Below are 72,089 nucleotides of genomic sequence, written 5' to 3'. Positions count from 1 at the left end.
GTAGAGAAGTTTAAAGGATATGGTCACCTTGAACTCTACTTGAGACAAGTAATAATAATAACAATGAAAATGAAAATGACAAGGTGGTCCACAATGTGCCAGGCATTATGCTAATTGCTGTACATTGTTAACTTACTCTACATAACAAATTTTTAAAATGAGAAATGGCTGAAGATTACACCAGCTCTCTCAAAACCAATCTACTGATGATAACTCAATTCTATACAATGGATGGTTCTTTGATCCACTTGAAAAATGTAAAATCAACAGAACAGCAACATTAAAGGAAACTGGACCAAACATTTCCTTGTACTGTCTTAAATGTCCTAAACCTAAATTAATTGTTTACATATTTGCAAATTCCCTCCTAGTTCTGCCCACTGGCATGTATATTTGAAATCAGGAGGTTCACATTCTGTTTCACTCCTCCCCCATTTAACATCATATGGTAAGCATGCTTTCCTGTTTCTTGTTTTCAATGAAAAATTCTGGACCCAAAGTCTAAAAATGCTTTCTAATGGTAAACATCGAGTTGGTCTCTAATTCTTGTTGCTGCAGATAGTATCAGTTGTATTTGTTTCCAGACTCTGGAATTTCAAGGGGCACATTCTTCACAGGTCAGTTCTGACTGAAAGCCCAGAGAAGTCAGACCTGCCTCTGTCTGGCTCTTCCTGGCCTGGGAGCCTCTTGCCCTGGACAGTACCAACTCTAGGGATGGAGGGCAGCCTCAGGGGAGAATTGGAAAGTTATGTTTTATCTTCAAAGTGGTAACTAGAAGACCTGTGCTGATCTTGCTGGAGAAGAGGATATCTGATAGAAATTCAAATATTTCTTGCTCAAGCTTTTGATTGTTTTCTCAATTATTATTGAGCATGTTCACTAAGAACGTTGAATCATGAAATTTCAGGTCACACAGCCCATTGCATCTCTAATTATAAATAAATGGTTTCAACTTCTGCCCCTTCTGGGACACTGGTCGTATAGATTAGTCAGCATACTCATCCATCCCTGACTCTTCTCTTCCTTTTCCTAGAGAAACCACTGGTCTTAACATTTCTGGGAAGAGGATTGCCTTCCACTGGGATAAGTGGTGGGGAGGGGAGTATAAGAGGACTAAATGGTAATGGAAAAAAATACAACAATTTTTTTTAAAAAAAGAAACCCCATCCTATGACTTTACAAAGAGCCTTAGCAAAAAGGGAGCTTTCTCTCACTCAGCTCAGTTGAAATCCTCCCCTCCCTGCCCCCTCCCTGGGAACTATCTCCATCGAATAATAAACACTAAACCATCTTTCTATCATTCTCAGCTCCTGGCAAAATTTCACCTTCTGCTAGTGAAATTTTGAGCATGTTTCACTGTTAGTACAGGGTTCCCAGTCCCATACTGATTCCTCAGAAATGGTGTGAGATCAGAGGGAAGTACTATTTTGCTTTGATAAGTTTCTTTCTTTCTTTCTTTTGAATTTTTGGAGTGTTATTACATACTTTAGTAGGTAAAATTGGAGGGAAGGAACCATTTTGAGGAACCGATTTAAGTGCAAACAACAGAAGAAACAAACAAACAAAAAAAGGTTTTTCTTAGAAATATATGTGAGAAAAATCTCCATGGCCAATGACCAAAGTCATGTGCTCTGTTTCTAAATAGTTGAAATGATGAAGAGAGAATATCATATTAGAATGAATGCCATCTGCCAGTTGCTAAATTTCTTGTTGCTTTCTCTATCACAATAGATCTAGCTCTTTTGGCTGAATTTATCCTCTTAAAGACTAAGGTCATTGAGTTACTTCTCCCCCAAACACTTTCTAGGGCTCCTCACCACCTTTGATTCTTTACTCCAGCATTCATGAACTTCCACAGATGGTTCCAGACTTGCCCTCTAAGTCTATGATCATTGCTTTCCCAGAGAAGTCTAACTCAGCCCTGATACTTACTAGTCTTAAATATTACTTAGTGGCTCTAAGTCTTGGTTTCCTCATTGGTGAATTAAAGATGATTCCCACCTTACAAAGAAATGAGTTTTAGAGAAATCAAAGTAAACCCCACTAGGCATTCCCACACTCACATACCCACCCACGTCCTGTGGACAATCACTGTGTGGTGAACTGGATATATCTGAGCAGTGATTGCTGTACAGCAAATACCTTGTCTTACACGAATAATGGGAATGCTCAAAAATTAATAGGTAGTATTATTTATGTTATTAATTTTCATTCCAAGATTGATTCAGATGCTATTCTGTTTCCCTTTCTTTCATTTAAAGAGAAACTATAAGAGCTGTCTCTTATTTGTATTGTTCATTTTGGTGTTCAACATCATATTTCTTTTAACTATTTTTCTTACTCTGTGTGTGTTTGGTAAGCTGGGGATGGGGGAATTCTTTCCAATGAGATTTGCAAGTTCCTACAAAGTATATAGTAAACATACTATGTGTATTGACTAAAAAGAAAGAAGGAAGGGAGGGAGGAAAGAAAGAAGGGAGAAGAGAGGGAAGGAAGAAGAGGAAGAGAAGAGAGGATGAAGGGTTGGAGGAAGGGAGGGAGGAGAGAAGGACAGCAGAGTGTCTGCTGGAATCCTAAAATGTCCATTAGGGTTAGAGGCCAGGTGGTAGGTGACCACAATCTCTTAGGTGACTGATTTCAAAGTCGGAGTCGAAGAGAGATGTTCAAGATGAATTTGAACTTTAATAAAGTACAAATGGTAACCCAGGGTCTCAATAGCTTTGGAATATGATGTGTCCCAGATTTAGAGGCGAAAATGAACCATATGCCTAGAATTAGGTATTAGAGTGCCTCACTTCCAGGATTAGAAGACATTAACTCAGAGACATGGGGACTACTCCTCAGGATTTACAAAAGCAAATATGTCTCAGTCAATCATTGTCCAGACATGTTCTGTTTATGATTAAGAGTCAGTGTACATGTGCGTGTGTATAATGAGTCTACTCAACTTTCTGATGTTTATTAATATACGTGGGCACTTGTAAGTTGGACAGCCACAGATTCAGGGCAACTAGATCTTTTGTGATAGAAATTGGCATTCCCAGAAGCAAGGAGCAGATCTGAGAGAAGTCCAGAAGCAGACAACCAAAACAGCAATTGAAAGTCAGCTGTATTAAGAGATGAAGGGTAGAAAATGAGCCAGGAACTGTGGCCTTGGGTTTTGAGGTCCAGAGAACAAAAATAAGTCAAGAGATGAGCTGATGGAAATAGATGAATTTAAAGTTAGGCATGAGTACAGAATTGTTTAAGGGCCAATTTAGAAAAGAGGGACCATGGTCCCTGCACCTAGAACATCTAATGAAAGCCAGGAGCTATCAGGCATTTACCCCCAAAATAAAAACCTCCTTAGCCTTATCAAATGATCGCCACCCCCTGTATTATACAACCATAAGCAGGGCTAAGTTACAGATGTGCCAAATTGATCTTTGGTTCCTTGTGCATCTCTGATTCATTTAGTGACAGCATCTACTGATACACTAACACAAATATGGAAAAAACTATAAGGGGTTAATGTCATTTCCAGCTGCCTTGTTCCTCTAGGACTACGTGTGTTTGGGAAATTCTAGTTGGTAACGATCTCAGTCCTTCAGCTAATTGTGAAATTATCCAGTTCATGTTCAATTTCATCTCATTCCCATGGCATTTAAAAAATTTTTTTGATTTAGCATTGAGCTTTATCATCAGAAATCCCCAGGTCTTAACCATAGCTCTACTTACACAAACACAGACAGTCGCACCTGTGATTTGAATGAAACTGCATTGGAACTGAAGACAGGGAGATGATGAAAAGAGAGGAAGTGATGGCAAGGTTAACACATGAGTGAACTCAAGCTCGCTCACACCGTGAAACCTCTTGCCAAAGCCTGGGCACTCATTTTAGAAACTGTGAAAGATTTTCCGGAGATTTACTGCAAGAAATCGGTCCTCAGGCAGAGAGGGATCCGAAATGCTTTCTATCATGCCTTATGTAACCCAGGGAAAAAATATTATTCCCCTGAATTGGGGGCGAGACAAGAGATGGATTTGTACAGTGATGAACTGCCTAAATACTTCAAGCATTGCTGCCTTCCCCTCTGTTTGAAGAAAAGGAAACAATAAATCAGAAGATTAGGGATTTACTTCCATTTCAAGGTGCCACTAGCCAAGCCACGTTAGCTGGCTCCGTGCCTAAACATTTTGTGTGGGAGGTGGACCGAGAGGGAGAGGGGCTCCAGTCCTCCCTGTAGTTTGGAGGGCTGCGAAGTCTGGTGATACACGATAAAAGGGAATATTCCTCATTGAAGTCGCTTATTTTGTGAAGGTCAAGGGACCGGTGAGAAAAGCAGAAAATGAGAGCCCCACGTCTCCAGGCTGTTAGGTGAATTCCCCCTGAAATCAGAATAACATGTTTTGCAGATTACCTGGGTATCTGGGGAAACATCTCTTGCATTAATCTGGATATGACTATAACAGACAGTAATGTGAGGACAGTTGGGAAGGGCTCCCCGGGGGGTGCCCTCTGGCGTGGAATTCCAAGAGCTTTTGCATTCCGTGAGTTTGTAAGTGAAATTCCGTATTTCCTCAATTGGAAACCCATCTCCTCCCCTCACTCCCCAAGTGAACCCCTTGCTGGGCCTGTCCTTACATTCTGAACACCAGCATTTGCCACTCTGAAGACAAGCCCAATTGACTGAGCACCTATGAATGATTAAGGTTGTGCAAAGCCAAAGGGAAAGGGGGAAGGGAGCCCCCATTTGTGCAATGCTCTTATCAAGCTTCCAGAGGTTCAGCAGAAAGGAATCTTTCTGTGTCCATAAGCCAGGGTCCACCCTGTCCCCAAGGAGCTATCAACATACCCTGCCCTATTCCAGGGGTCAAATATTTGGGAGGGCAGGTGTGTGGGTAGAATTGTGTAAGTGAATAAGGCCATCCCACTTTCTCTGGAGACAGGAAAACATGGGGTGAATGTTAAGTTGCAAGTTCTGGTTTTATAGATTGCCATCCTGGAGTGATTTTGAGCCACAGCTCTGTGGTCCAAGATGCTCAGCAACTCCACCATGGGTGTGCTTGCTCACCTACATACACATCAGTTTTCTTGGAGTTTGTAAACACCATTTCCTAACTCAGGGATGTGTCCAGTCCTGACTCTCATTTACATACTCAGCTTATATTCTCTGGCTCCTGACAATGGCCTTTCGATCTCAGTATTTCACAATCAGTTTCCCCAAGCCCAGCTGGATTTTCCTCTCCAGGGGATAGGACTTGGCCAGAGCCACTTCACTCCTGACTTTGCACATCTGCTCTATCTTAACCCACTTGCAGATCTGGGATAAGAGGCTTCCCCTGATAGCTCCTGCCTAGGACTCACATCAGCAAGACTAGACCCTTGACCTTCTCACTTGGAGAGCAGTGGTTGAAAGTTCAAGCTGGAACATCAAGTCTCTTAGGCCATATGTCCCATGAACTGCCTTATGAGTTCTGGAAAATCTTGTAACCAATGCTCTGAGCCAGCACCATACCAGACTGGAGCCTGGGTTGGGCAAAGGGACGATTCAGCCATACTCACCCCATCTTTATTTAAAAATTTGATGTTTTGTTCATTGTAAATTTTTTACATCTGATTTTTTCAAATGTTGATTACTGAAGTACTGAGGGTTTTGGGGGGGGGGTGGAACAGGGAAGGCTTCTCCTTTTATTTCATACCCGAGGCAAGTGCCTTTCATTCCACTTGGTCCAGCACTGTCCTGAACCTCAATTTTTCATCTTTAAAATGGGAATCACAATAAAAACCACCTATTTTTATAATAACTTTAAAAAAAGCAATTGCAGTTTTTAAAAAAGGTAATAATGAGAACTGTGTGCATAAGTTACCTGACATACCTAGAAAGTGCTCAAAGAAAAAAAAAGAAAAAAGCGATTATCACAATACATAACCTTGTTTTGTTATTATCTGTTAATATGCTGTTACTCAAGTCCTGATAAGTTCCTGAGGAAATAGGGAAAGCGCTTGGATTTTTTTCAGCTGTAGAGTGTTTTACACATAACGGTTTCTCCATCAAAGCTATTGCCTATTAATTAGGGAATTGGAACAGGTTATACCTAAGGTCCATTCCTTCTGCTGGTCTCTGGAAATCTGCCTACGATTTCTTTAACATCACCCAGTTGAGGTTAAAGAAAGCACAACTTATAAGTAATATGTGTAATATCATTGTTACCTGTTTCACAACTTTTCTTTACATCAGACCTGCTTTCAATAGTCACCCTCTCTTCTCCCCGCCTCCCTGGTTTGTCACCGCCACAGGCACATGGGATGACCTGTGCATCTGGGGAAGAGCTCCAGCTCCAAGATTCTCTAGCCCACTCTGCTGGCAGCATTCCACAAGCTCGTCTTGGGAAACAATAATTGATTACTCCGGAGGGAAAACTCCATTTCGACACCAGCTGGCAGCCTGATTCTGCCCTGGGGCCCCTGAATTAGTCCCCAGCAAAATCCTCAGCAGACACAGCGTAAGTGTCAGTGGGTGGACATTGTCTTAAGTTCCAAAATACTGCTGTGTGCATGTTCCACCTTAAATGCACTTGGGGTTGGCAGTGATAAATCCCAGACTAGTGAATTTTCCAGTGGCAGAGTGATACAGCAGTATCATTTTTTATTTGCAGATTTGAGTAGCATGTTTTTAATATAAAACCACTTGAACAAATAAGCCATGCAAATGGAACAACCCAGAGACACAGCAAGCGTAGAAAGGTAACCGAAGGGAAGAAAGAGATAAGTACTGATGTGGAGGTGGACATCAGTGTCCCAAGCTGATACACGGACACTATTGAGTGTCATCAGAGCTGAGTTGAGTATTAGCATATTTTTGGTCCATGAAGACTGCCATCTTAAGTTTCAGGATTTGGAAAGAAAAACAAAAAATATTGATTATTTGTCCAAACTCTTCAAACAAAAATGAGTAGGAATTTTTAAACACGAATGAGATTTCCATTCCAAGAAGCGTGTCCTGGCTGTCAAAAACATGTTGGTGCTCTTGTTGAATAAAATTCTTGAGAGTTCTTCTATCATCTCTCTGAGCTGCAGACTCATCCCTAAGTGCACGTGCCTGGGTACTATAGCCACATGAAGTCTTGAGATGCTAAGATTTCACCCTGCATGTGACATGGAGGGCAAGAAATGAAGGGTAAGGCAAAGAACGAAGTATAAGGCTTCTAAACAAAATTCTAGTTTATGAACATCTGAACTTTTTAAAAATTCAAATCAACAAACTTTATCCATGATATCTAATAGTTTGGTACTTATTATATATTTGCGATTGTATCAATTTTTTAAATGAAGTTACACAACTAATAAGGCTGATAGTCCTGCTTTTTGACCTTGCCTTCAGAGCCCCAGAAAAACAAAAGAACTCACCTTCAGGCGCCTTAGCAATGGATGTACGTTCTCTCTCCTTGGCCACGATTACTGTCAAGGTTGAGTGTGGTTTCTATTTTGGGCCCAAATGGCAGAAAAGCTGCTTCTGTAGCCAAGAAGCAGCATTGTAGGATGCCAATAAATTCTGGGGAAAATTACATTTTAAAAAGGAAAACTTTGACATACATCTGGCAGTAGAATGATGCTGAACATATGGCAGCCTGGTAGGTAGGAAGCCGTTGGAACATGGTAAGTTGAGCTGAGTGCTGCCCCTATCGTGTTCTGGGGTGCATTGGAGAAAGGGCCCGCGCAAGGACCACTTCTCCCCCAGCCTGCTGTGGCACGTCCACTGGGGAGAAGGGCTGGATGTAAACCTGTGTTTGTGTGCATGGCCTTCTGCTGGCAACCTCTGATCGACTCCTCAGAGCTGTTGTTAGTGGTACAAGCGGACAAGAGCAACACTCTGGGCATGAAATCATGACTTTGACAACCAATAAGACACTGGGAGACCAGAGAAATCCAGGGTGTCAGAATCTTGGGTCCTGGCTCTGGGAGATGACAGATGGCCAAAGTCAACGTTCTACTGATGGATAAGGCACACATCTCCATTGTCCAGTTTGGGCTCGAGCACTCTGCTAACGGAGCACAGTATCGCTTAAGGAAGTCTTAACCTGATGGCTGGATCTTGTTTTAAGGGACAGGAAAGGTCAGGTTTTCATCAGAGGAAGGAGGACACATGCAGCCACCTTCATTGTGAGTTCCCAAGTTTAGGCCCAAGACCCCCAGAGCAGTGCTGGTTGGAGGGCAATCCTCCCACCTGCTGGATCTCACTCCTCAAGCTGTGCCACTTGGAGCTTTTTTCTTGTCTCAGGCATCTGGTCATCAGGGCTGCACTGCCTGTCGCGATGCCAGAATGATAATACTCTGCAGGATTGGCACTGCTGCCTCCTTCTTTGGAGAGGAGCATCAGGACTCTGCAATCATGATTCTCCAGCAAGGTCATGCAGGTAGTAAGCATTACAGACTGAACACAAGCCCAGATCCCGGGGCCTCGGAAAATGCTGTTGCTACAACACATGGACAGTATGAAAAAGTTTGCTTATTTTTCTATCCCATGGATCATGGACTGCCTGGGGAAGTCTAGACATTTCATACCTCAGATCCTTAAGTTTGCTCTGGGTGGAACACGAGCTATTTTTAGTTTCAGAAACTCAGGGTCTGGTCCTTTGTTCTCCTCTGATTAGGTAATTGAGCACATGTATAAATATGCTTTCTCCCAGGTGCCACCCCTGCACTGCGTGCATTCATATATGCAAATGCAGATTCGCACAGCATGTCCTCGTGGCCTTACAATGTCTGCACACACATATCTTCACCACCACCACACACACGTTCACTCTCCTACTTAGAGCCAGATTCTTACACACCTCCTCCAGAGCGGTGGCTGTTAAACTTCTTGTTGAACACCATGACCTCGGGACTTGTTAAAATGTACATTTGGCAAGTGTTGGGGGGGGGGGTCAAAAAGCTGCATTTTTAACAGAAGCATTTAGATGATTCCGATTTAGGTAATCTGTGCACCCTTTCTCGAGAAACACAGTCTTGGCTACAAGATCCTTTAAGACAAGGATCTTAATCCTAAGGGATGTCATGTACATTTCTATCTGCTCAGTACAAGTCACTAGGCTAGATCCGGGACAGAAAGCATCTAGGGAGAGTGGATTGAAAGAGTAACTCTCGCTCACTTGCTCATTCACTCAGAGATTATTATTTGCAGAGAGGCAAGAGGTCAAACTCTCAGGAGGTACTGAAACCAGTGACCTTTTGGTCCACTTGACCCTCTGGGGTCTGGTTGTCTAGACTGCTCTTTGTGAAGGACTTTTGAAAATTGATCAGAACTCTCTATTTGCTCCCTTTTGTTGAACAGATCTCATTTCCTAAAGAGCATATAAGGTGTTCTACAGTATCTGGAGGTTTTCCTTTCTTCTCTATGAAGTTCACCCAAACTAACGATGCTGGGAGATCAAAGGCCCTGAGGGGAACTGCCTCTGCCCCAAGGTCAGCCAGGCAGGGAGGGGCTCCCTCCCCCTTTATCCTTTCCCCCAAGTGTCCCACCACCATTTATTTGTGTCTTTCTGTCATTGACAATGGCCATGACTTATTTTTGCTTGTTCCTATCAGCTCCGAAGCACATATCTTGTACTAAGCAGCCCACCATCCCAACTTACCTAAGGGCTATTTTATTCTTCCAGGAGGAGAATTCTCAGTAGTCCCCTCTCTGAGGGTGTGCCACTCACAAGGTCCCCGAAGTATCACAGCAAATCTTGAGCTGTACCACTAATTACCTGTGGCCAGTTAGACACCTGAACACAAAGCCAAACTAAGTGAAATGCCATCCTTCCTTCATGGACAATTTTGTAAAACCCTCTGCTGAACTTCTGATCCCTTTTACTTATGTAACTTTCCTGGTCTGCCAGGCTGGTAACTGCACTTAAAAAGGGAATGTGGTTATTGGGGTACTGAGGGTGGCACTGTCTTGGTGACTTCATGCCGGGTCCTCTGGCACTAAGGTCTCACAAGGCTCCATTTCACTTGCCCACTGTCAAATCTTTCTGATACGCCCTAGCAGACCTTCTGATCCCTGGTTGAGGAAATCTGCATTTTCTCTTTTCTTACAAATCCAGATACTACTTGCTTGCTTGTCTTCAGTCCTCTGGAAATCCTCATAATTCTCCACTGGAGATGTTTACCTTACTGACTCCCAAAATGAACAGTGGTTGATAGGGTGGAGCTGATTTTGTGAGCAAATCAATAGTTTGCTACCTAACAGCTTTTCAAACCTCATTATGAATTGCCAGAGGTGAGTAAGGAGACCTCCAGGAAACAGGGTACCTGGATATGTCTTTTTAAAAAAAATATTTTATTTATTTCTTTTAGAGAAGTGATAAGGGAGGGAGAAAGAGAAGGAGAGAAATATCCATATGTGAGAGATACATCTATAGGTTGCCACTTGCGTGACCCCAACTAGGGACCTGGCCTGCATTCCAGGCATCTGTCCTGACTTGGAATCAAACCAGTGGCCTTTTGGTTCACAGGCCTGAGCTCAACTCACTGAGCCACACCAGCTGATCAGGGCCTGGGTATATCTTTAAACTAGCACCTCTAAGTTAAGCATATCTTAAGTTGTCACTTCTTGGTTTGGTAGTCACATCAACTATTCTGGAACCTGAACCAAGAGCAACAGGGAAAGAGGATGTGGGTCGCAATATGGGTGTGTTTGCTGAGAGAGCCCAGGGAAACAGCGGATTGATGCACAGAGTGGAGGAGAGGTAAACCTGTGCGTGTGCTGCATTTTAAGAAATATCTCTCTATGTATAGGCATTTGTCCTTACTTGGATGATGGTAACACATCCATGAGTCTAATTTCTAAGTAATACGGAGAATGACAGTACAGAATGAAAGGAAGAAAGAGGGGGTGTATATTAGAAAGGATAGAAGTACCAGAAGTGGGTATTTGGAATTAAAATTGAACTTTGGCCCAGGGTAGAAGTGAACTCAAAAGAGTGAGTTGCCTAGAGTACATACTGTATGATTCTATTAGTGTAAACAAAATATGTTTCTAGCAAACACACCCAGCAAGGTTCTCTGTATTTCTAGAAGGACACAGAAGAAAATAATAATTACAATTATCTTTGGTGAGCGGGACTGAGTGTAGAAGAGTGCTTCTAAATTTCACCTTATACAAATTGGTACTTTTTACAGTTTTTACCTTAAGCCCTGGTCAGCATGGCTCAGCTGTTGGGTGCCATCCTATAAAGCAAAGGGTCATTGGCTTGATTCCTGGTCATGTTGTATATGAGAAGCAACCGATAGATGTTTCTCACAACAATGTTTCTCTCCCTCTATATCTCCCTCCCTTCCCCTCTCTCTAAAATAAAAAAAATAAAGTTTTACCTTAAAAAATTAGTCCTATACCCCCACATGTTTCTTTTGATTGCATAAATTAAAAAACAAGCCCTGGCTGATGTGGCTCAGTGGACTGAGCATGGGCCTGTGAACCAAAGGGTTGCTGGTTTGTTTCCCAGTCAGGGCATGAGCCTGGGTTGCAGGCCAGAGCCCGTGAGAGGCAGCTCATTGATGTTTCTCTTGCACATCAATGTTTCTCTCTTTTTCTTCCTGTCTTCTTTCCATTCTCTCTAAAAATAAATAAATTAGTTAATTAAAAAAATTGTTGCCTTCAGGAGAAGTAATGCCAAGAGATTTCCCCCCCTCAGCAGCTGCATGCTGGGTACTTGCTTTTCATCGTGGAGGTTCAGGAAGTCCAGAGGTGCTTGTGTGTTTCCCAAACCCACTGTTCTGGAAGGAGGCCTGGGACACTATAAGGTCAGCCTTTCCACGCCGAGTTCCAAATCCACAAGGTTCAACTGAGTTCATTTTCCGCATGGAATTAGCTCCCCTGGGTTCAACCACACAGTCTGGACAGGGACAGTGGTTGGTTTTCCCAATCATCAGTTACTACTTGCCCTCCTAGTCTTGGAGGAAATTGAGAAGTGTGTATTCAACCACTGGGCTTTGAGCCTCGAGCGAGGCTGCTGGTGGATTGGAGTTCACGTTAATTCAGTGATGGGTCTCTCTCCTTTCTACTTGTATTCCAGCTTGGAATCTTCATCAGAAGGAGGATATGGGGAAATCTGAGGGCAGTGGACCCTAAACTTTATGCGCAGAGCAACCACCAGTGAAGCAAGTATATTAACTGCTTATTCCCAGGACCCACCTCCAGAAGGCACAATTCTGCAAGTCTGGGGAAGGGCCCAGGAATCTGCATTTGTAACAGAGGGTCCAGTTTTGTCCCAGGTGGTTCAGACACAAGAGAATCATGAAAACACATAGAGACAAACCCTGATGCTAGATGTATTTTACAAACCTGAGAGAAATGAGGAAAAACTGGAGGGTGGTAGTAACAATAAAGACAAATGAGCACTTACTGTGTGGAACCCACCTCTCTGAGTGCCTGGCACTTGTTCACTCATTTAACCCCCAGCACACCATGGTATCTTTATTACCCTTATACACAGAAGGACACTAAGGCAAAGGGAGTTTAAATAATTTTCCCAAGGTCACCCAGCTACAAAGTGACAAATGTAGACACAACCCCATGTGGTTTGGCTCCAGAACACATGCTCTCAACCACGACACCCCAGGACAGGATTGTCAAACTATACCCACAGACCAAATCCTCTTGCTGCCTGTTGGTGTTAGGCTGGGTGGTGGCCCAATTGTTGGAAGAGTTGAAGACACTGCTTCTTGGTTCACAAACCCTAATTATATATACTATCTGGTCCTTTACAGAAAAAGCTTGCAGACCCTGCTTGAGGAGAGAATAAACACAAGGCTCTTGTTTATCTAAGTCCTAGCTGTGAAGGGTCCGTGGCTTCACCTGGGGGCTGTGCTGGGACTTTTGGACCCAAGAGCCAGTTCTTCTGCATCACCACCCTCTAGCACTCCTACTTCATCACTGATGCTGCCATGTGTGATGCAGGAGCCTTGGATGGCTTCACGATTGTCCTTTAGGACCACTGTATCTGACCATGTGCCATGGCCATCTAAATTAAATTCCTTAAAATAGACAACGTGCAACTGTGGTATAATAAGGAATTTCTCACATAAGCAAAACAGGCAAAACTATATTCTTGACCCTCTTTTCAGTTGCATTCTGCCAAAGTTATTATAACAATGCCATTAGTTCTCTAGTATTGATAAAAGGAAGGTACTGCAGAAGTAACTGAGGCTAAGCAAGATCTAGTAATTTCCTCAAGGTCACATAGCTAGTGGAGCGTGGTCCTGGGTGAGCTGCAGGCAGTCAGATGCCAGGACCTGCATGCTCAAACCACAAAACAGCATAGCCTCCCCCAAGGTCCCCAAGAGCCTGTTAGCCTTTCTCACTCCATTTACAAGTAAAGAAGCCGGCAGTCAGAACACATGCAATAGTTGAATAAGGTCATGCACCTCTCTGGCCTTTCTGATTGCAGACTGGACAGAGTCAAAATCCCAGGCACTTCCCCTTGTTTCAGTGGGTCATGATAGGACCCACTAGTGGCCAAGCTCTCACTCCAATGTCTGAGATGTGCTGCATGCCCCAGAGGGGGCCTGCAGGGCATCACAATAGAGACAGACGTTAATTTCACTGCTTACTAACCAAGTGGCCTCCATAAGGGATGACCCATGTGTCTGCCTCTCAAATTTTTTCCTCATCTGTGAAATAATATTTTTTCCTCATCTGTGAAATAATAATGATAATAACACCTAGCTTACAGAGTTATGGTGGGTCTCTAATGAGGTAATTTACATCAAGTATTTGGCAGTTCATAGCATATAGTAGGTGCTCAAAAAATAGCTACCATTACTAGAATAAGATAGAAGAACCTGAGCCTGTTATTAAATTTGATGTTATAAGGAAATAATAAAATACAACTTAACACATGTATATGATGGACCATCACTGCATTAAGCTTTTAGGTCATTTTTTAAATAAATTCTTACGGTGATTTTTTTTATCATTCTAATAGATGAGAAAACAAAAAGCACTCTAATGAACAAAATTAAGTAGCAAAAAAAATATAAATAGACTCAGAAATACAGAGAACAGACTGATGGCTGTCAGAGGGAGGGGGCTTTGGGGACTGGGTGAAAAAGGTGAAGGGATTAAGCAAAAAAAACCCAACAATAACACTTATAGATGCAGAAAACAGTATGGTGATAACCGGAGGGAAGAGGTTTGGGGGCAAGTAGAAGAGGGTAAAAGGGGAATAAAATGGAGATAAAAGGACACTTGACTTGGGGTGGTGAACACACAATACAATATACAGATGATGTATTATAGAATTGTACACCTGAAACTTATATAATTTTATTCACCAATGTCAGTCAAAAAATTAAATTAAAAAAGCATGCCCAGAGAAGTAAAGTGACTTCTCTAGGTGACATAGAAATGGTTGAATCTGACCTGGTTTGTTTAATTGCAGAGTTAACACTCAGAATTATGCCAACTCCCCCAAATTTCTACCACCTTTTAGAGGGCAAAAGTAGAGCACAGAGACTTACTTCTAAAGCAAGTTCTACTATATGAAGAAAATGTGGCATTTATGCTAAACTTTATGAGACTTTTCTATTAAAAAGGCGCTGTGTTCAGTGAAAGCCTATTTATTAAAAATGGGCTTGAATAATAATATAATAAATGAAATAAAAAATTGTGTCTCCCACTGTCAAGCCAAAGATGGATTATGATGTGTCAGACAGGTACAAATGGTCTTATAGTCTCGATCCAGGAAAAGATTTGGAGGCAATTTTGCCTCTTAAGAAAGTATTGTACAACACTCACTTAGAGAGGATTTATGAGAAATGAAATGGAAACTCTTTCAAGATTTTATTAAGAGATATAGTCTTCCTGCATAACTTCTTTCCCTCCTGGACATTTATGAATGTTTGGCTGGAAGGGTGGTCTGGGAGCTGGGTTTTGATATATGTGGTTCCTACAAGGACGTGCCAAGGGAGACATTTTTCCGTCAAAAGCCATATGCATGCAGGATCCTGAAAAGTCTTCCAGCAACCATGGACACTGGCAATAAAAATGATCGAGGGAAAAAACATGCCAGCCGGTACCAGTCACTGCAGATGCTAGAGGACCAGGGGCCATATACATAAATACCTTCAGAACTTGTATGGAAAACAGTAAGGGTTTAATTCATTCCTTTTTCAGACTCAAGAGTTTTTCAGGGCACAGCTATGGTGTGAAGAATGGGTAGCAAAGTGCTTTGCTAAGTCAACCTCCAAGTGCATTACAGAAATTCACAAGACAGAGGAAATGAGAAAGGCACATGACCTCACGGCTATGGACTCCACCACACTGGGGACACCCCTATGCTCCAAAAATAGGTTAAACTTTCCACAGAGTCATGGTCAGAATACCATCAGGGTGTGACAAGGGCTGTCTTATGGCCCTCAGTATATCTTCATGGTGTATGTGGCTGGAAAACAATCTTGACAAAATTTCTTAAGCCAGGAACAGAAATTGGAATGCACTATATTTTGCGAATACACACACATCACTACCAACAACAGCAGAGAAAAGCTTTTTTTTTGTATTTTTGTCTTTTTCTTTTCTCTAGAAATTAATCTTTTCTCTCCATTTTATAGTTATTCCCCTTCTAGCAGTAAAGAGATCTGAAGGCTGTTCAGCACCTGGCACATAATAAGTGCTCAGTGAATGTTAGTTAATTGCCTTACCTTGTCCCTTGAGTTAAGAAGGCCTCCCTTGCTCTTCCTGACTTTGTGAGGGGTGGCTTACTGAGCCATTGTTCAGCTCTTCCTAGAGTGAGGTGTGGTATTGAGACAATAGGCCCCAGACAGGTAAGTTTTGAAGTCACAGTTTAGGACTTCGACAGGTGGGACCCTACTTGGTGTGTGCTTGCCAGTGTCAGGGACAGCCACTCAAGCAAGTTTAGACAACTCATTGCCTTTACCAAGGGCAGAGAGGGCAGAACTTGCCCGTTTCCCAAGAAAGCAGTGTGTTCCTGCCTCTCTGCCCCCTTCCTTTCTCTAGGACTTCCTCTTCTTGGCTCTTGGGGGCATCCTGGACACTCTGGTCCTACCAAGTCCCCTTTCTTTTCATTCTGGCTCATTCTGCACAAGTTATGAGCAGGCACCCTGTGCCGCCAGCTCTGTGCTTCCTTGCCATGGTGGGTAGTCACATGCTGGGGCCCACCAGGTGTGGCCAGTGGAGGTGACTGAGGGAGGCTTGACTGCACACCTGGTATTCAACTGGCTCTTTGTTGAGTCACATCCAGAGGATTGCTGGGGAATGACATTATCCCACAATTCCTCAGGGATATGCCTTTCCAAAGCAATTTTGAGCTACACTCTCCTTTGCTTTCTGCACTCAGTAACCATTGATCGTTTCTAGTTCCTTGATGTCCCTATTTGCCACAGGAATTTTGCAGAAACTGTTGTCACTCTTCTGGGACTTTTTGATTAGCTTTCCCTGTGCTTATTCAACTTCTGTTTATCCTTCAGACACAAATTCAAATGGCAACTTCTCAGGAAATCTGTGCTACCTGACTCCTCCAAGATTAAACCAAACTCCCTGTGACACCACATGAATAAATTTGTATTCTTGCCACTTATAGCTCTTATTACAGATGTATTTTGTGTTTATTTGTGATTATCTGATTAATATTTATCTCCTCCATAGGACTATCAGCTTCTAAGGAAAATAACTGTCTGTTTTTCTTTAGCATTTCAATTTTAGAGGCTTTACTAGAATCTGGTACAGTGTGAGCACTTAATGAATATTTGTTAAATAAGTGACTAAATAACAGTAATAATTATAAATAGAAACTACTACTTATGAAGGGCCTGATAGCTGCCAGGTTTCATACTCAGCACTATTTCTAATTCTTACACAAATCAACCGGGTAGATTTGATTACCCTCCATTTATAGATGTAAGTATACTCACACATACACATATACTGTACTTGTATTACATGTGTCAGCATAGTGGTTCTCAGACATAATTGTTATCAGAATCATACAGGTGAGCTTGTGGAAACACACAGTGCTAGATTGTACCCTAAGAGTTTCTGATTTGGTAGGTCTGGGCTGGGGCCTGAGAATTTGCGTTTTTGCCAAGCTCTCGGGTGATGCTGATGCTACTAGTTCAAGGACCACATTTGGAGCACCGCTGTGCTTCAGGGAAAGGAATATGAATGGGAGAAATACTTCCTGTCTCTCTCTTTCCCACTCATGCCCCTGTTGTCAGGAAAGAAGGCCTGACTTTGTGGTGAATGATGCAGAAAGAAAGAACCTACCAATATCTGCAGCTCAGCTCCTTATTAGATTTCTCTTTCAAGGTGGCCCACTCTGGCTGTTGGTGCTCTGGACCCAGATGCACACCTGGGTCAGGGACCAAGACCAACTGTGAAAGTGTATATAGAAGCCCTCTCTGCACCCAAAGGAGACAAAGCTATGATTCTAGGGAGACTGCCTGCTCACGGAAACCCGCAGGTGACTGATCCTCAGCTCTGGGTTTCAGACCCATCCAGAGTTTATCAAGGGACCCAACTGGATGTGTGTAAATCCAGTTCAGTACTATCAGAAATAAAGGCAATTTTTAAAAATATTATTCAGCTTCTTGTGTCTATTTCCCAATTGGAGACTAACTTGGGGAGAGGTGAAAGGTGTAACTAATTTTCACCACCCAAATCCCAACAGCAGCTTAAAATTAACTTAATTTTTTTGGTCATATGTAAAAATCTCTTCATTAGGTCCTTGCATATGATAATATGTAATTTGGATGGAGATACAAATCTATTGAAATGGAATCTTTCCCTATAATTGTTAGGTTATTAGGCCTCGTGTTATAGTATTTGCAAGACTTCTTGAGTTTTTGTAGATCCTAGGTAATCTTAGTATTGAAAGTTTCACTTCTCATCATATGAAACAATACAAAGAACCATTATATTACATTTTATATGAGTTTATTTCATAAGCTCTTAGTTTTATAATTATTTTTGTATTTAATTCTCTCTGTATATACACAGACACAATATATATGGATATACAGGGTCTGGCAGAAGTAAGGCCTCCTTGAGTGTGGTTGGTAGGGCAATAATATGGGTGCAATAATGCATAGTTTTAATTTGAACATTAAAGGTAAAATGTCATATGGTGTGCTTGAGTGTGATTTTATTATGTTATGGAATTACATGCTTATGATTTTTAATAAAAGATTTTGTATTAAAAAAGAAGTATTATTTGTGCCAGACCCTCTGTATTTCTATGTATTCTATCATACATGTTGTATATTATATCACATGTATTAAATATCATATATAACATTTATTTATACGTTACATTTCTAGATATATCTCTGTAATAAAGTTTCCTTGTACAAAACATTATCATAGGACTAAAAGTAGCATGAAGCCTCCAAGTTGCTGATAAAGAGTTTGAGGTCAGTTTAATTCTTATTACTTTATAGGGGACCCATTCTACACTTTTGGGTCACCTCTTTATTCTTAATGCTTAAAATTTTACAGTAATGCACCTAGGTTTGGACATTTCTTTCCTATTACACTGGACTCTTAATATATCCTGTCAATATGAATACTTGTGACCTTTAGTTCTCTGGAAAATTCTCCTGTATTAAAACTTTGATACTTTTACTCCTAGTTTCTTTTTTTTATGAAACTTTAAATACAGGGCAGATTTATATTAATAGGTCCATGACAGTCCATTAAATAGGTATGCCATGGCCTTAACATTATAAACTTAGATCATTATAAATATCGTCTTTGCGTGTTCTTCTCTGGAATTATTTCCTTGGGAATATTATTTATTAGGTCAAAGAGTGGGAAACCTTTTTATTGATTTGTTTGAGACCTCTGATATCAGATACCTCTTTTGAATTGTCCTCCGAATTGAAGAAGCAAGTCAGCCCTGTGGCTGACTCTTGCTGGGACTCAGGCCACAGAGACCCAACCCCTGTGGCTATTCTGGAGAGGCAGACTTGCCCTCCTTAGGGCAATTCATGTATACTGCAGACACCTGTAAGGCTAACCTTTCTTCTCTACCCTACCTGCCTGGCAGGTGATGGGTTTGATTCAATGGCTGAGCCGTGCCCTGCAGACCTGATGTAAGAGGCTTTGTTGTGAGTTGTGCTGCCTACTGGCTGGAATGGGAAGAAGGTATTTGCAGCAACACCACCCCTTCCCTAAGATTTTCGGCCCACCAGAATTCTGGACAGCTGCACCCTTGGAGCTGGGAAAACCCCAAACATCCCATAGCAGCTCAGTCTACTGCTTGGCTTGCAGAGCCACAATGTTGGCTGGTAGCCAGTGGATCCCTGGCTGTGAGATAGAACAGGGTTGCAATTTTTGTTTGTTTTACTCAGTAAAGAGACAAATCACAGGGCTTATTATGTAAGTGATAAAAGATTATTCAGTGAAAAAACAAATGGCATTTTCCCAGTGAAGAGTTGGGGTGAGATATGGATCTACATGACTAATGTCAAATGTTGTTCTGTTCTCTGACTGCTCCAGATGAGCAAGCCTGGCATGTGAATAAAGACACGGACATACTTTCACTTGGCCAGGGTGACACCACTTAAATGTAATTGTTCAGCACCATGAGAATTTAGGCATATGGTTGGTTCTATTGGCTTCCTCTCAGCTGTGTCCCAAAATTGACATCCTCTGAGATATCTCTATTGGAAGACTTTGGGAAGGATTTGTGTTCTGGAGATCAGCAAGTAATTTAATCATATCAGTTCAGCAGTCATTTATTGTGCCCATATTATGGAGCATCGTGTTATACTGGACAGAGGATAAAATCTAAAATGTTTGACTTCATTGTATCAGTTCTCAGCTGTGTGATCTTGAGCTGTTCATCTAGTGTCCTTTAACTTGATATCTTATGATACTTGACTTACAGTGTTAATTCAATGGACACTCAAGTGGACCAGATTCAGACATCGCCCAGATGTTTTGAACAATTAGAAATACAAAATAAACATTATTAGTATGGTAAAGTCTCTAGTGCAAAAAATAGACAACATACTTGAATTGGTGAGAAACTTCAGCAAGAGTGAAGGATACTTTTATGCCTTCAAAAGTAATAAAAAAGAAATAAAAAACACGGGAGCAGCAATGAAGAATGTCTTTAATGAATTTATTGGTATACTTGACACAGCCCAGAAAAGATTCAATGAACTGGAAGACAGTTGACAGAAATTATAGACATGAAATTGAATATAAATTAATGAGGACATAATAAACAGCTGGTGAACAGTTTATCTAAATAAAGGCACAAAGAGAAATAAGAACAAGTTATCCCAAAACTGTGGAACAGTATTTTACTGTGTACCCTATATATGTAACTGATGTAATTGGAATCACAGAAGGAACAGACACATACCCATAAATTTAAGATGCTTAGAGAACACCAAGCAGGACAAGTAGGAAACACATATGCAATACGCATGCTCATGCAACACACACACACCCTTTACCATCCTATTCAACATTTTGAAATTCAAAGAGAAAGAGAAAATCTTGAAAGACACCAAAAAAAAAGGATCTGTTATATACAGAGAGCAGATCTAAGAATGAAAGCCAACTTAAAATCAGAAACTACATAAGCAAAATAAAAATCAAGTGACACACTCAAAGGCCTGAGACAAAACAAAACAAAAACAAGCAAAAACACTGTTAATCCAGACGACAGCCCCCCACCCATCCCATCACCCCCAGTTCAATAGTGAAGAAGAAATACTTGTTCAGACAAACAAGAATCAAGAGCATCTACAGGGGTGGGCAAAATAAGTTTATAATTGTGAGTACATGAAACACAGGGTTTATTCTTAGATTATTATTTATTAATTATTATATTATTTATTTGTATTACAACTGTAAATCTACTTTTGCCAACCCCCTGTAATATCAGAAAGACTGCACAGAAAGAAATACCAAAAAGTTCTTCAGGGAGAAGAAACATATTAATAAGAAATTTGGATTTGCACATAAAAAAGGAAAGTTGACTAAAGAAAAAGAATGTTAGTGGTGTACTGTGTTTTATACTATTTGCAGAAGATGTATGGTAACAATTGCATAAACAATGGAAAGAAGAAACTAGAGCAGGATGTTGTAAGATCATAAAGAAAAGCAGAAGAAATTCTTCGCAGCCTTGTGGTAAGCAATGATTTCTTAGGTAGGACACAGATAGCACAAAATATAAAAGTTTAAAAAATTTATAGAGTGGACTTCATCAAAATTAAAAGCTTTTGCTCAGTTTGGTTATCAAAATGAGATTACAAGCTACAATCTGGGAGAAAACATTGGAAAATGCATATTTAATAAAGGATATTCAGACCATATAAAGGACTTATGAAACTCAGTAACAAGAACAACTACCCCACCAAAGAAGATATAATAGTAACCAAGAAATAACATAAAAGATAATTAATAATTAGTTAAATACAAATTAAAACCACAATTAGACACAACTGCATACTCATTGGAAAGACAAAAAAAACTACTCATAACCTGTGCAGTTGAGGACATGGACAGATGGAATTCTCAGACATTGCTATGGGGATGCAAAACAGCACGTCAACACTGGAAAGTGTGGCATCTTATTAAGCTAAATGTACACTTACCATAAGTCCCAGCAATTCTATATAAAAATTCTGATATCAACTTTATTTGTAATTATCAAACACTGGAAATAAATCCTGGGAACAACCTTCAGTTAGTGAATGGAGAAGCAAGCTGTGGCCCATTCATACACTAACATCCTATTCGGTTATTAAAAGGAACATTCAACTGATACACTCAACACCATGGGTGAGCTTCGGATGCATTATCCCCAACTCAAAGAGGCCAGACTTGAAGTGCAAAATTATAGGGACAGAAACCAGGCCAATGGTTACCAGGGGATAGGGCTGTGGGGTGGGGTAGCCACAAAAAAGGCACTTGGTGGGGGAACTTTAAGTGATGAAACTATTCCACACTTTGACTATGTTCCATGCTTGTCTAGAGCCTCAAAATATACACTAAAATGAGTAAAATGAATTGAGTGTAAATTATACCTGATTTTTAAAAACAAGTCCCTTTTCTAAGCATATTGAATATTTTTATTTCCTATCTTTTTTAATCGATTTCTACCTTAATTCTCTAATACTTGATGGGACTTCAGTATTTTCAAATTGATTGAGAATTTCTTTATGGCTTAACAACTGTTCCATTTTGGTAAATGTTCTATTGGCACTTCAAATAAATGCGTATTCTGTATTTATGGCACATATAACAATAACAACAATATAAACCAAAATCCACATGGCTAGCAGTTGCCATCACTAGTAAACACACACCCACCATAGTGACTGTATACTCTTCACCTGCCTGATTCCTTGACAATGGGTGCTGGCTTTAGTAGCGCCTGCTCAGACAAAATGAGAAATTCAACGATGATTCTATGTTTCTTTAATTCTCTTTACCCCTTTTCCACTCCCATCTCTCTTTCCACCTCAGAATAAGAACCTATGAATGTTGAAGTTCTGAATCCAATATGTCACGGAAGACAAAAATGTGATAAATCAATCACCCCTACTTTGTTTCTTATAGCAAAGACTTTCACATTTCAATAGATGCATGCAGTGCTTAACTTAAGAATACATCTTATTTAAAGAAATGTACATGGTGGAGGTTCTGCCTGCACTCACAGTCCAGCGGCACAATTTACTCTGTGTCCCCTCAGTGTTTTATTCCATCTTCTTGAAATTCAATTTTTCCTCAGTGAAATGAAAATAATGGCACAGCCTGAACGACAAGATTGTTGTGAGATCTCATGAGATGATGCACACAGCGCACCTACCTCCACGCAGCAGGGATACTCGTGATGGACTCTGCTTAAATTCAGGGCGGCTGGCAGTTTGCATGTGGATTTCATTTGGCTTGGATACTGGCTGAGCTTGCAGACTGATGTGTCTCCTAAGATGGACTAAGAACCATCCTATGTGGCACTCCGAACACCAGAAGGAAGAGACAACCTGCCCCAAACCCACCCCAGAAAGAAAAGAGTTCAGGCCATTTCTTCTTTGCTTGTGGTCATTGCTTGTTAAGTGCTGGACCAATCTGCAAAACTTCCACAGTGATCTTTGGAAATGGGGACATGGCAGCAGGACCCCCCACAATAGGTGGTATTTCCCCACCCCCTAATCTGAGAGCATTTGGGAGATAATCCCAGAACCAACATCCCACTGGGGTTGATCATGTAAATTCTATTTCATCTAAACAAATCTGATTCGAGCCCCTATTGTTTGCAAGGCTATGATAGGCCTTATCACATGCTTCTTAGCCTTGTCTCTTAGTGCCTGAAACATACATCAAAAGGACTCTGTATTTAATGATTTTGCATTTTCTTTGGCTCACTGAAACTTTGCTAAACTCTGTGCTTGATTTCCAAGAGGAAGACTGACAGCCCTACCTGCTAACACAGGTGATAGGTATGGGGATGCCATTCCTTAGCCCATGAAAAAAACTGCTTTACCTTGAGCTCAAACTGGGGGTAGACATTAAGTGCGCAAGGTTGCATATTTTCTGTTCTGGCTTCCTATGTACTGAATGAAAAAAAATTAGTGGGTGAAGCAACATTCCTTCTGGATGCCAGTATGCTATGGAGAAAATGCAGAAGAGAAGAGTACAGACTCCAAAATCAGATGGTCTAGGTTTGAATCTCCTCTCAGTTACTAAATAGCTGCTTAACTTAACTTCCCTAGGTTTTACTTTCCTCCTTTATAAATTGGTAACTACTTTACAGATAAGTTGTGAAGATCACGTACTATCACATGTTAAATACACATGACAATGCCTGGCACATAGTAAGCCCTAGGGGTGTTTGTTGTCATTATAATTTCATTAAAACTTGACAATGACCTTAGGAGAGAGGAGTAATTTGTATCTACTTGATGAATGAAGAAACTGAGGCTCAAACTGACTGGAAATGACTTGTCCAAATGCGTACCATGGATACATGGAAGAGGTGATTCTAAGTTCAGTATCATTTCCTTCCACTTCTTTGCTACGTGAAGACATCCCCAGGCACTAGGAGGTTGGACTCCCCGCAAAGTCTAGGAAGGATCTATCAATGAGAGTGGGCTGTCACAGAATAAGGGTGCAATCTTCTGGTCTTGATACTAACTATTGCGGGGATCTTGGGTTGTTGCTTGTCTTTGAACTCAGTTGCCTATTTAACAAGTATAAACGGTATGCATTAGGAACTCAAATACCCTTTCCTTAACTTGATTTTCTTCCTTCTTTCCTTCCTGGGGATGGTTTGGAAATCATTTCAGATCTCGACCCTCCCTCAAAGCCCTCAGCACAGAAGGCATGACATGGCCAGGAATTTGATGGTCGGTGCTTGTGAAAACCAAATATCTCTGAGGTTGTGACGTTATCATTTATAATAAAAATATATATTTCATCTTCAACCCATTCCTGGCACAGAGATCCTAAAACACTTGAAATTTTTTGTGACAAGAGCGACAAAGTTTTCCTGTGTTATCTTTTTAAAAATTTTCCTTCATTATCTTAATGAAATGATGTTTGGAAAGCCTTTATAGGGTTGGATGTTAAATCAATTGCCAATGGCCAATGATTTAATTATCTATGGCTGCATATGAGGCACCTATAAAAACCAAAAAGACAGGGTTTGGGGTGCTTCTGGGTTGGCGAGCATATGGCGATTTGGGGAGAATGGCACCCCTGGAGAGAGAATGGAATTTCATCCCTGCACCCCAGCCCTCCATCACACTGTTTGATTCTGTCTGGTGGTTCCTCTGTTGTATTCTTTTACAGTAAGCCAGGAATCTAGTAAGTGAATGTTCCTCTGAGTTCTGTGAAGCACTTTAGCAAATTAATCAAACCTGGGAGGGAGTCTTGAGAATCTCTGATTTATAGCCAGGTAATAACCTGGGTGTGTGACAGGCATCTGAAGGTGGGGGAGCAGTCTTGTAGGACTGAACACTTAACCTGTGGAATCTGATGCTACCTCCTGGTAAAGAGTGTCAGAATCGAGTGAACTTGTAGGACACCCAGCTGGTGTCTAGAGAATTGCTTGTTGGTGGGGTGGGGTGGTGGGGTGACACCAATTCCAACATTCAACCCCTCGTGTTGGAATTGGTGTCAGAACACAAAGGAGGGTAATAGCGGGTATTTTCATCTGCTTAGCGGGCAGTGATATCTCTAAAAAGAGTCCTAAGTAACAACTTTGTGGATTAATTTAGAGTCTCCAATCTGTCAACCTGCTTCCTTAATACTGTGTTCTAACTTTAGCTCTACAAATCCTCCTCCAGATCCAAGGAATTGCCTTCTGACTTAATCCAGATCTAGCTAATGAGTTTGAGTTTACTGGCTAATTTTCTTAAGGGTGATTAATGAATTATTCATCTCTGGCTACTCTTATATACACAGCTGCTGGGATAAAACTGGGGGGGGGTGCGTGTATGTGTGTGCCCATGTGAATACATGCAGGATTCTGATTGCATTTTGCCAAAACTTGTATCTTAAAACGAAGGTTTGTTTTTGTCCCTTGCCTTCAACAAACACCTTAAGTTACCTTCCTTTGTCAACCAGAAATCACATTTCCTGGTGAAAAATAAAAATTGCATCCAATTACTGTAGAGAAGTTGTTAGTGTGTGCTAAAATTTGTATGTTTGCTTTTCAGCAGAACTAATGATTCTCAGGTGCTAATGGTATAACCTTGGAAAAGCCCTTCACCAACCCCCACCCCAAGGCCTATGTAGAGAGAAGATGGGGCCTTCAAGCCTCTAAGATGTGGTTAGAGGGACAAGGGTAGAGCTTCATCACTGAGCGGGGGATACAGCTCAGGGGAAAACAACCCTGTAGTAAAATTGGGTGATCTCAATTTTCAACTTGAAGATGATTAGCTGTGCCACACTGAGCAAGCCATTTATATCTAGGGTGGCCATATAATTTATCTTTCAAACCAGAACACTTGGAGAATAAAATTTTGTTCTGTTTATAACCACATCAGGAAAGACGGGCACAAAACCACGATTGTCCCAGACAACACAGTAGGTATTTACCCTACAACTGCTCCTTCACAAACCCTCTGACACCCCAAGGCTTACATCATAAAGCTGGGAAAACTAAACCAATGCAGATTTAGTAAATGAAGCTGTCTGAGTACTGGTTATTCTGGGCAGGGGTAGCAGACCAGTGTTAATGCCAGGGCATTTATAGCCCACATTTGCCCATGACCTTTTGAAGCAAAGTTAGGCACCCAGAGTGGTCACATTTCCTCTGAAGTATTTAGAATGTTGGCAACCAAACTCAGGCAATTCATGTGTCATTTGCATGGTCTCTGGTAGGGAGCAGAAAGTGAGGTTGGTGTTGAGCAGAAGAATATGCAGGAGAACATCAGAAATTTCCTGGTCTGTGTGGAAAATGGAAGACCCCACTTGGGTTTCTGCAGCTCCAAGCCACATTTTAGACATGCTATGCATGGCAGTTCCCCAGGGACCGGGAGTCTTGTGTTACTAGAGTTCAGCAGCCAGGCCAGGAAAATCAATACCCTACTCTTAAAGGTTAAGAGTTTATCCAACTGAAAATAAAAATAAAAAAGGAATAAAGACAATCTAGTTTTGGCTTTTCTTGCAGGTTTCCAAGGGAACTGAGGACAGGCTCCAACCTTTGAGCTTCAGCTTTTAGGGTCTGGGCTGTGGGAGTGCACACGAGCCAGAAACACAAAACCACCAGAAATAAAGACTTCTGAAAGAATCGGAGTTACCACCTCATGGAGGGCGGGCCACCACATGACATAATTTAACCCCTTTAATTTACGGATGAGGAAACTGAGTCCCCAGGTAGAGAATCCGGGCACCCTAGGCTGTTACTGTCTGATGCCAAAATGTTCTAGATATCCAGGTATTATGAATCTCAGGGACATCCTCCCATAGCATAGTGTGAGACAGCAAGACCACGTACTCTCGCCATCTAGCTTCTTCTCGTCCCTTTGAAGACTGGCCATAAATTACTTCATTGATTACTAATGAAATTAATTGCTGGAACTTCTGTTGGGACTGATAATACAAGAGAATTCTTCTCCCCTGGGGTAGCTGAGTGAATGAATGTGAGTGTATGTGTGTGGAGGTGACAACCATCTTGCCGTCAGTATTACACCAACTGAGAGGAAAGCTGAAGTAAAAGAGGGGGAGAAAGAGAGACTGGAATAGAGCGATATTACTGGAGTTCATACACATAGCCGTGCATGACTCACTAATCTTAAAATGTTTGGTTCAGTTAGCCAACACATTCTTTTTCCAGTTTAGCTCGTTTTGAGGTGGGTTTTCTATAATGTAACCAAAAGAAACCTGCTGACACAGAAAGATGGTGATTGGACCAAGGTCACGTTGTAAATAAAATTTCCAGTACTTAACTTTTTTTGTCAAGTAGAATTACTTCCCCTATATACTTCTGTCTATCCTCTGGAATGAATACACAAATGGACAGCCCATGAGCTTATCCAAAGTTCACTATCTGCACTGGTGTCTAAACCAGAGTGCAGGCGGGCTTGGGTGAAAGGTGCTTCCGCAAGGTGACAGTCCTTTCTGTCTTAAACTCTTCTCAGAAAGCAAGAGACTGGAGGTTAGTGTAACGATAATTTTTCTCTCTTCAAAATCCCAATGAAAGTGTTCTGCCCAATGTTAATATAGGACACTATATTCTACAAAGATCTTGCTGAGTAATTCAGTTTGCTTTGCTCAGAAGAGGGAAAAGCCAGGTATCATGTGCATGGACTGAACATTTCCCAAGCTTTGAATATGTGAGGAGGGATAACCGTGACCTATCAATGGCCAGATGTAGATTTAAGGCTAAGCATGGAAAATATGGCATTTGACAACTAATACTGTTCGGTAACCTTTGAGAATACCTCATGAGTGGTTTTGTTCAAAAGAAAATCCTCAGCTAGAGAGAAGATATTAATGATCTTTCAAATCTCTTCCCACTCTTTCAATTTCTTATTTTAGAATCCTAAGAGTTAGGTTGTAGATAGTTCAGGCTGGGTTAATAGGTACCTGGGGGCGGGGTGGGGTTGGCAGATGTGACTCCTAAGAAAGGTGATTGGAAAATGACTTGGGTGAGGACAGAGCCCTGCCTTCTACCCTGTATTCTGAAATTCCCTATTTTCCAGTGGGTAGCTCTTAAATAGGTATTTTTCCCCTGAAGGGCCCCTAATAAACACTGTAGTTATTCTATCCTGCAGAGTGTCTTTGAGATTGATCTATATTAGCAGAGTGGCTGACAAAGGTAAGAAGCAAACAGAATGACTGTGAGTGGGTGGGGATGCTACTGGCCAATGGTGGAAAAAGTACTGAGTCCTGCTCAGACAAACAGTTCAAATCCTGATTCACATATAAACTGAAGCAAGTTGACCTCCTAAAGAAGTCTTTTTTTAAAACAGTAGTATAAGTAAAACTAATACATTTTGTGTGTGAGGAATCTCTTTTATTTTTTAAAATGTATTTATTGATTAGAGAGAGAGAGAGAGAATGCCCACACATGCCCTGACTGGAGATGGAACCCTAGGCATGTGTACTGACCAGGAATCGAACCCCCAGCCTTTCAGTGTATGAGACAACGCTCCAATCATCTAACTCACAATGGTTGGGTGTGTGTGAGGAATTTTTTTAAAAATAAATATTATCCATATAAACCTATTTAGAAAACACAGAAGCTAAACTTTTTCTACACTAGTTTTAATTCTCAGAGGTACATTCTTAACATGCTTTAATAATTGTCCTAAAATGTTTTCTAAGCCTTTCCATAGACTTGATTTTTACAGAATTGGGATTGTGTATATTTTCGTTTTATTTAGCTCTCCCATTTGGACCATATCTTAAGTATTTTCCAAGTCATTACATATTCAACAGCATGACTAAATGGGAACATAAGGTCTTAACATATGTATCTATTTCTTTATTTTAGCTGTTTTCTGATTTTTACTACTGTAAATAATGTTATGATGAAATTATGACATATATTATGTTCATTCATGATTGTTCTAGGTTATAGTAATAGATTGGAAGTAAAAATTCCAAGCTATGATTAAGTCTCCTTATATTTAATGCCAAATTACTTTTTAAAAACCACATTTAAAATATTTTTTCAACCTATAGATGAACTAGAAATGACGATTTTCTACTATTGAGACTTTTTAGTTATCAACTCATTCTCTCTCTTTAGTTACTTTAGTTTCTTTGGTGTCTTAAAAAAAGTTCATAAGTATTTTTAATGAAGTTCTTGTACATCTTTTATTAGATTTCATTCTGGGCATCTTCTCTTTATAGTTTTATTGTGATTTTTTAAATTACATTTTATCTTTCTGAATGGTATGTACATATCAAATACAAAATGTATATTCTTATTTATTACTCACCAGATACACGACTCTTCAATGTGGGCCATAGATTCATCTTACAATCATTTTTATTCCTTTTTACTTTTAATGTTAATTAGGTAAATAATTGGTTAATACAGTAAAATTGATTTCTTTATTCTCTAATGGTTGTGGGACTCTTCAGGCTTTAAATATATAATTGAGTTAGCACTAGTAATTTGAAATTAATAAGTTCCTTTAAAAACACATTTACCGATGGGCACTTAGGCTGTTTCCTCCACTTGGCTATTGTAAATAGTGCTGCTGTGAACATAGGGGTACATAAGTTCTTTCAAATTGGTAACTCAGAATTCTTAGGGTATGTTCCCAGCAGCAGAATTGCTGGATCAAAAAGCAGTTCCATGTTTAGTTTTTTAAGGAAATTCCATACTGTTTTCCAAAATGGCTGCACCGGTCTGCATTCCCACCAACAGTGCACTAAGGTTCCCTTTTCTCTAATACCTCACCAGCCCTTGTTTGTTGATTTATTAATGATGGTCATTCTCACTGGTGTGATATTAATTTGCATTCGGTGTGGTTTTAATTTGCATATTTCTGATGGCTAGTGATATTAAGCATCTATTCACATGTCTATGGGCCATTAGTATGTGCTCCTTGGAGAGCGTTTATTCTTCCTGGTGTTGAGTCCTATGAGTTGTTTATACATTTTGGAGACCAAACCCTTGTCTGATATACCATTGTCAAATATGTTCTCCCGTACAGTCAGTTCCATTTTCATCTTGATGATGGTTTCTTTGGCCATGTGGAAGCTTTTTAGTTTGATGTAGTCCCATTTGTTTATTTTTCCTTTATTTCCCTAGCCCAATGAGATATATCAGCAAAAGTGTTAAACACCCATCAGTAAATGAGTGGATCAAAAAATGGTGGTACATTTACACAGTGGAATACTATGCAGCAGAAAGCAAAAAGGAACGTCTACCTTTGGTGACTATGTGGATGGAACTGGAGAATATTTTGCTAAGTGAAATAAGGCAGTCAGTGAAAGACAAATACTATATGATCTCACTGATAAGTGAAATCTAATGAACAAAATAAAGTAACAAGCAAAATAGAACCACTGACACAGAAACATGGAACAGATGGAAAGCGAACAGAGGGTAGAGGGGAGGGGATATTGATGGAAAGAAGGGGCAAGGACTGGACAAAGAACATGTAGGAATGGTCCAAGCACATGGGCAACGGTGTGGGAATTGACTGTGAGAGCACGGGGTGGGATAAGTGCAGGAGGGCAAAGGTGGTAAAACTGAGACAACTGTGATAGAATACCAATAGAAAAGTTACTTAAAAACTACAAACGGAGTTGTATAATAATGATATTTTTGAAATAGAGCAAACTTTTTGCCCACTTTACTCAGCAATGCATTCTTTCAAAGACAGAAACATTCTAAGAATTTCATATACTGTCAATTATGTGATTTGCAATGCATAAGCTTCTAAAATCTATGACAAAAATATGGCCAGAATGGTCCAGTTCTAGTCCTCCATCTGCTTTTTATTCTATCAATCTTATATTAATATGATTAAACACTCTTAAGTTTAAATCATGCAAATCAGGATTTTTGCAAACTCTTTTCAGCAGAGGATATAATTCCTAAGTACAAACACTTCCCATTATGTAATGAATACATGTGAGTTCAGACATAATAAAACCAAACATTTTAATAGGAAAAAAACACATTTAAGTGTTCAAGATTATTTCTAAAAGTCCAAAATTTTTTTCTACTATTTTCTCCTTTTTACTTCCCCTGAAACTCATTTTGTTCCCTTTTTCCGTTATCTCATTTATTCCTTCTTTGCCTCCCACCTACCCCCTGCCATTGCCCAACAGTTCTAGAGAGAGTTTAGTCTTTTTTCTCTTTTTAAGAAACCAAATTTTGCTTTTGTAGATTCTTTTTCTTTGCCTTTTTAAAATTTGTTAATTTCTGCACTTGTCATTACTAGTTTTCTCCTCCTTTTTTTAGTTTTATTTTGTTGTCTACTTTCCAATGTGTTTCTAGAGCATCTTTTCACACACACACATCCTCCTTAAGTTGTATGCTGGCTCATTTATTTATTCTTTAAGTGAAGGTTTGCATTAAGACTAAAATTTCCTTATAAATATCACTTTAACTATAACCCCCTAGTTTTGATATGTAGTATATTTTTAACTCCTAGTGTAAATATTTTCTGATATACATCTGATTTCTTCTCTGATACAGAAGTTACTTAGAGATTGGTTTGAATTTCTGAGCATATTACTTCATAGTATTTGGACTTCTAGTAGCTGCTCAGTGATAAGATACCATAATTTCAATCCTATCAGTCTACTAATGTGTGTTGAGGCTTCATGTATAACCTATCCCATAGTCAGATTTTACAAATAGTTCAAGTGTATGTGAAGGGAAAGTGTATTCTTGAACCACTGAGTGTAATGCCTTCTCTATGCCCATTTAATTAAAATTTTAATTATGCTTTTTAAGTCTTCTATATCTTTCCTCATTATTTTGTTTCTTCTAAATGATTAAATTTAATTGGGATTCAGTGCTTATGGAATATAAGTACTATACCATGAGGATTTTATTTCCCTGAAATTTCCGGTAACCCAATGGAAAACACAGTGACCCTGGATGAACCTTTAACCCTCCCACTCCATTCCCTTCTGCCATCATTTTCCCAGAGCTATTGGTCTATTTAGAATTTTTAAATTTTCTTATGCATATTTTGGTAATACATATTTTTATTAAAAATACTATTTTTTTGCTGTTAAAATTTGCCCCCAAGGATGCAGAAGATTCGTATATGTTACTTAACCTAATATCTGACATTATATACCTGTCAGTTTTATTTTATATATTTGTGTTATTATTTTTTCTTTTTCAGTCTCTTAGGTAAGGATATATACAGTTATATATATAGTTATATGTAGTTACATATATAGTTATATATATATATATAGTTTGTTTGCTTTTAAACAATTTAACTATTTTATACTTTTACATATTTCTTTTCTTTAAGATTGTTTTGTTGTTTTTAAATACTAATAATTGGGTCTTTTAAAAAAGTCCTTTATTGTTCAATGGAACTACATACAAATGTGACTCTACCTAACAGAACAGCTGTGGGTGTAAATCATAACTTTAAATTAATAGCACCCTCTTTTCATCATTTTCCAATGTTTGCCTTCTTGTTCTCAAGAGAGATATTAACGTATTTTAATGTCAACTTGTTTAAATTCTCACTAATGTCTGCTGTTGTTATAGTGTGATCAGAAAATATTTTATATAATTTCTGGACAAAGTATTTTAAAAATGATGAAATTAAAATTTATGAACATGTCATTTTCTGGTACTTTAGAAATATTCCCAAATAATTTTAATACAGTGAAGTAATCTTACTCTCTCAGGACAAGCCTCTTAAAGTCTCTGTTGCTGTGTTCTATGCTGGGAGAATTTCTCCAAGGATTCAGTATCTCTCTCTTCTTGCTAAAATCTACCCGTCTATTTGGGTCAATAATAAATGAAGTTTCCTTCTTCAGTTATTTCCTGATTGCATCAGTTGAATTAGACCTTCCTGGCATCTGAGCAATTTGTTAATCACTGAATCTAATCATGGTACTTACCTTCTCTTATTTTATATATTTTGATTTGGTGAATTTTAATGTTGAGATTCTGATAAAACATAAAAAGTGGAAGGTGTTATATAATATGTCCTCAGATATGTGTTGAGTTGGAGTTTCTAAAATAATATTTAAAATAATCTTTGTTCCTTAAAGGAAAATAACTTCCCCATAGGGTAATGCCTGAGATTTAGACCCTGGGCTTGATGGATTTTGCAAGTTAGAATGGACTAATACAAAATTGTTCTCTACACAAATGGAAACTCTTGCTGTTAAAAAGGAACAGGACTATTGGGCAAAAAGAAATTGAAACCACCTGTTTCAAGTTACCCTTTCACCTCCTCCTCTGCCTCTTTCTGGGTCTCAAAACCTCCTCCTCTATCCCTGCTCCCTCTACCAGTAAATCTTCCCCTGGGAGAGTCAATTCTGAAGGCAATTTTCTAGGGCCATTTGCAGAATTGACTGGGGCTTCAGCTGCTACACGAAAGGGCATTTATTCTGGGACCTCAGAATGGAGTTTTGGAGAAGACATTGCTGAACTTGTTTCAGAAATAATTTCTATGTGCATCAGTTTTATTATAAGTGTTAAATTGGGTATAAATGTTAAACCTAATAGTTGAGCTAAAGGAGCATGTATTTGTGTGTGTGCGCATGCACACTGAGTCGGGTGCTGTTTTCATAAGTTTCTGCAGATATTCTGACACTTCCATACACAACCAAGGAGTTTAGTGTTATGTCCTGAGTCACACACACATCTGGAGAAACAGCTATTTGTGTTCTCACATTGTATCATGTGCCAAAATCGTAATACACTTGCATTCGAGAACCTTGCAAGGCTATACAATATTGATCTATACTGTGAAAAAAATGTAGAAGTTTTATTCTATATATGTATATACGAAGTTTAGCATCAATATATTTGAAAAATTTTGTCAGCTTTTGACAGATTGGGGCTACTTTTTTTGAGACATAGAAGAATAAACAGCGTTAGCCTGCATTTGGCAGTCTTACCACCCAAACTAAGACTTTGGGACTTAGACTTACGATGTGGCAGAATTTCATAGGGCGACCATATTATACGCTGTCCAAACTGGGACATGTTTGGGAGTGAAAGAGGGTGCCGTCATCCAAGGATGACAAATGTACACCCATCTGCTGTAGGCCAAAAGTGGCCTATGACCATCTTATATTCTGAGTAATGAGGGAAATGAGCATTTTTCAGGATACATCTGGTTCTGGCCATATTGTTGCTGCATCCGTGGAAGCTTGTATTCCAGGCATGAAATGACAGATATTTGGCACTTATAATAATATTTCCCTCTTCTGTATCCATAGCATATGTCTTTCATCAATCATATTCTTTTACATTGATCAAACAAATGTACTATGACATAGATGGCTACTTTCTTTTCTTTTTCTTTTTTTTTGCAAAGGTTGAGATTGATTGAGTCTCCTTCTTTGTTGATTACATCTGGATGAGGCAGAAAGTGTCGGAAGTGGTTCAATAACCTGAGCCACAGCACACCATTCTGGTAACAGGCACTTAAGTCAACGAGGAGGGGTACAGCAAGGAGCCCAGAAGTTGGGCTTATACTCAGACAAGGATCAAAGCAAAACAGGAACAAAGCTACAGTTTATTTAAAGCTAGGCAAATGCCTGAAACTTCCCCACTCTTAAAGCACAGAGTTTCTTTGTAAAAAAGATGAATTTACAAACCTTCTTTAGGTCAGGAGGCATAAATAGGGCCTCCTGCTTCCCCTTTATCAGCCCTAAGTGGCCAAGCACCCATGTTGATGTCAGCTTTACCCAGCCCCAGGCAGAGCAGAGAGCTGAGCACCTTTGGGTCCATTCACCACACAGAGCTGAAGATTTTTCTTGCTTTCAGATCTTTTAGGTGCTGTATTACCATCTACTGGAAAACATGGACCAAAGAATATCCTAGTCTCTGAACATTCATGGCAAATCAATCCTTTTTCTATTGGGGTGAAGCAGTGATGGTTAATGGTAGAGAAAGGGCCAGAATTAAGGCAGGTGTTCCTCAACCCCAAGGATAAAGTCATGAATACAAAAAAAGGAGGGTAAGTGTCTCTATTCTCCAAGAAAGACACTGACTTTGTTCTAAACCCAGGCACATGTTGCAACTGTGATCATTTCTCACTGCCCTGATTGAGCAATGATGGCTCACGATCTGAAGAACACATAGTCTGCTGGTGTTGCAGCATTAGTGACCCCAGCTACAAAGAGCTAGGAGTGGAAGATCTTGGGGTAATTGGGTAGACTTTACATTTAAAAAATTACCAATCTGGTGAACTTGTAAATCATAGTAAGACCCACCCAGTGTTTTGGTTAAGTTCCAGAATATTTCTCCTTTCCATGATGAAGGGGAGTCACTTCTGATGGTGAAAGGCCTTCTCTGGAAAGAATGGGGCTCTTTATAAGCTCTGCTCATCATTAAGACAAGAGTATTGGGAAGAGGCACTCTTTGCGGTTTTCTCACACTCAGTAGGAAGGGATGAGATGCCTCCCACATACTCACTGGTGGCCCCTTGCATAGCTATCCTGAGACTTCTCAGATTTGGATCCATGCATCAAACCACTGTCTCAGACCTCGGTTTGCTGAGTGTTGATTTCTAAAGAATTGAACGTAGCCAACTGAAGAATTTGCATGTCATTGGGCCATCACCATAATAACAATTTCCTCCCTGGGGAGCCCCCCATGGGGTCCAGCTAACTTTTTCTCCCTCTCATGTCCCCAGGGACTTTGTCCCTCCACAGAAGTGTCTGCTTTAGTGTCAGTCTACCACCAGAGAGAGAAGGAGGGTTTCATTTCATTGTGATCTATTGGCACTACCTGTATACAATGATAAGGTAAGAAGAACCCTGTGGCTATGCCTGGCCTAGATGTACAAATACATACTAATTGATTAGAAAGAACTGCTAGACCTCTGCTTGGAAACAAGGAGTAGTGTTAATACACAAGTATTAATACAAGGTATTAATATAGTCAGTCACACATATTGATACAAGGCATTTGCCATCCTTAGCCTGGGCCAATCATAGGACTCCATCAGAGCAAGTTCTGGCATAAACAGTTGCACTGAAGCATCAGATATGTTGAAACCTGAACAACGTGGGCAATTGAGAATTCTGGGCCCTGGTTTGCAGGGCTTTTTCCAAACGGGCAGCTGATCAGTCCCGTGCAGATAAGTTAGAGAGTGAGGGCATGGTACATAAAGCTACTAGAGCAAGGACTCTGGTGTGCTGAGAACTGCTTCCAGGAATACCCTGATATCAGAAAAACTACACATCAGCCAGATATTACTGTCGATATCTAAATAAGTTTCCTACTTAGGCAGAGACTGGGGGTTTGGGAAGAACCTAGGTCTTAGAGAAAGAGGTACAAGGCAAAGACAAAAGTGCTAACATTCACAGCAGGGTTTCAGACCTAGAGGAGAATAGAATTTAGTTGAAAAACAGTCCAAGGTCCATTCTACAAGCTGGACTAACATGGTGCATAGACAAGGTCCTGAGACCCAGAGCTGTTTCAACAGATTCCCAGAATATGTATGTCTAACATGAATATCTTGTAACAGTCTTCATGCCCCACCTGGCCTGAGACAAAATCAGGCAGACCAACATTTTTATTCTATATGTGGAAATATTGGCTTAGAAGTACATTTGCTTAGAAGAGTGAGATTTACAATCCAGGCTCTAGATGATTTCATAAAAACTGCACCCCAGTCTTACTCCTTCTGCAGAACCCTAAGGACCACATGCAAATGCAAAGAGCCTCAAGATACACAGTCAAGAAATACCTATATAGAATTACCTTGTTGAACTGGTCATTTTAGACCCTACCAGTTCGGTTGTGTATTAAAATAAAATCTTTGGATAAACTGCTGACATCTTTATTCTCTAGTTCGCTTTGTATCCTCCAGAAGATTAAGGAGTGGGCATTGGCGGCAAGCAGGATGAATGATTTTCCTTTGCACACTCTTCCATTCGCCCCAAAGCTCTAGTTTATAGTTTCACCTTGTACAATGGTCATAAAGTCAAATAGTCCCATGGCACTCTAATAAAGATCGTTCTTCCCCTATCAAACCAAGATCCTATTGACACTCAGATCCTCAGATTCATCCCTGAATTATTACCTTTGAACTGAGGACTTCTTAGACAACCTGGGGGTTTCCTGGGGTTTTTCATCCCTTTTTTTAAACATTGATTTTGGAATTTTTAACTAGGTTTGGGCCTCTGATCTTTTTTGAGCATCTGTAAAATCCTTTATTTCCCACAAGTTTGACAGAAGCTGACTGCTGGAAATATAAAAGCATCAGGACAGAATGCCTTAAGAAAAGTTAGCCATAAGTTCATCTCAGGAGAGGGCTGGGGCAGAGATGAAAAGTGCTCCACACAAGGCATGGGAACCAAGTGGAATCTGGCTGCCTGGGTCTGGTAGCAGGTACTGAGAGAATTAACAGCAGGTAGGGCTCGTTCCTAAAGCTCTGCCTTGTCCCACCACTGGCATGACTATTGATAGGATCTGGCTCTCCAGAAGTCACACAATTAAATAGAGGCAGCAGGAATATACCACAGTGGCAGGCCCAAGTGTATCTGAAATTTGGTCTTGCACTGATATCTAAGACAAGATACCAATGGTCCCACTTCGAACCACAGCTCTCTGTCTGCCAGTTCTCCAAAGCAAACTGAATATCACTTACTAAATGACACAGAAGATGAACATGAGAAACGCTCTCTTGAAGGTACATTGTCTCCAGTTCTCTGCCTTGCTCTCTAGAGAAGTCATTGATGGTGCCTAGCTCAGATTCCCTGGGCATTTGTTACTCCTACCAAATGCTTCCTCTTGCGCATGCCTACAAATCAAAGGAGAACTTGCAGGTAGGCTTGTCCCCACACAGGGCAGACTGCAGGTACTGGGGAGTCAACACCCCTTGTAGGAGCCCTCAATGAATAAATAAGACACAAATGTTATTGGGAAAAGGGCCCAGCTTTGTTGTACCTCTCTCAGGTATAATGTAACCACCACCCAGAAGTCTCCCATAAGGCTGGGCCCTAACGTGGTCAGTAGACTTACACGGTGAACTACTTACATTCACACCTTTGGCTCAGGGTCTATTCTGACAAAGCCACCCTGAGACCCTGCCTGTCAGGGGTTATTAATTTCCTTGGAGATAAAATACCTTCCTGAGATCAAAATAGGGTTGGAAACCCTCCTTGACACTAGAAAGAAAGAGTAAGGTAATGTTATCAGCATATGCATTATATGTGCAGAGAAAGCATGTTCATCTCTGGGTAATTAAAATCCTACGCAATGTATCTAGATAGATGGATGAAGGCACATGACATATTAGTTGTTTAATTATAACCTTCATTTTTTCCTTAATGAATTCGTGTCAGTGTTAGTTAGGAAGAATACATTACAGTGCAATAATTATCTCAATAAATTGAGACAAATAGAAGGTATAGGTTAGGAACTGGAAGGCTAGGTATGAGTCACACTTGGGTCCATATATCATGAAGGCCTGGCAATCAAAGTAAATGGTCTGTAAGTTGGGTTCTACGCTTCTGAAAAGACAGAACAAGAAGTAAAAAAGGTTTTTGCAAAGCCTGGAAAATTAAAGGCATGATTGTATATGCTTTTATAATTATATGATTTATATTTATGATTATATATGATTTATGATGTTTTAGTTACTTAGCTTTCTGACTCAATTTTGGTCTTCTTCAAAACATTTTTACTGTTTCATTTGTGACTTCCTTATTTAGGGTGAGTTCCTTCTCCCTTCCCTGCTGGGAAAACAAAGATTTCCCCAATTTAGGACTTATTTTGTTTGTTTCCATAGTTACTGAGGGTGAACACATGCCCACACACACACACATACTAACTTTGGACAATATTGAGATGAATATCATGTGTATAGTTCATCTATTACATTAAAAAATACATATTTTTTAAAAAGCATAGTCTTTTTAAAGAAATTGTAATTACTAAAAAAAATGTATACTCCTTCCTTTAATAATAATGCCAGCCTTTTGACTTAGTTATTTTTAAGGCAGGTTTTGGGGAGAGGTATCAATCATCAAAGTTAGTAAATTATAGAATGGGTCTGTTCTAAAAATTGATAATTGGCCTCCTTTAAGTTAATACATTATTCTTAGTTCAAATAACTCTATACTCAAAGGACAAAACAAATAGGAGTTTTAATAACTGGTGAAATAAGGACTATAAATCTTCCATGATTTCTTCTAGGAAGAAATATTTTTGTCAGGCTTATGTGTTTATCTCTTGTTATTAAAATCCAAAGTTTAAGACTAAGTCCTCAAAATAAACTAGGAAAGGAGTTTTTAAACTTTTCTTGGGCATACAGATAGGTTATCTGGGCCTTTTGATAAGACCCCTGAGGCATTTCCTGGGAGGAGGGCTGGGCGGTCTTTTTTTCTGGGTGAACTACACCAGGGTTGGTCAATTGAAGTTACATTTTGTAGCAGGACCATAAGTCCCCAGCAAGATATCAATCAAGCTTCCCATTTTACTAATGTCCCTAAGTCCATCAGACTCCATTTCCCTAACCCAGCCACAATTATTATTATTATTGCTCATTGCAGATGGAATGGTTGCAGAAGGTTAAAAATCTAAGCTCAAAACTTTCTAGGCAAATAAATATGCCTTGGATTGACAATGGAGAAAATGAAAGCTCTTCTATCTATTAAATTTGAGAACCCTGGGTTATTATAGTTACAGATGTGAAAATTACCCTTCTGTGCACTAATGATAGACATTTTGGGTAATATTTTTCTGTGCTCTCTGGCATGTTTCTTGCTTACCCTTAGGAATACATTCATTGATATAAGATCAAAGCCTGCTCGCAATTTGGAGGGGGAAAAAAGAACATAAAAACTCCGGATGCAGAAATAATGCCAACAAACATAGTTAAAAGGAAACCAAATTCTAGCAGAAAAGGGTGGCTTCTGCTGGTGGCTGGTTCAGTGGGTAAACTTTCATCTTTCTTTCAAGTTGGTAGTAAGTCTCTTGATTATTCAGGCGATGTGTTTCTTCGGGCAAGGCTGAGGAAGTGGTGCGGACAGCAGTTTACTTAACAAGTACATTTCTACAAGAGGGATAATTTGGGGAACCCAGTGTCCTAGACTCAACAATGACATAAAATGTGTTTACATTAGCTACATGGGAGAATTTCCTCAAATTGCCACATCTATATAGAAAATGCTATTTTTCTTTTGGAAAAAGTACAGAATGTTCAACTGAAGGTTTGAATCATAACTAGAACAAATTATTTAGATAGAATTATACCATTTTTAAATGACCTTATTTGATCCCCCAAAGATATCATTATACATTTTTCCAAAAAGTGATTCAGAAGGGAGACAGGATTTATCTTTTGGAAGAAATCCAATACCTTCCAGATGATTCTTTCCAGATGAAGCTTTGCCTCTGTTAACACTGATTTGACTCTTCAAAAATGTATTAATTACCTCAATAAAATGCACCCTCTCTGTGACAGTTTGGGTTTTGAAGATGCCTGTTGTGAGGAACGACTACGGTCATGTAAGGATATAGCAGCTTATTGGAAAGGCTACACAGCAGATAGTGACTTCATTCGTAGAAGATGGCCCCTCATAGCACAGGTTGACTGGTCACTGCAGGAAAAAATATGCATACAGTGATTTCTGAGGGGCTCCTGGCTGGCAGAATGTACCAGCTGCTACTCCTACATTGGTCAGTTAGTAATTCTTTTGTAGAATTTACACAATCAGCAGCTCATTTCAGTTGATAACAGTAGTTCTAGAGGCTTATTTACTAAGGTCTCACAGCCAAGTAGTAAAGACAGGGTAGCTTCATCCTGGGGCCCCATGTTAGGGTCCTCATGAATTGAGTAACGAGGGCTCTAAAGTGCTGTTATTAGCAGAAATATAAAAACGTATTTTTCTTATATTGATCCTCATGGCTTGGCCACAGCTGCAGGATTCTGGGTACTCAGGGGAGGCACTAAGAGCTACTTCAGGTTTCTGAGATCTCTGGAACCTTTGTGAAACATCCACCATAATGATTTCACCCATCTATCTGCTATGGAGGCTTTCAGGTTTTAACACTGCTCTTTAGTTCTCAGATATGGAGAAGGCCCTGGGATTGATCAGCTCTTTATCTCAGGCATGTGTACAGATCCGAAGTTCTATTACAAGCATGTTTAAAACAAAATGAAAACCATTTCACTAATGCCTGCACATTCTATGCACCCAACTTTCCTATTCCAGCTAATTTCAGTTCTCCAGAAACCTCATGAGAAATGGTAAATAAAACCTGACAATAAAATAGACAATAAGAATAGTAAAAGGCATTAAGCTATTACTTAAATAATACATCTGATTCAATTGTTATAGGCCTGAGAATACAATAGAATTACTTGGAAATCTTTGAGAAAATACTGATGCCCAGGACCAAGCCTGACTTGCTATTTTTGTCTCTTTTAATTTGGGTATGTGTTCAGATAACAGTGTTTTGAAAAGCATCCTGGATCATTCTAATGGCAGCAGAGCAAAAAGTAGACCCCAACTGAAATCAAACACACATGTATGTACATCCAAATACAAGGAGAGGTTAAAGGATCCACTGCCCCTTTCTTTAAACTCTCCAACAGATTGTGGCACCATTAATTTATAATATGAAATCTCATTGTGCCAACATGTAGTCAACATAACAAAATGAAATTAAGGAGAAGTAATTAGAGGAAAAAATGTCATCTCTACAGTGGCCTCTATCTAGACTCCCCCATTAAACATGAGCTCATGTCCCAGAGGGCTAGATGCCAACAATATTCAGAGCACAATAAACGTAAATGCCTAGATCATTCCCCATTATCTTCTTCTTAGGAATTCGAGGAATATCTATTACATAAATGAGGGAATTTATGAATGAATCAATATAGTAACAGATCTAAGGAACTGACACGTATTTTCTCTGTTTCCATGGGTATGCCCAGGACTATGCTGAGGCCTGAGGCAGGGCATTAAAAGGAGATAAACTCTGCCACTGGGGAACTCATAGGCTAAGCGCATAGACATGAATCAATTGATGAAGAGCTTTGAAAGAATTGAAAGATTAAAACATCAGTAACTTTGCAGAGCCTGGTGAGCATCATAAGTAAAAAGAGAAGAAAGCAAATGCCATAATTAGAGGAAAAATTAGGAAATAATAAAAGTGAGATTATTGTACATCAAATACAGAGGAATGCAGCTAAACTGACATTTAAAGGGAAATAGGGATCTTTAATGGAATCCTCTAGAAACCAGTACTTTCAAATGTAATGAATTCAGAATTCAACTAAAAATACTAAAAAGTAAATTTTTAACAAGTAAATAGAAAATAAAGCTGAAGGAAGGAAATAATAAATAGAAAAATAAAAAATAAATACAATCTTAAAATATACGTATATTACATAAGATCAATAAAACTACAGTTTCACAGAAAAGACACATGAAAAATAAATAATAAAGATCAGAAAAAATAAGAGGAAATGATAAATTAACTATTAAAAGGAAGGCAGAGGAATAAATTACAGTGGGTCAAGGGAAGTAAAAAATAACAGAATAGATTAATGTCATTAAATATGAAAACTCTGATAAAATAAAAATACAGAAAAATATGTTTCTAAAATTTAATCAGTAAGAAAAAGAGAATCCTTGAAAGAGTAACATTAAAGACATTAAATAAATAATAAAATGTAAAATTTGTAGTATGAAATTTTAAGTTGCTAGATCTAAGAATATTCTACAACTGAAGAAAATATAGATTCTCTCTTTTACAAACTGTTTCTGAAAATAAAAAAATAGAAAAAGGTCCTCAAACATTTTTGAAGGAGTAATAAAGCATCAAACAGACCCAGGCAAAGGAAGTTTTAAGAAGGCAAGAATATAGGTCATCAAATTTCATACATTCATGCAAAACTCAATGTTAAGTTGTTAGCAGGTCAAAATTCAAAATTTTATTTTAAGTTTTCAATATAACTTAAAATACATAAAGTAAAATTTATCTCAGATTTGGACATCTCAGACATTTAAGATAAGTGATGATGAGTCAACATTAAAGAATATGCCAATGTTTTATGTCAATTAAAAGAGCGGACAGAAATATGTTTATTTGAATAGATATAATGAAGTGAGAAAAAAACCCATCAACTTTCATTTGTGATTTTGAGTAGTTTAACAGAATAGAAATAAAAATTTTCTTAACCTGGTAAGTTATACTGACCTTCAGATTTTAGCACCTGCAATAGTACCCATTTATAGCATTTCCATTAAGCCAAAAAAAGACATGGTATAGTCAAATAAATGACTATACCAGTTCTGCTCAACATGATTTTATGATTCCTAGCTCATGTTAAAGAAAAGCAAAAGAAATAGAAACGTAAGGAAAAATTGTTTTAATTGCCTCTATTTGCAGTACATGATTATCTACATAGGAAACTTAGGAGCATGTATATTTTCATACAACTACTAAGGAAGTTCAGAAAGATACCTGGGCATAAAATATATATTTCAAACATCAATAGAATTCTTCCATACCAACAATAACCAGTAAGAAAAGGAAAATTTTAAATCTTATTCTTAACCACAATACATTAATTATACATGTAAGAAGAATTGTATCTGAAAATAATCTTTCTAAGATCAAGGAATAGTTTAGAAGGGAAATCATACCAGATACATTGCTGTCTTCCAAGTTATCACTGAGTTCAGTGAATGCCAATTCTCAGTATAACAAGAATTTTCCTTATAAAATGTGCCATGTGAATTCTAAAATTTATATGAAATAACATTCATCAAATCAAGGCAATTCTGAATTAAAAAATAGTGAGAGAGGGGAAAATGGAGGGGAAATTGGCTTTCTCACCTGTTAAGACATTATAAAATTATAGTAAGTGAAATGACCATAGCCAAATTTTGATATAAGGTGACATTGCAAAATTGGGAAAATAATTAAATATTCAGTATTGGGTTGTGTTCATTTTTCTCCATATATGATATACAGTCAAAATATTTTTCCACAGTAAGTAAAACATGTGAAATAAAAAAAAATGGTTCAGTCTTTTAGATGAAAAGGCATTTATAATGTCAAGGTAGAGAAGAACCTCATAAATGTGAAAAAGAAAGTATAAACCACACACACAAAAATAGAGACATTCGACTATATCAAAATGAAGAACTTATGAACTGAAAAACAAAACTATAAAGCAGGTAAAGCAAAAGGAAGCCCTGTTATGTAGGAGAAAATTTTTCCTCGCACATACAAGAAATATAATTATTATCCAGGGTATATCAAGAACTTCTAAAACATATTTAAACTGTTAAAAATACGGAAAGAAGTGATATCCCCTAATTTATAGGGGCAAGGTGTTGAACTGGGAGCCTTAGAACCAAAAGCATATTAGAAAATGTATAGCGACCAGAGGGGAGAGGGGAGGGAATTTCAGGGGAAAAAATAGGAGGGTTTTAGAGAAAGAAGTATAAAGGACACAGGGAATTGTCCTTTAGGAGTATAAAGGACTAAGGGGGGTGGAAATGGGAGGGAGGTGGGGAGCACGGGGCAGGATGGGCTGGGATGGGAGAAATAAACAGAAAACTGTACTTGAAAAATAACTAAATAAACAAACAAATAAATAAAATGTACAAATTTTACTAAAAATGAGTAAGATGAAAAATAGTACAACACGGAATACATTTTACCCCCATCTGCATGGGTAAAAATTCAGAAAGCGCGACGAATCCAGATTTAACCAGGCTGTGAGGAAAGGGACCTCACATACCCTGCTGTGTGAGTTGGCGCAGCCGTTTTGGAGGACGAATTGGCAGTTATGTATAACACTGAAAATAGATACACCTTAGAGGCTCGCAGTTTCGTTGCTAAGTATACATATCTTAGAAAGTTCTGGGACATGTGCACCAGCAGATATGTGCAAGGATGACTTTAAATAGAAAAGAATAAAAGTAAAAGGCTGCGATTTAGTGTAGTGTAAGGCAAAGCACAAAATATTAAATTGCATATGATCTATATTTAAATCGATAGCTACAGTTAGAGCTATCATATGTCAATGTGACTGGATCTCAGAAATTTGATTTAAAAAATAAAAATATTAATAGTTGATATTATTATAATATGGTATGTTATCATTAGTGCAAATTTAAAACAACAAAGAAACACTATGCAGTATTAGTTCCATCTGATATATGATATGTACTAGAAAGATGTGCATTAAATTTTTAATAGTGATTACTTGTCAGAATGGAGAGGGAGAATAAAATGGAGTTGAGAGAGAGGAGTAGAGGGAGGGGCAGATAGAGAGGGGGAGAGATGTGGTCACCCCAGTCACGTAAAACTAAGACTTGTGTGAGAAACAATTTTATTTTATCATTCCTGGGTGGTTTTATACTGTTCATTTTATTTATAGTTGTTTTGTAGCTTTAAAACCCTTCACCCAGATGATTATAAAAATATTGCAATAATATTTTCATATCTCTAAATATTATTTATGACATGATTTTTAAAGATTGCACAGCATCCTGTATTATTGATTTGTCATAATTATTTAAGCAATCTTTTTTGTGCCTTTTAAATTTATCGCCGTTATAAATATTGGCATTAGAAATAGCCTCATATATGAAATTATTTGCATGATTTGATATTTCTTATTTTAATGTTAGTATAATTTTGTTTTCTATTTCATTTGATTGCTTATAGGTTTTGCTGTATACAGTTGGGTATTATATTATTTGGCACATAATATTTTGTAACTATTATTTCATCACTATGAGTTATTCTTGTTATTTTTATACGATAAATGACGTTTTCTCCTCTTAATGTTTTTGTTGCCTTAATTCAGTTGTATTTTAGTATAGTCACTGCTGTTTTTTCTTATAGAGAATTTTAAATGTGAAATCAACAGATAGATTCAAAATTATATAAGTCATTTCAAACTTACAAGATGTGCTTTTCAATTAATTTAATGAAGCTGATATAATAGTTTTAAACACTGACAGAAACAAAAACCAATTTTGTTTTGGTTTCTAAAAATAGAATAAAAAGATCCTATTAGGAGATGTCAAAAGGCATTTGATGAATAGAAAAGATTTATTATTGAGACATGAACAACAACAAAAATACTACTATTGAAATTGTAATCAAAATATAATTACAAATCTAAAACAAGGTTTTCTTAAACCAATGGCCAACATCATAGTTAAGGTTGAAACACTATAGGCTCTCCTATTAAAATAATGAGAAAGAAAATGACACCAAGCATTTTAATTATTTTTTAGGATTTTTTCTTATGTCAGAATTCTATTTAATTCATAAAAAAGTGACTACCAAAAGTGTGTATTTTCATTAGTATCAGTAAATCTTTATTATCAAAAACATATTATGAATATCAAAAGTAGAGATAAAAACATTATTTTCAGTTGGTTATATCTAACTAAAAAACATTTTTTCCAAGTAGTTAACCAAAATCTTAATAATTGTCAACAAACTACAAATGTCCTTCTGTCATCTATTCATTTGTTTCTTTTACATTTATTCACCCAGATATTCATTGAGCACAGAATGGATGACATTGAGAATATAATATGCACAATTAAATTATTTTCTTTAATGTTGAGTATTTTTGATTTCTATTATTTTCAACTTTTTAAAAATTTTTATTTATTTATTTTTTAAGCAAGTTTTCTTTTTTTTAAGATTTTATTTATCTTTAGAAGGGAAGGGAAGGAGAGAGGGAGAGAAACATCAATGTATGGTTGCCTTTCATGCATCCCCTGCTGGGAACTGGCCTGCAGGGAACCAGCCTGCAACCCAGGTATGTGCCCTGACTGGGAATTGAACTGCGATTGTCTGGTTTGCAGGCCCGTGCTCAATCCACTGAGCTACACCAGCCAGGGCCGTTTTCAACTATTTTCTTGTTTATTTGTTCTTTTTGTATCATCTGTGCATTGTTGGTTTCTTGTAAATGGGATTTTTTTTGTAGTTGACATTTCACATTGGTTAATGCTTGGATAGCAAGAACCAGAATTCTTAGTTTTAAGAGCTCTGAGTTTGATTTCTTTGGCTTCATCTAAGAACATTTAGTTATTTCCCAAAAGACTTAGAGTCATGCTTTCACTACAAAAATTTATATTGTTAATTATTTTTTATTTCACTGCATTGTTTAGGATCACAAAATAACTGCTGTAGAACAATTTCTTTAATAGCGATGGGTGATAAATTTCAAATTGTATGATGAGTGCTATTGACTTTGAAATGATGTTTGATCAAGTTAAGGGTTTTCATATGTTTTTTATTTTATTAAAATATGTTTTGCTTGGTATTTTTTCGTTTTTATATTTTTTCCAGAAGTAGGTGCTACACTTTATCAAGCAACTTTTTTTGCAAGATGTCAAAATGTCCATATGATTTCTGAACTATCACCTCTTAATGCACAAAATAACAATTTGTATTCTAATACTGAATATCCTTGCAATCTTATATGTTATTGTTTGGTTTAATTAGCATTGTATGCATATTGAAAATTTAAAAAACCCCTGAATTTAGCAAATAAATCAATTCTGTGAACAACATTATTTTGCATCTTTCTCTAGAGCCTTAAATATTCCTTACTATTTATTGTCACCACTGAAGGACTCCAGTATTACAGTAGTGATGATGGTGGCCATTGTTTTCTTGTACCAAACTAAGAAGAAATGTTCTCATATTGTGAAAGTAAGTGTGATATATCCTACAAAGCCTCTTGTGAACAAGTTCTGTTAGGGTGCAATTTATGTGAAATAAAATAGACCCACCCTAAGTATACAGTTAAATGAATTTTGTCCAATGTATACACTCCAATAACCATGACCATAAGAATTATGATGCAGAATGTTCTCTATAAACTGAAAAAGTTTCCCTGTATCTTTTTTTCACTTACACTCCTTACCCTATCTCAGATTCAAGTAACAATTAGTTGTTCATTTTTTTCACTTTAAAATACTTTTGCCTATTCTAGATTTAAATATCTGGTACACAGGATCCTACCTTTCTGCACTGTTACTATAGTGAAGCTTCTTGTTACCTTGCTGTCTAAGATGATTGCTAGATAGGCTGAAATCATATTTGTAAAGACCAAAGATGGGGGAAGGAAGGAAGGAAGGAAGGAAGGAAGGAAGGAAGGAAGGAAGGAAGGAAGGAAGGAAGGAAGGAAGGGAGGAAGGAAGGAAGGAAGGAAATAATTCAACACTTACACTGGTGTCTGCCTACTTTTTACAGCCTCCCCAGACATTCCAATAAACTAAACCAAAAAGTACTGCTTACCTCTCATTGGCCATAAATTAGTCATGTGGTTATACCTAACTACAATGAATGATGGGAAATGTCCATTTATTCAAGGTTCCTGTCTTTTTGGCTCAAAGTCAAGGTGGTATTTACCAAAGAGCAATGAGATGTCAATGTACACAACTGTGAATCGCAAAGCTTATTTTTCACTGCAATGACAAAAGGCAGTTGAGGAGTGGATTAGAGGTCACAGAACAATGATTATAGATACCGTAATCAGGAAGTTTCCTTAGAAAGAGCTCCAGGAAAACCAGGATATATACAGGTTTAGCCCTTGGTAAAATAGGTTTAAAAATGTTTGCCAAGTGAATAAATGAGTGTTGGCATGGTGCCCATATCTAAGATAAAATGTCTTTCTGGTAAGCTCCGTGATGAGGGTGGTGGCAATAACAGTGGTCTATGGTTTGGTGCTTGGCTTTTGAGTTCTCTTACCGTGGATTTCAGTAACAAGCAGTTCACTCAGCAAGGCTTCCACAGAAGGATTTAAGAAGTCCTCACCCTGCTACTGCACAGCAGGGAGGCAGAGCCTCTGAGTGTGTGATCCATCTTTACGACAAGCATCGCCACCAGGACATGATCCCCAAGCTTTGGGTAAATGGATTAGTAAGAAAGTTAACTAAAATTATGTGGACCAACACTTCATTGCAAAACCAATCTACCGTAGCAGAAATCTGGTGCGTTGTCAATATATCATTTGTCTATTTGTCAAGTAGTTTTCTTAGTGAGACAACAATATTTGGACAATTTTTATTCTTCAGTAAAATGAACAACCTATTCCTCATTATCTTCTCTTGAAAGACCAGTGATGCTCGGTCTGTTGTATGTTGCAATCAAAGAGTTCTGGTTGCTGAGACAGAAAGTTCTGTAAAAGAAGAACCTAGCAGAACCACTTCCTATATTTGAAAAGAAGAGAGTTTGCAGATTCTTTGTCTTTTCAGACACATTCAGTGACAGTTTATCGAAGATTTAGACTCTGAACTGTTTCCTTTGGGAAGAGCTCTGAATTTAAATACATTCAGTTTGAAAGTAAGTGCAAAAATAATTGGGCTGTATTTATGCCCAGGTCCAAACCAATGCTTTAAATACACTTACTGTAAAATAATAATATTTAGTGAACTCTGTAAGAGTCAGGATCTGGCCTTAAACAGATATGGATTTGATTTCAACCCTAACACATACAATTCTGACCAACCTTCAGTCTTCTCATCTATAAAATGTATATCATATTATTATCAAGCCCCCAGGGTGGTTGTGAGAACAAAATAAAATTTTCTAAGAATGATGAAATTACTACAAAGCTTAAATAAACATCAATAAATATCAAAAGAAAAATAGGATTGCTATGAAAAACAATCAAAATATCTAGAAACTCATTGTCTTTTAGTTATATTCTGCTATAACAAACCTAATTTCATGTTAGTTTCATATTTCCTAATTTCAAATATGACCAAATGATCTCATTTAATGGAAGAGTAATTATACAACTAGTTAAACTATATATACACATATATATACATTATGGCAAACGTACACATATATAATGTATATGTATATATCTTTTCTTCTGATATAAGAAACACCCAAACCTGTAGAGAATTTTTATGAATTTATTTGAGCCAAACTGACAATAATTGCCTGGAAGAAAAATCTCAACAGATTGAAAGTATGTTGCAGAGAATGGCAGTTTTGCACTTTATTTTATACATCAGAATCAAAGGGGAAGATATAAGGGGGTAACATGGAATTCACTGGTAATATATGAGGGAGGCAAGAGAAAGCAAAGTGGAAACATCTCTGAGACTGGATAAATGGGTAGATACATACTTCTTCTACATTGGTGGATACAGGAAAGTTAATAATAAATATTTACAGCACAGAGAGATGGTTTCCAGGAGGACAAGATAACAATGAGGCGTTCTGTGGTCTCCGGCTCTGAGGGAGATTGTGGCCTGAGGCGTCTGGGAGAAGGGGTTTACTCTGACGTTCCAAAGGCGTAGTATAATGAGATAACAGAGGAGACCAAGTAAAGTAAAAGATTGACCTTTGTCAGGGAAGATGCTGGCCTGGGGCGTGACTACCTCCCATGACTCTTTTAGTGCCGGAGTTTTAACGTCAGACCATCCTATATGGTGACTTTAGGTCTGAGTTTGGAAGGCCCTCCATGCAGACCTCAGGTTTAGTATGTGGCTCTTTTTTTGTGCAGTTTCCAGAGACTTGAAGGAGCTCTGTTATAATAAAGTTTCTTTAAGAGAAAATCAGGCAACTGGTAACATTATATTACCCACCCATTCCCCTCAAAAAAATAATGACTATCTTTATACCAATCTAAATTTCTTCCTCCACTTTCCCAACTGTGCTTGAACAATAAAAATGCACCCCAAAAGCAGGGTTAACCTTGTAATTCACTGTAATTAAAAATAAAACAAGGGCAATGTGCTGAGAGAGAAAAAGTCAATTTCTCCCTCATAGTTGAGCTGACCTAAAATTCCCCCAGGAATGAAGTTCTAAAGGGCTCTGACCAGAACCAGGGAACTCCCACCCAAGACAAAAAAGAAGATGCCTGGGTCAAAGATGAGAGGTGGTGTAAAGAGCAGAATCAGTTCTCTGCATTCAGTTCACTGAGCTTGTGTCTGAAGGACAGAAGATCTGTATGTCGTTCTCTGTGCCATTACCTTGTAGCTTCACACTGGAGCTGGGTGAGGACTGAGAAGAAGGTGGACTATCTCGCCTTGGGGTAAGGGAGACCAGATGGTCTGGAGCTTGAATTCAGCGATTTAAACACAGTGTTGATGAATGACATGGGGACTAAGGGAGAAGGGCAGGGACTGGAAAGCCAGAGCTGAACAACGGGTCCTGGCTCTGGCTCAGCTGCCCTTTTGTTAAACTCCGAGTAGCTGTAGCTGCCAGGTTCCTCTTCCTGCACCGGCGGTGAATCCGAGTCAGTTGATTAGGATCCTCTTACCAATATATTCCGGGCCTTGGATACAGCAATTTTTTTCTCGTTGAAAGCTCAAGGTAGGCCTTCTTAAGATACTGCAGTGTGTCAGCCATACCTCTTCCTCAAATGTCTCCTCCAGGTGACTCACGATTTCCTGATCCATCGGACACCTTAGGTTTCACCACCGGTGTGGGTTCTTTGGCAAAGCATAGGGAATTAGGGTTTTGATGCGTAAGCAGGTCTCTCCTGCTTCAGCCATCTCTCTGGGTCTTTGGTTTTGTCAGTTTCATAGCCTGTGAAATGACAAGGACTCTTTGCCTTTTACTTATTTATTTCGCAGTTTTTAGAATGATACAGAATTTCCATGACTTTCATCATCTCTGCTCTTTACTTTTTCCTGGGTCACTCCTGGTTTTCACAGCCTATCTACCTTTAAGTCCCAATCGCATGCAATCCACCTGGAAATACTATTAGCTCTGTATTTAAAGCATAACAACCACTTCCCTTCTCCTTGCTCTCACCGTGGTCCGCCAGTATGCCTTACCTGGATAACTGCAGAAACTCTCTAACTGATCTACCTCCAGCCATTTGCTACTCACCCAAGATCACCAGAGTGGTCTTGATACATTGTAAATAGTATCTGGTCACTTTGTTGATTGAAACCTTTCAGTGGCTTTGTTTCTCATCCAACATAAAGGTCAAAGCTCTTAATGGCCCACGGGCCCCATGATTTGGCTGCTTATTAGCATACTGACCGCATCTTCTACGTTTTCCCTACCTAGCTTGCTCTGTCCCAGACACACTGGCCTTCTGAGAAATTCTCCAGGCACAATCCAGCCTCAAGGCCTTTCCACGTGCTGCAGTCCACCGCTAATCTCTCTGACCTATAATGGTGATAAAACAATACAATCCAGATGAAAACAAAAGGCTTCCTTTCTGATTCCTTTCTTTCTAAATGGTCTGGAAGATTAGGGATTAAAGGACTCAGTGGAAACTCCTGACTAAGAAGTTCCTAAACTTCTGGGTGCTCAGGAAAGACAGGAGGCCCTCGTAGTACCAGGTGCAACATTGAAGTCCTCACCCTATCTGCCTCTCTCCCTGAGACTTCTCTTTCTGTGCTTTATAGAAGGCCCCGTTACTTTCCACATTTCAGGTCAACGAGCACAATGTCACACCTACACAGTACGGCATCTGGACTCATTACCATGTGAAATGGTAGAACAGACTTAACTCAGGGGACACTCATAACCCGGTGGGAGAAACAACCAGGAACAACATAGGAAAAGTCCGCCTAATACTAGAAGCATCACGCAGAAGTACGCTCTGGCTGTGTGTTAGCACAGGATACAGAGATTTATCCTTACTTGGGAAGGGGAAGGCTGTCTGGAGCGTGTAAAAAGTCAAAGAAGTCATGAATGAAAAGTAAGACTTAGGTGGGCATAGAAAGGTAGGAAGGACATGTGTGGTGGACCCTGCAGCATGTTTTTCGAAGGGTTCTTCCGATACTGAGCAGTTAGGAGTTGCAAGAGACAGGACAGGAGAGAGGAGTAGAGTCCACTTGTTGCTCAGGAATCTGGGACTCACCTGGGTGGACAGGGAGAACCAGTAAAGAGTTCTAGGCAAGGGAACTGCATGGTCAAATTCATGTGTACAAAGTTCACCCTGATCGTATTATGGAAGAATACTTAAGGGTGTGACAGAAAGACCAAGGTTGCAACAGTGAAGAATGATGAACAGTGAAGTACTCAGTGAAATGTGAATGTGTTTTTCTGCCTCAGTGACTGGAAAAGTTATTCTTTTTTCTGCTCATATTTCAACACTTTGTCAGTTATGACTTTATTTTTACCTGTATGCCCTGATTTTTCTTCAGTGAAGGGACTTACTGACTTCCTACCCTCTCTCCCTTCCTCCTCTTCCTCTCTCTCTTCCCTTTCTTTCCTTTTCTGTCTCCTTCTCATTCCCTTCCTCCCTCCCTATTTCTTTCTCTCCTTTTCTCTCTATTTCTCCCTCCCTTCCTTCCCTTTTCACCTAGATATATCTGCCTTACAAATGCTGTTTAATCTTTCCTTCTTCTGACACTGCTTTGTCTTTTTCTTTTTTCATCTTCAGTTTTTTTTAGTTTTTAAAATAACTTTTAAAAACTACGTTTTAGTTTTAAAATAACTTTTCTTTGTGACTGTGTACTAAGAAATAAATACATACTAAGGTCTTCTAGCCAGATGCCACTTGAAATTAGATATCTGGGCATAAGTATTTAAGGGCAAATAATTCAGGCATGGATTTTAATTTAAGAGAATAAAACGTACTTGTGAGTAATTGGTTTCAGTGGCTTACTTAAAGTTTAGTGAAAATGTCTTTGGGAGCTTACATTGTATGGGGCTTACTTACACATTAGAGTTCCTCATCCACGTCTTCCACTGTAGTGCTTTGTATATGTATATTTTTTCACAGTGGTTTCTTAAAAACAGTGTCTGCATCTCTTGTTTGGTACAGTTAATAGCCACAGGAAGTGAAGACTTACTTGTCAGGGCCTAAAATGGTCCCCGTGGTTAGTCAGTTTACCCCCGGGGATGCCGTCTCCCTCACCATGCACTCCCCTGGTACGTTCTCAAGCCCATCATGTCCACCACTAGAGATGCACAAATAAATTTTTAGCAGTTCAGGCCATCAATTCTTTTAAATTTGATTTGCAGTGGTTGCCAGTCTTTCTATTACTGTAATTGCTGGCTAAATGAACTACAATCGTATTAAGAAGCAACTCTGAAATATGCATGTGCTCTCTGCTAATTCTCAGAATATGGAAGGAGAAGAAATTGATTCGTTGTGCTTGGAAGAACCATTCAGAAATGCTCCCTCTGGGGTCTGTCATTTGGAGGCCTCCTTTGGATTCTGGGGGAAGTCAGGGCCAGATGCCCAAGAGTCTGGGAGGCAGACCCACAGGAGTCTTGGGAGTTTCCTCACAGGTATGCTGAGTAGCAGCAGTGACTCCCCAATGCCAAAGGAACCCTCGATCAAGTCAGAATCCTCTGTGGTCTTGGGCAAAGAGAAGAGGTTCAGGTTAAAGCTCATATTCTGATTGTTTACTACGCTAAGAGCGATGATGCAGGAGCTGTTCAAATACTCCTTCTCTTCAATAACCTCTGCAGTGGGATCATGCTTATTTTTAAAACGAATTGTGCACCTCAATTCTGTATAGTTTTGTTAATCAGTGTCACCCCCCAAAGATTTACTAATAGGGAAAAAAAATGAATAGACTAAAGTTTGGGGATGGTAAATGGCTCATCAGTGCTTGCTTGCTGGTGAACAAGAAAATGGAGTCACAAATCTGGGTCTACAGAATCCAAGTCCATTGCTACTAGAGAGTCATATCTAGTATCATGGGAAATATTTTTTAAAAATACCTTCAGACCCCAACTAAAGGGCAGAGGACACTGGTGTAGATTTTTGTGTAAAGGGATGTATGGTGGGAAATAAAGAAATTCTATTCTAAAAGGGTTCTGTGTGGTGCATTTGTCTGCTATTTTGAAGCATTAAATATGTCACATAACCCACAGTTTCCATCTCCAGGGCCACCTGCTGCTTTGATGAAGCCCAAAATTGAGGTTTGGGAATTCCTGACTTTTCATTACAACTGGCTATTGGGCATCTTCACTCTTCCCTTTAATTGGTGTAATGATATTGATTTCCTTACTTAACATGCCAAAAGGGATCAAGTAGGCTAGACTGTGCTAGGGGGAAAATAAACCTCAATGTGTGAGTCACCATGAATAATAACATAGTAAACTTAACCCTGTTCCCATCTTCAAGGAACTAGAAATCTAGTGGGTGGGTCCCAGGACTGATAAATAGAAAGGAAGGAAATTAAAACTCTGACTTAAATATACTTTTTAGATGGCGTGGCAAGGATTGCTGGCTGCCTCCCAATATCTATTCACCCTTCTCCTCTTAATAACAAAACCATATTTTTATGTGGAACAATAATGTTTCCAGCTAAAATATTACATTTCCCAGCTTCCCTTTTACCAAGATTTGGCCATATGACTAAGTTTTGGCGAACAAGACGTTATGTGATACTTATAAGAAGGATGGTTAAGTGAAGTGGACTCATAAAACTGGCTCCTTTTTGTGTTTTTTCTTACCCACAAAATAGATATGATAGCTAAATTCCAGCAGCCATCTTAGACTATGAGGTGACCTTGAGAGTGGAAGTCACAAATACCTAGCCCTTGTAGATACTTAGAGAGGTGGCCTATTAATACTCATATTCCAAATCCCTTTTCCTACTCCTGGGTTTGTCCAAGGCTTCAGTGGGTGATTTTTTGTATAATTTAAGTGCTTACATTTATCTGCTTCTCTACCTGAGAGAAACCAACAGAGTTTGCTCTACCCGGACAGGGTAGTCCTTAGCAAACAGAAAGGATTTAATGCTCCTGGGACAACGCCCAACCTACTAGGGGCTGGAGTCACTGAGTAAATGCTTGTTTCCCTGGAACAATTCTAAATGCATTCTACAGGTTCCTCCAGAGGTAACACTTGTTCACTGGCGTTTCCTCCCATCCCTGCTTCACTGGCCCCACCCACTCCCTTGTGCTTTCTGAGATCACCTCCCAAACAAACTACCACTACCCACTTCCTGCTGTTGAGGTCGGCTTTTGGAGGAACCTAAACTCTGACAATATAGAGTAAGTACTGGCTTTGGTTGACCAAAAGATTTCCTATTTGCCAATTCCAATCACTTTGCTTTGGCCATCCCTTTCCCACTCTTTCTGCAGTGGTTGGCATTGTTGATCTTTTCTTCTCCATTCCAATTCTGGTTTCCCTTGATTTCCACTCTCTCCTGTGTGCTCATGCCTCCTTTGTTCAGAGTGGATAGTTGACACATCACTCTGCTTGGTGTTCCACCTTTAATGTCTCTTTATTCTTTCTTTTTTAATTGTATTTTTTTCCATTACCATTTAGTCCCTTAATACCCCCTTTCATTCTCCTGTCCCCTGTGCAACCTCACCACATTGTTGTCCATGCCTGTGAGTCTTTTTCCCTTTTAGCTCCACCTCTCTGCCCCCTAACCACCAAAACCCTTCACTCACATGTGGAATCTAATGAACAAATTGAATGAACAAGCAAAACAGAGACAGATACATAGATGAAGAGCAGGATGACAGCTAAAGGGGAGGGTTTTTTAAAATTCGAATCCACCATACACACACTGACATTTCTTGAACCACTAAATCCCATAATTCTCTCCCCATAGCTCCTACATACCTTTCAGAATGATCTTTCCACACCTCTCTCAAGTATCCTAAATGCCAGATAAAACTTTTCTTCTCTTCCTTGAACATTACCTACTCTTTCCTTCCTATGAACATATGGCCCTGCTATTTCTTGTCACTGACAACTTCTTTTTAACATCTATTTATACCTACTTAAATGATACCTAGTTTGAATGGCCTGCATCATCTACTGCTTCCTCTGTGGCACCTTTCTGTTCTCCAGCCTTTAAAAGTGGCATCATGCTTCCTTACTGTGCATCTGTTTATCATTTTTCATGCTTTATAAAATTTAATATATGTTTTTTATTTTAGAAAAATAGGAAGGGAGAAAGAAGAGAGAAACAGTGATGTGAAAGAGGAATATTAATTGCCACCCATATGTGCCTCCATGGGGCATTGAACCCAAAATCTAGGTATGGGCCCTGACCAGGAATCAAACCCCTCATATTTTGATGTATAGGATGATGCACCAACCAACTGAGCCACACATGCAAAGGCTTTTGATGATTTAAAAAAAATCATCTTGGCCCTAAATGAGCCCTTGGTAAATAAATGTTGAAAATGATTAAAATTAATTTGTAATATAATTTGCTTTTTATTTTGACAATTGCTAAAGGAGACAGTTTTGACCATAGAGTTTTTATGATCGAACTTTCAAAATCACATGAACAAATCATATTTTATTATGTTTTTTCTTTTTTAAAATACATTTTATTGATTATGCTATTACAGTTGTCCCATTTCTCCCTTCACTCCCCTCCACCCTTCATACCCTCTCCCACCCACATTCTCCCTTTTCAGTTCATGTCCACGTGTCATACATATAAGTTCTTCAGCTTCTACATTTCCCACACTATTCTTACCCTCCCCCTATCTACTTTCTACCTACCATCTATGCTACTTATTCTCTGGACCTTTCCTCCCTCTCTCCTCCTCCCACTCCCCTATTGCTAACCCTCCATGTGATCTCCATTTCTGTGGTTCTGTTCCTGTTCTAATTGTTTGCTTAGTTTGTTTTTGTTTTTGTTTTAGGTGTGGTTGTTGATAATTGGGAGTTTGCTGTCATTTTACTGTACATGTTTTTATCTTCTTTTTCTTAGATAAGTCCCTTTAACATTTCATATAAATGTTAAATGATGATGAACTTCTTTAACTTGACCTTATCTGAGAAGCACTTTATCTACCCTTCCATTCTAAATGAAAGCTCTGCTGAATAGAGCAATCTTGGATGGAGGTTCTTGCCTTTCATGACTTGAAATACTTCTTTCCAGCCCCTTCTTGCCTATAAAGTCTTTTTTGAGAAATCAGTTGACAGTCTGATGGGAACTTCTTTGTAGGTAACTGTCTCCTTATCTCTTGCTGCTTCTAGGATTCTTGCCTTCATTTTTATCTTGGGTAATGTAATTATGATGTGCCTTGGTATGTTCCTCCTTGGGTCCAACTCCTTTGGGACTCTGAGCTTCCTGGACTTCCTGGAAGTCTATTTCCTTTGCCAGATTGGGGAAGTTCTCCTTCATTATTTGTTCAGATAAGTTTTCCACTTGTTGCTCTTCCTCTTCCCCTTCTGGTACTCCTATAATTTGGATGTTGGAACTTTAAAAGATGTCCTGGAGGTTCCTAAGCCTCTCCTCATTTTTTTTAATTCTTGTTTTTTCATTCTTTTCTGTTTGGTTGTTTCTTTCTTCCTTTTGGTCCACTCTATTGATTTGAGTCCCAGTTTCCTTCCCATCACTATTGGTTCCCTGTACATTTTTCTGAATCTCACTTAGCGTAACCTTCATTTTTTCATCTAATTTGTGACCAAATTCAACCAATTCTGTGAGCACCCTGATCATCAGTGCTTTGAACTGTGCATCTAATAGGTTGGCTATCTCTTCATTGCTTTTTTCTGAAGCTTTGATCTGTTCTTTCATTTGGGCCATTTTTTTGGTATTGATACACCTGTTGTGTAGTGAGGGGCAGAACCTTAGGTGTTCGCCTGGGCGGGGCAGCCCAGTGGCCGGGTTGTGATGCTGCATGTGGGGGAGGGATCCAAGAGGGAAAAATGGTGTTTGCTCTGCTCTCTGCCGGATTTCAGTCACTTCCCCCACTTTGCACAAGCAAACTGGGCCCTTCTGGTGCTGATTCCCAAGTGGGTGGGTTTGTGTACCTTCTAGGACCCTGTGGGTCTCTCCAATGAACTCTCCCTGTGAGGCTGGGAGTCTCTCCCAGAACCTCAACCCCCACAGGTGTTTTCAGTTGGTCTTTTGAGGCTTTATTTCCTGGTGGTGGAACCCTGGGTTGTGCAGTCTGTCTTGCTCTCCAGTTTCACCTGGTTTATCTGTGCATGAATGTGGTACCACCTGGTCCAGCAGCCACCTTGCACACTGTGCCCCTCCACAATCTGTGGCCTCGCTGGGTCTGCCCACTGCTGCCTTGCACACCCAGTTCTGACAGCCACTGCTTGTTTTGCCAAGACCCGCCTCCTTCCCTTGTATTGGTCTGGATAATTGTGTCTACTTCAATTCTTTGGTTGTCATACTTCCATACACTTCAATTTTCTGTCAGTATTGGTTGTTTTTGTTTGTAAATTTTTGTTGTTCTTATTTTGGTTGTGTGAGGAGGCACAGTGTGTCTATGTATGCCTCCATCTTGGCCGGGAGATATTTTATTATGTTAAAAAGTAGTTTGGGAGCATCACCATATCAAATTATTTCTTGATTTTTTGAGGGTGAAACTTACTTTCATTTAGACATACATGGCAAATGCCTTCCAGAGCTTCTTTTTATTTAGTCTTCTGTTTCCACTTATAACAGACCAACTGCTAATGATCACTCTGCTTTTTTCATGAACTAAAGTGTAGCGTGAAGCCGACAGACGATAGAAAGCAAATTTCATGCCCAAACAGCAGCAAAACATTTGAGTCAAAAAAGCTTACGTAAATGTTCCCAATCTTCAGATTGCTGGATGGGTAGAAACAGGAAGACTTTTGGTCGGTTTTTAAATGAGTGCACTTGTGTCACTCCCTTTTGTCCCATGTATTTCTGGGTTCTTTTAAAATTATGAATATCATGTTCAGGGATATCTGGGAAAATGTATTATCTAACACCAAAATCAATTTTCTTTCAATTTGACCTTCCTTCTTAAGCGTAGCTAGTAACTTCTAGTTAAAACCTCTTATTTCCTTGTGCTAAAATTTGCTCTTGCTGTGAAATATTGTGGATTCATTTCTGATGCTCCTGGTTGAATTAAATACCATCTCTTTTGGTCGCTGATTCTCCAGGGAAGGCTGAATATTTTCTCTTCTGGGTATTTACTTCTGTCCTTTCTTCTTCTGTAGGAGTAGCAAGCCTGGCTAGTTATGATCAACAAAAACAGTTTTTACTGTTTGAAAGGGATATAAGTGAAAAGAAAATAATTAAAGTGTTTAGTCAGGAGGCAGTCAAAGACCTCTGCCATTTTAGCCAAGAATGGGGGTGGGGGAGGACCCTCAGTCTTTAAAGACAAGAGTCCTAAGAAGTTTTGCCTTGATAGATTCAGAACCTTGTATAAGTGATCTGTTAAGAGACTGCTTGCAAGAGGAACCTGTAAGGCAGTGAGAGAACAAGAAAGACAACCCCTGGACACAGGAGGTAAGACTGTTGTACACCATCATTAGTTACTGGCAATTGGAAAAGAAGTATAACTTCCCAGGAAAGCAGAGAGAGGAGTATAACTTCCCAGGCATCCCCCTGGCAAGATAAGGCAGTCCCCACCAGCAGAGAAAAATTCTCTAGAAGGTGTTAGCATGAGTCAGTAGCAGCCCAGTAGCTAAAAGATAAAGACAGGAGTCCAGTAAATGGAACCTAGGTAGAGAACCAACACCACCTGTCACAAAAACATATTGTTCAATTAACCTGGACAGAGTGAATTTATAGAATGAATACCAACATATTGGCTCTGCTAGTGAAGCTCATCAGTAGAGATACAAGGATCTAAGCAAACATTAATAATAACTAAAAAATGTGTTTGCCCTGTAATACAGCATCCTACCACCCAGTGAGTTCACATGTGTGTACACATTGGGAGGACCCCAAGAAAGTAATTCTTACCACTCCTCTGCCAGCAGTAATGTGTAACTTCCTAATACAGAGAAACTGTTGATCTTCCTAAGACTGTGTGCTTGAAGCACTGGCACTTGAATTCCCAAAGCTGACCAAGGGCCAGGTTCTAGTTCAGGTCGTGGTCAACACAGTTCAGGCCACCTGACTTCTGTTATTGTGCCTTGTCTCCCATGACACCTGAAAGTGGTGGTTGAATATGGAGATGTTTGCCAGACTGTGACAGAGAGACCCCAGCCTTTATCAAGAAGGGTGTGTTGTCTAGTACCTGGGAAGAAACCATTTGGTCACAGTTCTGTCTTTGAGAAGTGGTCACTTATTTATCAGTTAAATTCACATGGATTATGAGATGAACATTTAGAAATATCTCAGTTTCTTATTGTATAAATGGAGTAATTAGTTCACTGAGTTGAAATTTGAATTGAATGGGTAATACTTGTAGAACCATTAGGATAGTGTCTGGCACATGGTTAAGGCCATATGTGTTAATAAAACAAAATAAATATAAATAAATAACTTGCCCAGGGTCAGTAAGTTAATTGGTTCACTTTATCAAGGGTTTATTAAGGGTTTTCTTGAGTTAATATGAGAAATGAATATACATATTCATCAGTATATTATAATAATTTCAGCATAAATAATTAATAGAACTTAGCCAACATACAGTGATGTCAGGATATTTTTACACTTAGATCTGTCAAGGATAACAAAATTTAAAAGCTCTGGTTTAAGGTTCACACAAGAAAGAATTTTATTTCTCATTTCTGCTACTCACTATGGGATCTTGGACAAGAGATTTGATTTCTCTAAGATTCAATATCCTCAAATGTAAAATAGAGATAATAAGAAATAACAACAACAATAATAATTATCTAATGGGGTTTCTTAAAGACTAAATATGAACATACACTTAGTACATAGAGCAAGTTCAATAAATGGTAGCTGTTGTTACTATTATCCTTATTTGTAGTGTTTTTCAGAGAATTTCTATTACCTACCATTGAGCAAAAACATTACATTCACTGCTAGTCATTGGTTGGGATAAAAAAATAAGATAAAGGTAGATTGCTCAGAACCTTTGACCATATAGATTACCGCTCTTTGGCTTATTGATTGTGAAATCTCAATTCTAAAAGTAAGCAAATGGTTAAGTGACCAAAGACACTGTTTCCTTAAAGCTCAGAGAAAAGTAGTAGCTATAGCTATAACCTTGAACAACCATAAGGACACCTATATGCTGACATCCCCATGCAGAAAAGCAGCCTTAGGACACAAGGCTGACTACGGGCAGGCCCTTTAGGGTTGTAAGTATTTATATTTTCACGAATTTGAATTCATCCCATAACCATTTAAATCTACTTCAATGACAGAGAGAATGTAAGAATGCCCACACATAATACATATTCAGATGGGAGAAATGTCACTTTGGGCCATTACAAGCTTAGTGCTGGCTGATGGGAGGTAGGGATACATAAAAATGATCTTCATCCTCAGGAAAGACAATTTACACACACTGCATTCAATTAGCAGAGTGTTTATTAAAGTATTATGTCCATACCAATTTAAATAGAACAGCAATAAATATCTCAGGGCTGCATTGGCTTCTAATAAGAGCAAACCTGATTTAAAAGTTGTTTAAATAAGTTGGGAGATCATTCTTTCTTGCACAATAACTAGAGACCCTACTCCATCTAGGTTTCTGTTCAGTCATTATTTGAGTGTAGCTTTCCACCTCATGGTCGGTGCCTCATTGACCCCAGATGGCCATGTCATTTCTAACATTGTGCCCATTTTCCTTTAAGGAGGGTGAAAGAGAACAGGTAAAGGCATAATATAAGTATGTTAGCTGCCTCACCCACTTTTAAAGCGTTTTCCAAGAATACCCCTTGAGTAACTTCTTCTTAATCTTATTAGCCAGAACCATATTCATGGCCAACCTAAATGCAAAGGAGGTTGGGAAATGTGGTTTTCTGTCTGAGCACATTGCTACTCTTAAAAAAAAAGGCAAGCTTCTGTTAATATAGAAGCTTTCTGCTAACACAGAAGGGTATAAAGCATATTGAGTAGGCAAGTAGCAACTAATATGTTTACATTAATGTGTTTTTTAAATCTTATCTTTCATTAGTGGTAGTGAGATTATATTTTCTTTATGAACAAATAGAAACTTTTATTTTATTTCTTTATTTTAATGTTTTAAAATTTTCGCAGTTATAATTTGCATTCAGTATTATTTCATATTAGTTTCAGATGTATAGCATATTGGTTAGGCAATCATGTACTTTACACATAATGTTCTCCATGATATTTCCAGTACCCAACTGGCACCATACATAGTTATTACAGTATTATTAACTATATTTTCTATGCAGTACTTTACATCCCCAGGACTGTTTTGAAACTACCGATCTGTACTTCTCAGGTCCTTCACCTTTTCCACCCAGTTTCCCAATCCCGTTCCCCTCTGGCAAATATCAGTCTGTTCTCTGTATCTATAAGTCTGTTTCTGTTTTGTTTGTTCATGCGGAAGTTGTTCATTAGATTGATTCCACATATAAGTGAAATCGTATGGTATTTGTCTTTCTCTGACTGACTTATTTCATTTAACATAATACCCTCTAGGTCCATCCATGCTGCCGCAAATAGTAAAATTTCATTCTTTTTTTTTGTGGCCAAATTAAAATTTTTTAAATTTGAGTTGATTTCAAGAAAAAAATAATCAACGCTTGCTGGTAGTATGCAGAAATGACAAATTGGGGAGACAGGCTTTGAATGATTGAAGCTGAATAAACAAATCCCATCCGTACAAAACAACTGCTGTGGGAGTCTAAGAAATACAAGAATTGAAAAGACTTTTAAATATGTATTCTGATCTCTTTTGTATCTAGAAAATGTGGCAGGAGAGATATACATGATAATAATCATTTCTGACCTAGACCAGAGAGAACAGCAAAACATTTAAGGGCTTAGGCTTTTTGCAAACAACAGGCTAAAACAAAAACCTCAATCAGCTGGATCTCTGAGTCTACAGATCTGTTTGTGAGCGCATGCATTATGACTGAAGGCCAGCATCTGGCTAATGTCAGTGCTTGCCCAGTAATTTCCACCTTCATTGGGTAGCCGTGGGTACTGTTAATCTCGATAAGAGGTAATGGAGAGGTTCTTCTGATTAGCTTGGCCTGGAGAGGCATCGTCCAGTCACCTGAAGTGTCAATAAACACTGGCCTTTAATGGTGTTGGCTTAGTGATAACGATACTGCACATTTCTGTTTGTCATTATGAAAGTTAACATTAGCTGATTCCCTCTGGGTAGGGACTCATTATCAGGTAGAGGAATAGAGCAATTGGTATTTCTTAGAATCAATCATTGGTCTTCCCTAGTCTATTCCTTTAGTCATAAATTTGTAACAGGGAGCCAAGAACATGTTTCTTCATTTCACTGACATAAACTATGAGACATTTAAAACATGGTGGTCTTAAGACAATCTAAGAGTTAAGAATACAATTCAAAGTGATCATGGCCAATTGAAGACATGGTCTCAGGAAAAGAGCAAACACCTAATTAGGGGAGCACAATGAAGATATTAAGTCAAAAGTGCAACTGGAGTATGCAGAAGAAAATAAAATAAAATGATCAGCTCAGCACATGATGAATAGAAATCAAATGTATATTGTTTAATGGGAATGAATAACATTATTCTAGATTGTTTCTGAAGAAAAAAAACAACTCTATCTCTAGCTATTTTAACCAGATCTTGACTGGGGGGTTCTAGATCTCATTTAGTCACTGCTTTTTCAATAAATTAAAAAATGAAGTAATTTTATGTATTATGAAAACCAGCCATTTTAAATGTTTAGTTCAATGATTTTTAATAAATTGATATAGTTATACAACCGTCACCCAATTCAATTTTTAGAACATTTCCATCCTCCAGTGTTGGGAACCACCGTGCCTGGTTTCAGGAGATGTAACCCCTCCCCCCATGACTAAGGCTGAGTGAGCAACCTTTGGACCATAAGCCACTAAGGAGACAAAGCTTATCTCCCTGGCAGGAGCACGCTTCTCCTCCTTTTTTCATCACTGGCCCCCAATGCTTGACCAGTTAGCCAATGATGGGTAAGATTCCCCAAGGGGGGAATGACCTAAGACAGGCACGATCACGTGGAGGCCCCAGGGAAGGATTTGGGGGGCTATGGAGAAAGCAGGTGATGGACCTTCACCCCTTGGCTTTGACGAAGCCTGATTCCCCTGGGTCCACAAGAAGTCTCTGAAAATTCCTTGGCTATCTGTCTCCCCTGCCTGACTTAAGCCTGAAACAATGGCAGACCGTGGTGCAGCCCTGTGCTGGAAAGGGCAGGCTCCCCATGTGATCAGGTCTGAGAAAGGACATGTACAGTCCTGTGAAGCCTGCTTTGCTAAGAATGCTCTTAGTTAAATGATAAAGGTCCAAGGAGGAAATGAGTTTGTTTCCCAAAGTTTTGTAGCCTTTTAGCTGATAGACCCTGACTCAGAAGCCCTAATAGTTCTTTGTATGCTATCTACTGTTTGATCCTTACTTCCTGACAATGATTAATGAGTTGTACCTGTATTCCTACACAATTTAAACCCAATAAAAGCCTGTCTAGGCAAGGGTCAGCGTGCTCTCCCCTTGAGAGAGTGGCCAGGCCGCTCCGAGGCGCTCCCTGCTTGAGGGAGTAGCCATGCCTCCCCTTCTCCTCCACAGGACTCAGTAGTCTGTGTGAATTTGTCTCATGTTTTATCCATGACACTGCAGGCACTGTGGGCCGGTGCACACAAAATCCCCTTTTTTGTCATTTTGCTGCCAGGTTTCACTCCAAACCTCAGCCTCAGGAAACCAGTGATCTATTTTCTTTCTTATTGATTTGCATTTTCTAGAAATTTCTTATAACTGAAATTATACAATATGCAGTGTTTATGTCTGACTTCCTTCACTTAGCATAATGACTTGAGGTTTATCCATGTTGTAGTGTTTATCAACAGTTTGTTTCTACTGTTGAGTAGTATTCCATTGTATGGATGTATCACATTTTGTTTATCCATTCATCAACTGATAAACATTTGGATTGTTTTCACTTAGGTTTGACAAGGTTCCAAAGAAGTGCCCTGGGCTTTCTTATCTTCTCTACTTAACAATGGCTATTTCTAGGACAGATTCTAATTGACTCATCTTGCTTGAGTCAGATGTCCATCCATAGGCTAAATAAACAATGGCCAGATAGGTATTCACAAGAAAATACTCATGTAAGGTTGTCAATGGAAGGTTGCTGACGGGCATAGAAGGGGGAAGGGATAAAAGGCAATTCCCAGATGAATGACAGAGACAGTCTTCAGAGTTGTTAGGCAGATCTGGAAACTAGAAATTCACTTAAAAGTTAGATCTACAGAACAAGAAAGTGATATCCTTGAAAGGGCACAAATGGAATGGGCATATGAGATTAGGGTAAATGAGACTAGAAGTTGTGTGTAATGTCATTGGAGGGGAAGGAGGTGTTCAGTGACAGTATTCCTTGTATGGGACCACCAAGGCATGGCGTGGCTAATGACAGTGGGAAGGGAGAGGAAGGGGAAGTGACCAGGAGGTCTGGTGGGCCTTCAAGGCCAGCTCTCTGGAAGCTGTGAACAACAGTGGAAATCGAAGCTGAGCAATGTGGGGAAAGTTGATTACCTGAATTTAGAAATTAGAGGAACTAGGGAATTGATCAAATTAGAGGATAAAGGGGTAGAGTTGTAAATGATCTGCATTTTTAATATGTGAAAATTCCAAATTTGAAAAATGGCCCCATTTCAAGCATGAATAATAATTTCAATTTCTTCTATTTATTGGAACTTTGTAGATGCCTGCAAAGAACTTTACATATATTGTCTCACTTGATCTCAAAAATGAGGAGAATGAGACTCAGAGAGGTGAAATTACTTGCCCAAATTTAGAAAGTCAGTAAGTGGAAGATAAAAGGCTTCAACATGGGCTAATCTGACTTTAAGGTGCCACATTCCTCCTTGAAAACACACCATTCACACTGAAAACAAAACTGCCACCTTCTCGGCATATTAATCCTAGAAGTAGGTCCCCTGGGGAGGAAGCTTTAGCTGGTTAGGAGAGGATGCTCTCTTTGAGTCAATGCTACTAAATTCAGACCAGGGAGGTTCAAAACGGGCAACCACAAGGCCATGATAAATGTGCTCAATTTTCTCAATTGCCCATTTACCAAAAGGCAGCAGCCATCTAAGGACATGAGGATCTGGCCAAGGATACAGTCATGTGGAAAGGACGGGGTTGTGAGATGCCCACATGAACACCAGCCCTTTTGCCTATGACTCATAAATCAGTCTGTGTGGTGACTCTACTGGCCTGTAGATCAGAGGTCTCTGGCCCATGACACTGTCTCCAGAGTCCTGTCCAGACAGCCCTACATTCTCTCTAAGGCCAGCCTCAGGGAGCTAACCACTAGGCGTTGGCCTGACCCCAACCAATGCCAGAGGACCTGAGGGAGGACACCCAGCTGCAGGAGAAGTGTAGGCCTTACCCAGTGAGTGACAAGAGTCTAACAGCAGATCATGCTGCTTGTCACTGGGCTGGGGTGGTTGCTCACTCCTGAAAGTCCTCCAGGCCCCAGTAAGAAATAGACAGGCCAGAACTGGGAGGTCAGTGTGAGGTGACCTCTTTGTGAGAACATTAGGAAATAGAGCTTTCAGTTGAAGGCTTGTGGTGTTCCCTAGCCTAGTGACGATTCTGCGGCTGGAAAGGATGGGGAGAGCTCCGTCCATTCATTCAGCTGGTTGGAAAGACCAAAGAGAAGCGTCTCTAATTGCCAGGTGTCTCCATGGATACCAGATTCACCCACATCCTCAGGATCCCAGTACTTCACATCCTCACCAATACCTTGTGTCATCTTTTCTAAGGTTAGCCGTTCTACAAGACATTCTTCAAAGCTGGAGGACATCCCAGGCTACTGCTTTCTACTTCCTTCTTGACCAATACCTTTTATTTCCCTGTGCTTTTTTTCCCTTTCTGAGTGGCAAATAAGTCTTCTCATCCCAATATAACTTATCCATTTCAACCATAGTATAACATAAAATAAAGAAGTATTATTTGTTAATACAATGTGTGATAAATGAAGAAATGAATCATTGATCGAATGGACCTTCACTTAACAGAAAACAAAATGCAAAGATGCTTGTTACTACGCTATTAAGTTAAAGCAAGGGGTCACCAGGACTTTGTACTGGGACAAGTCCTGGTCTTTTTGTCTGACAACGATTCTCTGAGATCAGTCCTTAAGGAGTAAGATCATTGTCCATCACATTAGAAACATACAGGTTAAATGCTACTACAGGTCCCAGCAACTATGGCAAATTGTTTGCATAAGTTACCATATTTTTTTCTTTCAACTACATCATGAGTTTGAAATTCTTTCCCTCATTTTACACAGGGGGCTTCAAGAGTTTAAGTGTACTAACTCACTCAAGTACCAGGGAACAGAGTTGAAATTTGAACCTGGGTTTGACAATGGCAGGAGAGGCAACTTCAACTTTTTTGCAGTGTAAATGTGATTATTCCACTGAAAACATACCCACACACATGCACTGAAAAATGGTAACAGAAAAAGAACCTTGAGTATTATATTGCTCGTAGAGATGCAGTCATCAGGCCTCAAGTGGACATGTGATAAGGCACTTTGGATGGCTACAGAGTAAATCAACTTCATGAGGCTTTAGATAATTTCAGGGCAGTTGTAGGTATTACCATTAAATTGCTTTGCACTAAAAACAGAGACGTCATCACTTCCATTCCATGAAGGAGGCTATCATAACACTATGGATTGATTACATATCACTGAAGTGTACACAGGTATTTCAGTTGTTTATGTATGGGTGAAAAAAATCACCCGAAAATGTACTGGCTTAAAATAACAGCAGACAATAAATTGTTCGTGATTCTATAATTTGGGCTGGGCTCAGCTGGGCATCTTCTCCGCTCCATGCGGCATCACTCATGAGCTTGTAGTCAGCTGGAAGCTCTAGAAGACCTGGATGATCTAAGATAGTTCATCCATAGGTCTGTCTGGCATCTCAGCTGGAATGGCTACAATGGCTGGGGCCTGGCTGTGTTTCCTTCTTTCCTGTGGGTCTTTTCATACTTGGAGCCTCCATACTCACATGGCCTCTCATGCTTAAGGAATCTATCCCAGATTTCCTCCCAAACTGTCTCAGGGCATAAAGGATATACAAGTGGGACCTGCCACACTGGTTAAGGCACATACCTGGAACTAGCACCACATCATCCCACGAAAATGGGTTTACTTAGAGCAGAACGATTGCATCTCTACCTGCCCTATATTGGTCCCATATCCATATGCACCACATGCAAGGGGATGATTGCATCTCTTCTTGCAATGTAATTATAACAGGTTTATCAGCAGCACAATGATACCAATTTCCACCTGAAATACAATTGATATTATCATTATGGGCAATAGAACCAGCGTATCTCTACCATAAATGTAATTAACACATTGTCTTTAGCACACTAGAGATTGCATGTCTAGAAGAAATGCACTAACAGTTCTATCTGTGGGGCAATGATCCCATCTATTTGTGCAAGTTAATTATCCCTTTTCCACTTGCCAAGCCATAATGATAGGTATTCCTGAAGGGCAGTGATTGCATCTCTGCCCTCAGGGTAATGATCACGGGTGCAGGGAGAGATAACAAAACTGTCTTCAGGGCAATGAGCAGATTCCTTAACACAGGGTAATGATCACAAGTCCACTTTAACCTAAAGATAACGGGCCTCCTGTCAATGCTCTGATGCCAACTTCCCCAGCAGTGGGACTGGGTGGCAGGTATGGATCCAGGAGGGTCTCAGACCCACCTGATGTGTGATGGTGGACCTTGTGGGAAGCAGAAATCCTACCGAGAGGCAGTATGATGATAGGAATCATGGTGCTGGGGACAAAGAGATCCAAGTTTTTATTTTATTTATTTATCTTTAGGGGGAAAGGGAAGGAGAGAGGGAGAGAAATATCAATGTATGGTTGCTTCACATGCATCCCCTGCTGGGAACTGTCTTGCAACCCAGGCATGTGCCCGAACTGGGAATCGAACCAGCGACCCTTTGGTTTGCAGGCCCACACTCAATCCACTCAGCTACACTAGTCAGGGCTCCAAGTTTTTAAATAGATACCACACCACCCTGGCTGGTGTGGCTCAGTGAATTGAGTGCGGGCCTGCAAACCAAAGGGTCACTGGTTTGATTCCCAGTCAGGGCATACCCCAGGTTGGGCCCCCAGTAGGGGGTGTGCAAGAGGCAACCACAAACTGATGTTTTTTTTCCCCTCTTTTTCTCCTTCCCTTCCCCTCTCTCTAAAAAATAAATAAAATATTTAAAAAAATAGATACTACACTACAGGCAGCTAATGTGGCTTCTCTGAGCTTCAGTTGCAAAACTGAGGGTGACAGCTTTTTTGTGTGTGCAAAAATATTGGCATGGACATAACATTTCTCAACGTATTGCCTGCCTCTTAAAAAAAATGCTTGTTAATTCTCTTCTCCTTCTGGTTGATCTCCAGACAACAACCTTGTTCTGATTCCCACAGGATCTAAATCTTACTGTCACCTGTCCCCACTTATACCTCAACTAATATTTGCACATTCTTATCCTTAAGCTTTTCCTCTTATCTTCTCTTTTGACTTCTTGTTTGTTTCTGCCTGTGAATGTGCCTTTGCTCCAACACCTTAGAAAATTGTCCTGCCTGTTTTCTTGTTTGGTCAATGGTATCACCATCTATCTGCTTACTTAGGGTGGAAACCGGGATGTTAGTTTTCTTCTCACCACGGCTCAGTCAGTAATTCTAATCGGTGACTATGTGCTTCTCCTCCTTAACCACCTTCACTACAATGCTAGTCTTTGGTCTTTTCCCATTGCTACTGCCTTAGCTCAGGTCTTCAGTGCTGTTCCCACGAATGACTATTTCACCTGTCCTGAGCCGTGGAAATATTTTCTAAGGGAAAAGAAAGAGCTTCATGAATTTGAGTATAGGAAAGCACTGAAATGTCATTAAATTATACCTTTTTTAAAGAGCAGTGAAAAAATTGAAATGGATAAAATATTCCCTAGGTATTCTTTCAGAAAGAAGTATTAACATTCTTGGCAATCAAAGAATTTTAGCCAATGAACTATAAAATTAAGAATGTTTCAATAGAAAAACAGGAACATGTACCAACAGGCTATTGGTTGAAGAAGAAATTCCAACAACTAATAAATATAAAATATTTTAATTCCTTATTGACTAAAATAAGTTCATATTTAAATAGGATTATTGGTTCACCAACAATATTTTCAATAAAAAAACACAATAAAAAAATAGGTATCCAATTACTCTTTACAAGTAATTTAAGTTTCTCTCTCTATATATAGATACATTTATTTACATTTAGGCATAAAGGCAACTCAATAGAGCTGGCTAGGTAAGCATTTCAGAAATCTTAAAGAAAAGTAGATTATTAAAAATTATCTACTACAGTATCCAGAAGAAAATTTCAAGAAACTATTATACTTAAATATGTAGAAAGTTATGACCTTTAAATTTGTGGAATAGAAGTATTATTAAGGAGATAGAAGTCTTACAGAAATAGACACCTGAGAACATTTCAAAAGACAAGCTAATACATTTGAGCAATGATTAGTAGAATTTAAAAAATGGTGAAGTTTATATTAGGTACAGAAAGAAGTATAATTTGTGCTATATGAAATAAATCAGCCATGTGGTGGATATTTTGAGAAAACATTTGAAAATTAAAAAAGTAAAAGAACAGTGAGATTAAAATCGCAAAAGAGAAAATTGTAGAATGGACAAAGAATGAAGAACCAAATAGAAATAATAGATTCTCTTTAGATAAAAGTGCAAATGATCAGGAAAGTAGAAAAAGAGACAATATCATATCTGTGTTTTAAAAAATTCTGTATTATGAGGGAGAAAGTACATTTGGAAATTGAAGGGATTTACTGAGAACCAGCCAAAAATCCAGAATGAAAGTCCCAGGTACATTCATAGCCCATTTTTAACCACAAGAATTTTTAAATGTTAAAATCATTTGGCTAGAATTCATTAAAACTTATAAGCAAATTTTAAACAATATAAATATTTAAATATGCAGGAAGGAATGAAAGTCAACCAAATGTGAGCCTTTACATCCGAAACATGAAAAGCTAAGAGAAAAAGTAGCCATGGCTGCATGAGTCTGGATAGGGTAGGCTGTGTGAACTCGTGTGTGTGTGCACAGGGGTGTGTGTTTTGTTTCACTTTGTTGTATACCTATGTAGCCAAGTTGTTACACTCAGGAAAAGCATACATTCTTTGTGAAGAATAAAA

Source organism: Artibeus jamaicensis, unplaced genomic scaffold, assembly GCF_021234435.1.
Source record: "Artibeus jamaicensis isolate MK-2021 breed Jamaican fruit bat unplaced genomic scaffold, CSHL_Jam_final contig_685, whole genome shotgun sequence".
NCBI classification, from domain to species: Eukaryota; Metazoa; Chordata; class Mammalia; order Chiroptera; family Phyllostomidae; genus Artibeus; species Artibeus jamaicensis.
This window is presented reverse-complemented; position numbering follows the sequence as displayed.